The following is a 72,089-nucleotide window of genomic DNA, read 5'->3' as shown; positions in this document are numbered from 1 at the left end:
AGTGGTTATATTCGTATTAATGATTACTTATAATGCTCCACATATAATATTAGCGCTCATTGTACAATATTAACAACATACTAAAACATTATTTTAAGTTGGTATTTTATGACCTATAGAGTAAACTGATACTACTGGATCGGTTATGTTCTTTCATTATAAACCTTATGAAAAACACACAACAAGACAAACCACATGCTCTATGATAAGTATTTGATTTGATCCTTGATTAAGCATTCTCTAATCTAAACTATGGAAGCCTCATTGTCTTCATAGGTAACCTTTATGTCCTTTAATTTTTTCAAAACCACATGCTTATAGTGTATGCTCATTGGTCTTTAGTCGCATGCATTCTTGACTCGTATCATATATTATTGTAACTTTGTTACGATTTGATAACATTGTTGTCGTGGTTTGTTTGTTGATCTATTAGAAAGTGTTGTGTCTTTGACTCTTTGTGTATGAAAATTTACCGGACAGATCATGTTTGATGTGAATTTGATATATGCCCAGAAGCATACCCAACTAGATGAAACTTATTGTTTTATTTTAGAGGAGACACAAGTCTCGTGTTCTACAGATATTATAGAATATTTGTTTTATTATGTTTTTTTTGCCTATGAGTTGGGTTAAAACAATATTTCACGTGCACATGTATTAATAATACAATATCATTTTTATTATATTAGGACATCCATCACGCTTAAGTATAGCACTTCTGGACCAACTACCATACGCCCTCTTCTTGGGACATTGGAACTTTGTGCATGTTTAGTGATGGACAACCATGGATGTGCTTAGCAAACAAACTTTTTCCATATAAACATGTGACAAGATCTCATGCATGTAGTTTGATTGATGACAAAGTATACAATTACATTTATACTCTAACTGCATGTCGAGAAATAACTATATTGTGTCATCTTCTTTTAAAATTCACTATTCTTGGGACATTGAGGAACTCCGTGCATAATTAGTGATGGACAACCATATATGGATGTGCTTAGCGAACAAACTTTGTCCATTTAAAAATGCGATAAGATCTCATGCATGTAGTTTGATTGATGGCAAAGCATACAATTACATTTATACTCTAACTGCATGTCGAGAAAAAAATTTGTTTTGTCCTATTCTTTCAAAACTCAATCCAAAAGTTCATTGGTTATGTTAGATTTTCATTGTAAACTACAATTATAGTGAATTTTCAATAGTTACATTTTAATAAATACATATATACTAGAACCGCGGGCTAATGAATAACTTTGGCATGTCAAAGTCTTCAATTTCAAAATTCTTTCTTTAATGGTTTGATAGTTTCACTATGTGATGTTAGTTCTTCACCGTAAACTGTATTTATAGTGAACTTTTATGAGTAAAATTTTTATAAATAGACATGGCTGGTTTTATCAATTTGTATCTCTTTTCTTTTTAGAATATATATCGAGTCCATTGTACATCATACAACCAATTTTCTTAAAGCCATACAAAAATCTCGTGAATATAAATTTCAAGTGGCACATATATAAATATGCGTCAACAACATATAAATTTCATTTGTAGTCAATCAAGATTATGATACCGATTAAATGTCTAAGAGTTATCGTATCCCTCGCTTCGTTATAATCAACTAATATGCTTTGGGAATTTTTGTGTTAAAACCATTTTTTTTATTTTCTTTTTTAATTTAAATACACTCAGTTATAACCTACTTATCTAACATCTATAGGAGTTCATGTTGGATTTAATGGACGTTTCGGGTCAAGTCAACTTGACCGACCCGAACGTGACCCGGATAGTTACACCGGAGGTAACGAGATTATGGCCTACTTTAAATATTAATTAATTAGGCCCGACACAATCGATTACGCGGACTGGATATTCGTTAAAAGGCTTAAGCCCAAATTGGTTTAATTGTTAAACCCTAAAATGTAACCTATAAATACATACTATTTATCTATTTATAAAAACGAATTGAAAATATCAAAACCCTAGCTGCCCACTTAAGTTCCGGTGCCGAAATCCGGCCACCCATTTTTCCGGCGAGCTATTTCGGCCGCCGTGGACATCATCCAGCCAACCCCACATCTCCTATCAGTAATTACATACACCACCGCAGCCTCTCACGAGCTCCAGTGCTGTTTAAACCGCAAATTCGTTTTTCCAGCGAACTGGGTCACCTTCTCCGGCGAGCTTTACTTTCTGGCGAACAAGGTTAAGGATTGTTGCTGGGGTTGCGCTGCTAAGGGAGTCATTTGGTTATTGATTGTCGTCCATTGTTGCTGTCCTCATACCCATTGGAGACCGCCGCCGCCGCCGTTCACAACCGCCGTCGTCGTACGTTGTGCAGCTGCCACTGCTGCCGCTGTTCAGCCGCCGCCGCCATTAGGGTTGCCGGAGCAGCTGGTTGTTCTTGTGTCATCATCTAGCGTTCTCGTTTACTCCTCGGTGTGTCTTCCCGGTTCTAGTTAACCGAGGTATATCGAATAACACCCTATGCATGGTTATTTACTCGTTTATTCGTACTCGTATTGTTGTAATCGGATCCGGGTTCGGTTTCCGTTTATGGTTCGTATTATTTAGTTTAATATCCGCTGCGTTTTTGAGTTCGGTTTCTTATTAACTTGATTAATAACTATCGAAACGAAATATTATATAAAACGGGTTGAAATAGTTTATCCGTTTTGTCTCGAACCACCGTTGAAACCCAACAGTGGTATCAGAGCCGCGGTTACAACGTACGAGTCGATCCCGGTTCGTTTAAAACCGGATCTACATCTTAAACTTTAAATCGTTTAACGTTTATAGATCTAGAATTATTTTCGGGTGATTTTGGATTGGTCAAAATTTTGTTTATTTTATTTGACCAAGTCAAAACGACCCGAAATTCGTTTATTGTGAATATGTAAATCCGGCCCCGACCTATGTGATTGATTGGTTGTGTTTGGTGTTTGAGCTTGTTTTGGCCATATGGTTGGTTCAAAAGTTGTAAAAGGGTTATTATTTAATTTTTGGTTTTCTTTTGGCCATAAAGATGGTTCAAATTTGTAATAGGACATATTAATGTTAATTTATAAATTTGTAATTAAGAAGACGCGAAGATAACCGAGGACGAGCTCGAGGACCATTTTGGAGTTAGTGGGAGTTCGGGCAAGACGACGGGATGCACGGCATAGTCCATCCTTGTGGTTGTTTATGTTGTGAACCCCTTGACCCGATCGGTCTCTCTAATTGGCTCTAGCGAGATCGATCAACTTTTGGCCATAAATGATTTACATATTTTTATTTGCTATTTGTGGTTGCTTGGTTTGTTTATAATAGGATTATAATATCACCGACCTAATACCAAATAAATTGGAAAAATAAACATTTTATTAACCAATTTTGTTTTGCAAATTAAAAGCATTTTGATTTCCAAAATTAATAAGTTATTATAACTTAAAATTAGTTAGTCATATCGCCAAAAACTTAGTTTTGATAGGTTATTTAAAACTAAGTGTCCTGAGAGATGAAAGGGTTTCATCTATGCGTCGCGGTAATAAATACAGTAAAATTTGACTTTTACTCTATTTGGTAATTTTAAAATTTATCCCAATTTAAAATCAATAGTTTATGCCAATCCTACTACAAGTCACACTTGAGGCATACTGCGAAATTTCGAGTGTTTTGAGCTACAGCACCGCACTTGTTTTTTAGCCTATCCCATCAAGGTGAAAGCGCTTCGTTGACACATCCGGCCCTTTCACACGTCACGGTACTATGACAACTATTATTTTACTCTCCTGTTACGTGCTAAAGCTGTCTGGAGACTTAAAATGGGCAAAGATGAGGCTAAACGTATCCATACAGACAATCGTTGTCTCTATAGGCCTCATAACCGAGAGTTGTGCTCTATTCACAATTGGCAATCGTTGTCAGTCTGCCTAACCACTTATTAATGTTGTGTGCTACAGCTGCCTTTAATAACTGGAAGCCAGATTCTCATACTCCTAATTAATTAATGTTATTGGGTCATTAATAATAGGACTACAACATCGAAAATACTAATTAAATTTACTTTTGCTTAATTAATCAGATGTCGTCAAACGAAATTTCACCCTACGCCCTTAAGACTATCCTTGAGAAGGATAAACTGAATGGCACCAACTTCATCGAATGGCACCGCAACTTAAGACTTGTTCTAACCATGGCAAAGCGCATGTATGTTCTCGATGGACCTGTTCCAACCGAGCCTGAAAACAACACAGCCGCTGCACGAAAAGTTCTTGACAAGCATAAGGATGACTCGGCTGAGGTCTCCTGTATTATGCTAGCCACCATGAATTCTGAGCTTGCTAAAGGCTTGGAAGACTTTGGTGCCTATGAGATGCTTGAGCAACTCAAGGGCATGTTCCAGAAACAAGCCCGTCAAGAACGTTTCGACACCATAAAACAACTCATCAGTTGCAAGATGGCAGAGGGGTCTCCCGTCAGTGCTCATGTTCTAAAGATGAAAGGGCACATCGATCAACTCAAGAAACTTGATTATCCCATGCCCGATGAGATGGCATCGGATTTCATTCTCAACTCTCTCCCCAACTCATACGACCAGTTCGTAATGAATTTCAACATGAATGGTTGAGTGAAGACAGTGCCGGAGCTTCATAACATGCTCAAGACGGCTGAGATGAACATTCCTTCTAGGACCAATCAAGTTCTGATGATTCGATCTGCTGGTGTCAAGAAGCCAAAACCAAATAATCGGATTTTTAAGGGAAAAGGCAAGAAGAAAGTTACTGTTGCTGCCCATGTTGCCACCAACACTAACAAGGTGGTTGCAAAGAAAAAGCCGCCGCCCTTTGAGGAGCGCAAGTGCTTCAAATGCAACCAAATGGGGCACTGGATGAGAAACTGCCCCGAGCACCTTGCTGAGATCAGAAAGAAGAGAGCCAATGGTGAAGGCTCTTCTGGAGGTATTTTCATATACGTTATTGAACTTTTCACTGTCTCTAACAACACATGGGTATTTGATACCGGATGTGGTTACCACATCGTTAATGTCTTGCAGGAGCCTGAGAAGTGGAGGAAACTGAATAAAGGCAGCATGGAACTCATCGTTGGAGATGGGAAGAGAGTACCAGTTCTGGCAACTGGAGTATTTCATTTTACTTGTCCATCTGGCCTAGTTTTTCCTTTAAATAATTGTTTGTATGCTCCTGGCTTGACCAGAAACATCAGTTCAGTTTCGTTGTTATTTGAACAAGGATTTAAGTATGTTCTTAATGGCATGGCTATCTCTTCTTACTTAAATGATATCTTTTATTTTGAGGCTAAACCTCGAAATGGTATTTATGAGATTGATGTTCAACCTGACAATAACGTATATCATCTTTCAAAACGTATCAAGACTAGTGTCAATGATATTTTTCTATGGCATTGCCGACTTGGCCACATAAGCAAGGCAAGAGTTAAAAGGCTCCAATCCGAAGGTATTCTTGAATACACAGGACCGGACTCTTTCAACACTTGTGAATCTTGCTTAGCTGGAAAACTCGCCAAAGACTCCTTCACTAATAAAAGTGAACGAGCAAGTGATCTGTTAGGACTCATACATACTGATGTATGTGGACCTTTCAGAACCATGACTAGAAACCATGAAAGATACTTCGTTTCTTTTATCGACGATTATAGTCGATACGCTTATGTGTATCTTATGAAACACAAGCACGAAACTTTTGAAAAGTTCAAAGAGTTTCAAAGCGAAGTGGAAAAACAACTTGATAAAACCATTAAGATACTTCGATCAGATCGAGGTGGAGAGTATCTCAGCACAAAGTTCATCACTCATCTAAAAGAGCATGGAATTGTTTCACAGCTCACTCCACCTGGCACACCCCAACTTAATGGCGTGAGCGAGAGGAGAAATCGAACTTTGCTAAACATGGTTCGATCGATGATGTGTAGAACTAACTTGCCTCACTCCTTTTGGGGTTACGCCCTTATGACCGCCGCCCGCATTGTCAATCTAGCTCCAACTAAGAAGATAGACAAAACACCATATGAGATATGGCATAAGGGAAAGAAACCCAAATTGTCTTATCTTAGAGTATGGGGATGTGATGTTTATATCACAAGTGAGTCTGATGACAAACTTGATCCCCGCGGAGAAAAGGTTATTTTCGTTGGATACTACTACAAGAGCGGTTATTACTTCTTTCATCCTGATACAAATACGATTTCTGTCAGGAGGAAGGGCTACTTCCTTGAAGAAGAATTTCTTAGTCAAGGAACTAGAAGTAACATTGTCAATCTTGAAGAAATTCAAGAACCACAACCAACTGCTGAGGAAGTTGGAGAGTCTGATCAACAAGTTGCTGTTGCTGATACATCAGACGTGAACACAAGCGTTCGCAGAAGTAGTAGGACTCCCGTACCAAATGCTAGATACTTATGTCATCTAGATGGTGCCGAAGTCTTATTAGTAGCCGAATCTGGCGACGAGCCTACTAACTACAAGTCTGCCATCTTGGATCCGGAATCCAAGAAATGGCAAGATGCCATGAACGCTGAGATGCAATCTATGCATGATAACCAAGTTTGGAACTTGGTTGAGCTACCCCCCGATAGTCGGGCAGTAGGGAGCAAATGGATTTTCAAGAGAAAAACCGACATGCATGGAAATGTGCAAACCTATAAGGCACGGCTAGTTGCGAAAGGTTTTACTCAAACTCAAGGTGTTGACTATGATGAAACCTTTTCGCCCGTTGCTATGACTAAGTCAATTAGGATATTGCTTGTCATTGCTGCATACTATGATTATGAGATATGGCAAATGGATGTCAAAACCACTTTCCTTAATGGACATCTTTCTGAAGATGTCTATATGGTTCAGCCTGAAGGTTTTGTCGATCCAAAATATCCTAATAAGGTTTGCAAATTGAACAAGTCCATTTATGGACTTAAGCAGGCATCTCGAAGCTGGAATCTTCACTTTGACGAGAAAATCAAAGAGTTTGGTTTTGTCAAAAACGAAGATGAACCTTGTGTTTACAGAAAGGCTAGTGGGAGCACTATATCATTCCTCATCTTGTATGTGGATGATATACTGATCATTGGAAACGACATTCTTATGCTTAAACAAGTTAAGCTATGGTTGGAATCTTGTTTTGCAATGAAAGATCTTGGAGAAGCCGCTTATATTCTGGGAATAAAGATCTATAAAGATAGATCTAAGCGGATTCTAGGGCTAAGTCAAAGTACTTACATAGACAAAGTAATGGCACGCTTCTCAATGGAAAACTCCAAGAAAGGAGTTGTTCCAATGACTAAGGGAACCATGTTGAGCAAATCGCAATCTCCGGCAACGGACATTGAATCGAAACGTATGCAAGCAATTCCATATGCTTCTGCGGTTGGCTCTATCATGTATGCTATGTTATGTACTAGACCTGACGTCTCGTATGCCTTGAGCATGACCAGTCGTTTTCAACAGAGTCCTGGCATTGCCCATTGGACTGCTGTGAAGAACATTCTAAGGTACTTGAATAGGACCAAAGACATGTTCTTGGTGTTTGGGGGAGTGGAAGAGGAGCTCACTGTAAAGTGTTACATTGATGCTAGCTTCCAGACTGACCGAGATGATTCTCGCTCTCAGTCGGGTTTCGTTTTCACTCTCAATGGAGGAGCTATTTATTGGAAGAGCTCCAAGCAGAGTGTCGTGGCGGATTCTACCACCGAATCTGAATATATAGCCGCATCTGATGCTGCTAAGGAGGCTGCTTGGATGAAAAAGTTCATCACCGATCTCGATGTGGTTCCGAGTATTCACAAACCAATCGAGATATTCTGTGATAACACAGGTGCTATTGCTCAAGCCAAAGAGCCAAGGTCTCATCACAGAACCAAACACATTCTAAGGAAGTTCCATCTTATTCGGGAAATATTGGAACGAGGTGACATCGTGATAAGCAAAGTAGACACAGATCAAAATCTAGCTGACCCGTTCACTAAGCCAATGACTCAGGACAAACATGATCAGCATAGAGATGCTATCGGGCTTAGACTTGCTAGTGATTTATTTTGATTTAGTGTTTGGATGTACGAACGATTAATCAGTTGTACTTTTATGTTCACTTTTGATTTAATGGTTAAATGCAAACGTTGAATAATAAAACTGTGTTCATTTTAATACGCTTAATCCATGAATATTGTATTCTAAATTATCCGTAGTCGATCAGACTCGTAGGAGCGATTCTGAATTAAGACTATTCTGACTTTGGACTCAAGCAGTTGACTTCCAAACTCACAAACCTCATTATGAATGACGTTGGATGTAACTCGCATCAAATCATCTTCATGGATCTTGATCATAAGATGTTTTGATAATAGTATGCTCATTTAGTATCCTATGACCTTAGATACATATTAGAACTTTCGTTTACCGAGGAATACTCTTTGATCATGTCAACCGCTGTTGCGTAACTGCCAGCCATAAAGGCATTGGTTAAGAATATTCTGGAGTTCAGTGGGAGTTGTATGTAGTCAAGATGAGATTCTGTACTCTTACATTTAAATGTAACAGTTAGACATATTGGCGCCCTCGTTGATTCAAACTGGTAAAGTGTGAGGCCTCACCCAAACTAACTGTGTGTTTGATTGGACCACTTTGACTATATATCGAGAATTACAATAATTGAACGCCATATGAGAATGATATGATCCATGTCTCATAGTTCATTTAATGTCTTACACAGAAAGGATAGATGACAACGATTACTATAAATTCATTGTCTTGCAATATGGTATTCCAAGATACTTTGGTTATGGATTTAAAATGTCATATTCGGTTGGGGACAGCTATGTGTAGCTAGAACGCCTCTGACTGTCAGCGTTGTGATACTTGACCCAAATACGTCCAAGTGGGAGACTGTTGGATTTAATGGACGTTTCGGGTCAAGTCAACGTGACCCGGATAGAGTTACACCGGGGGTAACGAGATTATGGCATACTTTAAATATTAATTAATTAGGCCCGACACAATCGATTACGCGGACTGGATATTCGTTAAAAGGCTTAAGCCCAAATTGGTTTAATTTTTAAACCCAAAAATGTAACCTATAAATACATACTATTTATCTATTTATAAAAACGAATTGAAAATATCAAAACCCTAGCTGCCCACTTAAGTTCCGGCGTCGAAATCCGGCCACCCCGTTTTTCCGGCGAGCTATTTCGGCCGCCGTGGACATCATCCAGCCAACCCCACATCTCCTATCGGTAATTACATACACCACCGCAGCCTCTCACGAGCTCCAGTGCTGTTTAAACCGCAAATTCGTTTTTCCGGCGAACTGGGTCACCATCTCCGGCGAGCTTTACTTTCCGGCGAACAAGGTTAAGGATTGTTGCTGGGGTTGCGCTGCTAAGGGAGTCATTTGGTTATTGATTGCCGTCCATTGTTGCTGTCCTCATACCCATTGGAGACCGCCGTCGCCGCCGTTCACAACCGCCGCCGCCGTACGCTGTGCAGCTGCCACTGCTGCCGCTGTTCAGCCGCCGCCGCCGCCATTAGGGTTGCCGGAGCAGCTGGTTGTTCTTGTGTCATCATCTAGCGTTCTCGTTTACTCCTCGGTGTGTCTTCCCGGTTCTAGTTAACCGAGGTATATCGAATAACACCCTATGCTTGGTTATTTACTCGTTTATTCGTACTCGTATTGTTGTAATCGGATCCGGGTTCGGGTTTCCGTTTATGGTTCGTATTATTTAGTTTAATATCCGCTGCGTTTTTGAGTTCGGTTTCTTATTAACTTGATTAATAACTATCGAAACGAAATATTATATAAAACGGGTTGAAATAGTTTATCCGTTTTGTCTCGAACCACCGTTGAAACCCAACAGTTCATGCTACACTTTTTTTAACCACTAATTTATATTATCAGAAAGACTTGAACTCCCAACCCCTTAGTATTTTAAGGGCCTTGCCTTTCCCAGTGGCCACCGAATGCCATTGGCAATTCATACTACTAGTGAGTAACGTTATACCTGACAGGCTGACAAGCAAATCTAATTAGGATTTTATGGCATCTTGTCATTTTGGTAGTCGTTTTTGTGCATGTACTCCTAGACAACTTTATGCAAGCAATCTATCTCATCGATTACTTTTGTTTCTATTAGCATATGTAAGTAATTTATTTAAACATGATTTATTTTAGTTCCATGTCGTAATAATCTGTATATCTTTGCAGAGATTTCATATTCATTTAATATACTTCTTGAACTATATATTCCACTTTTGATGCATTACCATTGTCTTCATAAATCGTAGTAGTTTATCACCTATTATGAGGTTTTACCATGAATTCACTTTTAATTTTTCACCAACCATCTACGGTTATTGAAAGGATATGATTGAGCCTTTCTTGATCACAAACAATTTGTCTAGTTATATTGATGGCTCTATCACATGTCCTGTTTCAACTTCTGTTGATAAAAACTAACATGCACGCGCGCGTTCGAATGATTATTATCTCAACCGTCTCTAAGACATCATTCACACATGTTCAAGGCATAACTACATGTGACATATGAGACTCCCTTGCTCAAGCCTATGCAATTCACACACTGCATCAAGGGAACACACGGTTAAGACAACTTCTTAGGCTTCGAATGGAAAATAATGAAACAGACATTTCTTATCTAAGTCGTGCCCAAAAGCAAACACCTGCTTTAGCTAATATTGATGAACTAGTCAAAGACAAGAACCTGGTCTTGTTTGTTATCTTTGGTTTGCTTGAGGATACAAATACAATAGCCTCAAATCAAGTCTAACTATCACTAATTATATTTGTGGTCTAATAGAAAGACACAATAAAAACAAAAACAAATCATATATCATTTACTTTCCTTTTCTATCAATATGCTTTCTGAAATCTAATATTAAATAAAAATGGACAAATCGCATCTGTATCTGTATATATCAATAAAGCATGGCTACCTGACCATATATGATCTATCTTAATCCGTACTGGTTAGGTTACCCTCTTGTAATTTCAACCTATAAGGCTGAGGGGGTGTTGGGGGCTCCAACGGGGGCGCGAGTGGGGGCTCCAGCCAATAATATTGTGACGTGTGGCAGAGAGAGAAACTGGATAAGGTGGGTGTTGGAGCCCCCGCTGGAGCCCCTGGCCCTGGTGTGGAGGGGCTCCAGCAGGGGCTCCAGCGGATTTTTTTTTTATTTTTTTATAAATATATTCAAAAAACGATTATTAAAAAAACTCATAAATTATTAAAAAAAACACACATTAAAAAAAACACATTAATATCTAAAAATAAAAAAAATTAAAGTACTAAAAAAACATTATTCTTATTCTTCGGCTTGGTCTTCTTCGATCAACCTCTTTCGGATACGTTCCTTTTGCTTTTCCATCAGCATTTGATCGACCGAATTTAGGTTACTGAAGTCTCTTGTAAGGAAGTCCAAATCTCTCATTCGACTTTTTTCCTTTTTGTCATTAGAGACCACCTCCATGGTTTTGTTGAATTTATTGAGGGATTCAACAAGATCGACGATGTTTAGGCTCCCCCCTCAGCCGGTTTTTTCCCCTTGGCGTCCCGTCCCAATGGCCGCCTCCTCGGCGGTGAAGACGTTTCCTCCCCCGCAATGTTTAGGTCGAATCCAACGCGGCAATCCGACGCGGCAGAAGTGCTATACGCTCCAGACGAACTAGTTTTAGTCCGTTTCGGCCCTACTTCCGCATCATGGTCCGGCGCCACCAGCTCAACCCACTTGGAACACCTTTTCAACCTCTCCCACAACTTTACATCGTCCCACGTCTTCACCGTCCCATACCTCCGCAAACACTCCTGCTTCCACTCTTCGACAGTGAAATTGTAAACCGCCAAATCATCACTGCCACTTGGTCTCATACGACCGGCGTTCCTGTTGAAAAGATTAGTAAACAAGCCGACAAATTTTCTGATTTCGGACCACCGACCCGAAATCATATCGGCGTTTCGCTCTGTACTCCCAACGAGCGTATAGAACGTCTCCCTAACCTTTGTCCAAAAAACCTTGCTTTTTTGGTAGTCGGCTGCAAAATGAATAATTAAATTAGATTTCCAGTTAACTTTTTTATTTAACTTTTTTATTAAAAATCATTTTTAAAAATGTTAAAACAATTACCGCAACGCCGATCCTCAGAAATGACTATCCAAGCCCGACACAAGGCTTCCTTCTCATCCGATGACCACGGAGTGGTTTTCCGTTTCATCCTCGGAGTCGAAGCCGGTCCCGGCCCGTCCGTTGCAAGTTGTTTTTTCCGGTGGACGCGTCTCCTTGCTCCCGTAGCATCACCGTGTGATTCTTGTGTCTCCGGAACAACAAAGTTAGGAGACGGTTGTATGTTGGATGGTTGAAAGCCGGATGTTTCTTGCGACCCCGAAAAAAACATCGATTGGTCTGGTGACGACCATAAATCGTCGTAACTATAACCTGAATCTAGGTTTGGGTACCAATTTCCAGCCATGTTTTTAAAAAAAGGTTTGGAAGATGGGTTGATTTTGGGTTTTTTTTGAAGTTGTGGTAATTGTTTTATGTGATTTTGGGTGTGGTATGTGATTTTGGGTGTGGTAATTGGTTTAGGTTTATATATAGGAAAAACAGATTTTTTTTTAATAAAATTAAAGAGCCCAACGGCTCATTTCTCATCCCAACGGCTCTTTCACGCATTCCCATGTCCCTTTACGCCTCTTCCTTCACGCGAACAGGCTTGCGCCTGCTTTGAAAGCCGTGCTCGCGCCCCTCTCGCGCCTCGGTGGTGTGGTGCTCGCGCCTGGGGTCGCGAGCGGAGGGGCTCTCGCGCCCCCGCTGAAGCCCCACACCCCTCAGCCTAATATACGTTTCATAATGCCATTTACCTTACCTTACCTTAGTCATTACACATTCACTCAAAGTTCAACATCACCAGTCACCCTCATCTCTCTCTCTCTCTCTCTCTCCCCATATATATATATACAATATAATAATATATACCAAACTATTTTTGAAGTTTGCTTCCATCACCAAATGGATGAAGGAAGAAGGGTCAAAGTAATTCCAACAAAGTCAACCACGATGGTCAAACCCACCTTCAAAAAGGTCCAAGTTGTTTACTATGTTTCCAAAAATGGTGAGCTTGAGCACCCTCATATCGTAGAGGTTACACATTTGGTTCACCACCAGCTTCGGCTCAAAGGTTCTTCAACTTCATTATATATATATATATATATATATATATGCTTTACAATATTCTTTTTACTAGTTCACATTTAAATTATTATTGTGTTTTACTTAACCTTATTATTATGCAGATGTGTTGGAGAGACTCGGTGTTTTGAGAGGCAGAGGAATGCCATCACTTTATTCTTGGTCTTGTAAAAGGTCAAACATTTTTTTACATTCTATATACATATCTTTCACGTTCATCCGTTAGTTTATTTGTTTGTAGGGTGTTTAATTACAGGTTCGGTTTGATTTATTCAGTTAGTAATTTTATTCGGTCCTAACTGAAAACCGAACTGAATAAAGTACTATTCAAATCCAAACAGGTTTACGTGTGAAAACTAAAAAAATTTGGAAATAAACTAAGTTTTAATGAAAAAACTTGCAAAATAAGGTAGGAGTGAACATGTGAAATGATGTGTTTCTTTACATTCAAACCGCTCGTAATTGTTTGATTTGGTTCGGTTTTGATTTGAGATGGTTTGATTTTAATTTACAATATTTACTAACGCTTTGACTCATGGTTTAATGATAAACACATGGTAAATGACATGGTGTGTTTGTATACAATTAGGATGTACAAAAGTGGATATGTGTGGAATGACTTGGGGGAGAACGATGTTATTTTGCCATCAGAAGGTCACGAGTATGTGCTCAAAGCATCTCAACTTGTATTCCACTCACCAGCTACTTGTTCCTTCTTCATGACTTTTGTATATACTAAATAAATAAATTCTTTTGTTTTTTAAAATTATACTTTTTATTCTTAAAATAATGAGGTGGAATTTCTTTAGGTGACTTTATAAAATAGTATGAATATTTTAAGTTTGTGTTTTAAGTAGTTATTAGCTTCACATCGATATACAAGTTTACTATAATAATATTTGCTTGAGTATTTATATAAAAGAAACGAGTAATGTATATATAGGTAATAGGTAATGAGAAATCTCAAAGATATAATAACGTCCTCGTTTGTTGTTACTTGCTAGTCTCTTGTCCGTTTGTGTTAGTAAATTTTGATAGGAAAGTAAATACAAGCCACTGACATCTACTTTTTCTATCAAGTTAAATTCAATTCAATTCTGGCAGAAGCAAACTCATTTTCAAATGTCACAGGCTTTTTATTAACTACTCTACTGTCCCAGTAAATTTCTTTTCCTTTTTACTATAATAATTTCTTCAAATATACTTATAACTATTGCAATAAATTATTAATATTTGAACAGATGGGTCCGAATTATACTTTTTTTTGGATACCTTGTTGGACTTCTATGGACAGACCTGCCACTGAACAAACAACACTTTGTCTGAAGTCATAATTTTTTAAAATTTCTTTTCAGATTATACTTTTTTAACCATCAACAAAATTTTATTAATAAACAAGCTAGCAAGCAACAACACACATGTTACAACTTACAACCACCAAAACACCAAGGAAAGAGTAATATTCTTATCCCACCCACCCGATTACAAACGAAACCCCATGTCAATCCACACAAGATGACAAACCAATTTCTCGAACTAAATCTGGGCTGATCCCCCTTGTTAACTATATAGAAACGGGAAAAGTTAATGTTTTATTCATATACTTAATAAAACTTCTTTATAATCACGTAAATATGTTAAAAGTACTTTTTTATATACTCTTTTAACAATTCATTATTTATAGTGTTATCATTTTTTTGCCATTGGGGTTGTGGTCAATGGTAGAGGCAAAACTTCTACTACACTAAGATTTGGAGAGGTTATGGGTTCAAAACCCACTTCCAACAAGGGATTAAAAAATTCATCTTTCAAAAAATAAGTGTTTAGATTTTACAAACGTTCCCTGCTGCTGTGGGAAATGGGCCTGTAACATCAATGGCCCACTTCTGGAATGGCCATGAAGAAGTGACTGGAACAAGTTCGTTCTTCGGGCGATGCGTGTTGGGTGCGTAGAGCTGGCAGGACCTACATTTTCTGATGTAGGCCAGCGCATCTGTGTGCATCCCCGGCCAAAAGTATCCCGCGTTGTTTAGCTTAGCTACAACTGCGCGTGGACCTGCGTGTACTCCACAGATGCCTTCGTGTACTTCCCTTAGGAAGTAGTCGGCATCTTGATCGTCAACGCATCTGAGGAGTGGGCCAAGAAAATTACGTCTGTAAAGTATGTCATCAACAAGTTGATAGTTCAGTGATTTACAGCGTATCTTTCTTGCCTGTGTCTTTGACTCTGGTAATACACCCGTCGCAAGGTAATTTATTATTGGCGTCATCCATGTTTCCGTGCCGGTTTGGATGACACAAATTTCCTTTTTTGGGACTGATGGTGCTCCAAGAAGTTCAACGCGGATGTCCTTTCCCAAGTGGGTGAAGGCTAGGATGCAAGCTTGCTTAACGCATCCGCAGATTTGTTTTCGCTTCGCTTGATGTGCACAACTTTGCAATCGTTGAAATCTTGCATAAGGGTTTTTGCTTGTGCGAGGTACAGGGCCATTGTGTCGTTCACGGCCGTGTACGTCCCGTTTATCTGGTTGGCTACTAGCATGGAATCCACGTGGGCTTCCGAGTTTCTCACTCCCATCTTACGCGCAATTCTTAATCCGGCCAAGAATGCTTCGTACTCCGCTTCGTTATTCGTACTTGGGAAATCCAGCCGAATAGCGTAAGTGTACTCTTGGCCTGCTGGGTTAGTTAGTTTCAACCCTGCGCCTGAATCTTCGTTGTTGGCTGCTCCATCAGTATAGAGTCGCCAGATATCGTTAATGTCTTGTGCTGGAGAGGGTTGAGCCTCTTCCTGGCACTCTTTTTCCCGCGAAGCGGGGACTTCTGCAATATAGTCGGCCAAGACTTGGCCTTTTATGGCTGGTCTTGGCTTGTACTTTATCGCGTATTCTCCCAACTCAATTGCCCATTTGGCTAGGCGCCCTGACAACTCGGGTTTGCCAAGAACGTTTGCAAGTTTGAAGTTGGTGAGAATGGTGATTGGGTGGCCTTGGAAATATCGTCTTAGCCTGCGTGAAGCCTGTACAAGCGCTAAGACTAATTTTTCCAAGGTGGAGTACCGGGTTTCCACGTCTGTTAAGACACGGCTTACATAGTAGATGGGCATCTGGATGCCCTTTCGTTCTACTAGTAGAACTGCCCCGGTTGCTCTGTCTGTGGCGGAGAGGTAGAGAATTAATTCCTACCCCACTTCTGGTGCTGTGAGTGTTGGGAGTTCGACCAAGCGTGACCGAATCTCTTGAAAAGCTGCTTCCGCTTCTGGTGTCCAGCGGAAGTGCGTTTTCTTCAAACAATTTCTCAATGTTGACACGAATGGAAACGACCTATCCGCATGGTTTGCCAAAAAGCGGTTGAGTGCGACTAGTCGTCCATTCAGTGTCTGAGCCTGTTTGATGGTAGTAGGTGATTCCATTTTCATAATGGCTTCAACCTTGTCAGGATTTGCTCTGAAGCCATCTTTGGTAACGATGACTCCTAAGAACTTCCCATCTTCCATCCCAAAGGAACACTTGCTCGGGTTGAGTTTCATGTTTATCTTTTTGAGCGTGTTTAAAGTTTCTTCGATGTCTTTCAACATCGCCTCGGCTCGAGGCTTTTGATGACCAAGTCATCCATGTAAACTTCCAAGTTCCTCCCAATTTGGGTGTGAAACTCTTTGTCCGTCAGGCGTTGGTATGTGGATCCGGCGTTCTTTAGTCCGAATGGCATCATTTGGTAACAAAATGTGCCATCGGGCGTCCGAAATGCGGTTTTATCCTGATCGTCAACAGCCATGTGGATTTGATGGTACCCTTTATACGCATCAAGGAAGCATTTAAGGCGAAACGGTGCTAATGAATCTACCTTAAGGTCAATTTCGGGTAACGGGTAACAATCCTTAGGGCATGCTTTGTTTAGGTCTTTGAAATCTATGCACATGCGCCATTGTTTGTTGGATTTTGGTACCATGACGGGATTTGCAACCCATGTTTGATATTTACTAAAGCGTACGATGCCTGCGTAAAGGAGTTCCTTGACTTGGGTTCTACACGCGTTAGCCTGCTCAGCACCCATTACGCGACGCTTTTGTATGACCGGCGCAAACGCCGGGTCACACTTGAGCCTATGCTCAGCCTTACTTCGAGGTTCACCAGTCATGTCAGCTGGTGTCCACGCAAAGATGTCGGCATTTTTTTGCAACAAGCGTTTGAGTAAGGTGCGTGTGGGATTAGTGATCGTTGGGCCAATGGTAACAGCCTGGTCAGGGTATTTGCCATTGAAGGCCCATTCTTCTGGCTCAGAGGTGGTTGGTTTAGCCATTTTTGGTTTGGGTTTAGATGAGACAGATGCGATGCATACCTGGGGAATGCCTGTGATCATAGCGACGCCCTCGGCTGTTGGCCATCCCATCATACCATGGACCGAAGACACCACGACATTAAATCTTGCCATCCCATCTCTCCCGAAGAGAATGTCGTATGTGTGGTGTGGCTTCCTCATTACAACGAAGTCCACGTCTTCTGTGTGGGAGTACTTCCCGCCCGTGAGAATGACGGGGAAAGATAGGATTCCCAATGGGGTGTTTGTGCTGCCGTCGAACCCTTCCATCGAGGTGTAAACTGTTTCTAGGCTTTCTTTGTCTTCGTCGTCTAGCTTGTCGAAGAACTGCCTATACATGACCGTTGATGAAGCGCCATTATCAGCAAGGGTGCGGGAGGTGATGTAGTGCCCCAGCTGGCTTTTGATGATTATGGGGCCTTCTTTGTTGGGCCCCCCTGGCACACGCGGGAAACGCACTTCTGCTTCCTTCTACGCACTTGGCTCTGTTGTTCGTCGTTTTCTATCTCTGATGTTGCCGTGAACCATATGAATGCTGATGTCAACGGGCTTCCGTCCATTGCCCTTGTACCGATTGTCTTTCCTCCCTCCGTTCCTGATTGACGCCACGAGGTGTGTGAGTTTCTCATCATTGACGAATGTTTTGACGACATCCTTCAAGGATGTGCATTCCTCCGTCGTGTGGCCTTTTGTCCCGTGGAAGTCACAGGATTTGCTCTGATCAGCGTTATGATGCTGTCGGATTAATGGAGCCTTTGGCCATGGGAGTTTCTCGGTGGCAAATATCTCGGTGACGCTTTTGGTGAGTGGCGTCCATCTGGGATTCCGGTTTGACGACTGCATGTTGTCCCTTCCGCCTAAGAGAGGGCGAGAGCTGGATGAGGTGTCAAAGTTTACCCTTGACTGCCAAATACCAAGCTTCCTCCTTTTGTTTTGTCGGGCGGTACAAACGTTATTTTCTCTTGTTCTCTGCGTGTAGAGGTTTGTGCTCTGGGGAAGATTTCTACCCAGTTGCTTCTCCGTTTCGGCAAAGCGTTTAGCTGCCGTCATGATGGCATCCCACGTGGATGGCATGCCATCTTTACCCGTTAACGTGCGGATGAGCTCTGGGTACTCAGCGCCCTGGATGAAAGCGGCGCGAACAAGATCTTCGCTAATGGTGCCTAGACTTAGCTTCTTTGAGTTGAAGCGAGTGATGAAGTCTAGCAAAGATTCGTCTTCCTCTCGGACGCAGTTGAGGATCGTCCACTGCTCTTCAGTATATTTTCTTTGTTGACTGAAGTGTTGGCTGAACTTGTGCTGGAAGTCTGCCCAATCATAGATGTGGTGGACCGGTAGATGATCAAACCACGCTCTGGCTGCCCCGACGAGCGTCATTTGGAACATGTAACACCACGTGGGTTCCGTCCAATTACTGACGGTTTCCCCCGCTATAAATCTATTCAGGTGATCGTCCGGGTCAGATATGCCATCGTAAGTGCCTGTGTTGGACATCTGTTTGGCACTCTTTGGAGCGATTGCTTCCGCAATGTCTCTTGCAAATTTGGACGTTCCCGCATTCGCAACAGTTGGTCTGAAAGTTTTGGAGAAGTCACGTGGGTTTCCCCCCGTGTTCTTTGGTTTGAAAGTTTCTCCGAAATTTCTTCTCGAGTGGAAGTCTGCTTCTTTACGCTTCCCTTTCGCCTTATGACGTGGGTTTGCGTCACTGTCAGATTCTTCCCAATCTTCATCATCCACATACTCGCAATCATTGCTCATGTTGAGCTGTTGTCGAGTGCTTCCGAATTCGTCATTGGCCTGTTGGAGTGAACGTAAACGTTCGTCCAACTCGGCTTGGAATTCTTTCTGACGTGCTTCCGCCCAAGCTTTAACTTGTTCTGGTGTTTGTCGGGGAAATCTTGTCTGTTGTTTCCCCAACTGGGTATCAATGAATCCCAGGAGAGGGTTGTTTACTGCACTTGCCCCGGCTTGGGTAACCGGGGTAGTGTTCGTAACAATCGTGTATTCACCGGTGTTCCCCCCAGTAGCTGGGGTTGTGTTTACCAGAGTTTCTTGGTTACCCAGTGGCTTTGGCGTCGGAGTAACGTTAACCATCTTTCCAGAAGTTTGAAAAAACTAAGAGAAGAATTAAGTTCTAGCTTAATGCACGGATGGCGCCAATGAAGAAACACTAAGTGACCCCGACAGATTAAGGATAATCTTAGGGTTAAGTAGATGTTTCCCACGAGGGTTAGGTCCGGCAAATACGGTTATTCTTCTCAACCTGCAAAACAGACACCGTAAGCTCGTCACTGAGAAGGGGGGGGGGGGGTTCCTCCTTGTGACCACCCTCCGGCGTGAGAATCAGACTAGGTTACTCTGAATATAAGTGTATATAGAGAGAAATAGCTAGAGAGAAGATGATGATACCGTTCCAAGGTGTTGGAGTATTTATAGCCGAAGGTAGGTTTCCAAGCAGGTACGGCCAGCTGTATATAATATTCCTTTTCCACCAACTATGGGCTACGTTCGTGCCACGATGGGAGTTGGTGGGTAGGCAGCGGCTGATAGTGACATTTTGTACTGGAGCGTGCTCCTCCTCGTACTATTGTCCGTGAGCTGTCACCCTGTGATTGGTTCATGGGTTTCTTTTGTCAGATCTTGTCTATTTGTCCATACCTTGGTAGGTATAGTACAAAAGATCTTCTAGAAGCGTACGGACTGGCTCTTTTAGGCGGCAATATTCCCGCCTGCTCATTCCTTCTTCAGGTGACATTGCTGAAGTATAAGAGTTAGTGCCTTATGCGTGTAGCCTTACTGTTAGTGCGGGTGGCCTTCCTTCTTGGCTTGTACCCACAGCTGCGGGGACAGGCAAGGTACTGTAACAAGGGAGGCTTTCCTGCGGGAACAGCTGGCTTACTGCGTGTAAGGTCTGCATCTCTCTGAGCATGGTGGGTCCTGCGGATCCAGTTGGTCTTTTGCGCAGATGTACCTCTTCAAGGTGAGTTTTGCGGGTCCAACTGGGCTTTGCGGGGACCTACCTCTTCACATGGGAACCCCCAACTCTTTATATTAATAAAAAAGTCTTATCTAACGTCTCGATATCACGAGATCAAATGCGTGCTTGGTACTTCTGTTTATGTTCTATAAGTATAGGTTTTTATAAATTCATTAATAGCATTTCTATTTACTTATTATAGAAGAAAATATTTAAGTAATATTATAAATCAAGTTTTAATCTTTTATTTAATGATTAGACCATGTGTAATGGTAAATCACTAAATCTTCACCCTTGGACATGTTTTCGATAGGCGGCGTCCTAGTTAACAGTTAGGGGTGCAAATGAGCCGAGCTGCTCGCGAGCTACTCGAGATCGGCTCGTTAAAAAGCTCGTTCGAGCCGAGCTTTATCGAGCCCGAGCTCAAGCCTAAAAATAAGCTCGTTTAGTAAATGAGCCCGAGCCCGAGCTTTACTTATCGAGCTCGAGCCGGCTCGCGAGCCTGAACAAGCCTACCATTTATATATATTTTTTTAAAATATATATTTAATAATTCTTAATTAATAAATATAATGTAATGAAAAAATAAATAAAAATAACTAAATAATATATATTCTTTTATACATAAAATTATAATAGAAAAAATATATAAAATAATTATAATTATATAAAAAAAATAATAACATAAACTATTCACAAGCCGAGCACAAGCTCTGTGTAAGTTAAACGAGCCGAGCTCGAGTTCGGGCTCGGCTCGGCTTGTTTGCACCACTACTAACAATAAGGCTTTATTCGTGTAATGATATAAAATCCCTTACAATCATTATGCATTTATAAATTAATTTTTTAATATAAATAATATAAATATTTGATTGGTTGGATTTTATTGTGGAAAAAATGATTTGTTGAGGAGGATGGGGGGAGGGGGGGGGGGGGGCGACGCCTTCACCAAAATGTCCATGGGGCGGTGTTCCCTGACACTTTGAGATAGGCATAACGCTCAGTACACATAATCTTTCAACTTTAAGAGTTTTTAATCTCCTAATAACATCTTTTTACCTATGTTTCTTAGATAAACACTTGCATGCAGACGAGGCTCAAGCAGACGTCCCAAAACGCAAGCCAATGGTATCAAAACGACACACCGAATTCAACGAAGAGGAACTAGACTACGAAGAAAAACGAATAAACTACGCAAACACCCCATCGCGATGTTCAAAGGGTATCCGAATATTATCACCACCATCACCTCCACCGTCTCAGTCAACTGCACCTCCAAGCGGTTTGAGGACGGCGATCCATACCTAACACTGGGTCGTAACTCAGTGCTGCTTCATATAATGGCATGTGGTGGCTCTATAGGGTTTAAAGGGAATAAGTCTGATAATAATAATAATATTAATATTAATCAGCCACCAAATGTTGCATAAAGGGGTGTTGTGCAAGAAGGTGGCGGCTGCGGTGGCTGTGGAAGATGAGATATGTTGCATGTCTGAGAATCCGAGGTTCGGGAAGACGCAGGCGGAGGAGAGGGAGTATTTTAGTGGTAGCATTGTGGAGGCGATGAATGAAGAAAGAGTTCAAGTTGAGCCCATGTTGAATAAGTCATCTTCCTACACAGAAGAAAGGTTTGTCACAAGTTTTATTATGTTTAACTTATGCTTGCTATTGTTTGTTTTAGCTGTTTGATTCATTTTATGTTACTAAAAAATCTAACAAAAATAGATTATTAGTTTAGTAATGAACTTATAAAAAGCTTTGATGGGTCAAAATTTTCGATAAAAACAGGTAAATTTACACTATAATATTTTATATATAACTTTGCATTGCTGAGCAAAAAAAGGGGGCCCACACTGGACCACCATAAAGCTTTCGCCCTTGCAAAACGAAGCTTAATGGAACACCCCACCTCCGCCCCCCCCTCTCTTATTTTGCTCAACAGTGTAATTTTATTTGTTCTCGTCTAAAAGATTTTATATGTAATGTAAATTAGACGTTTTTGTCCGGAAATTTTGAGCTCGACCCCCTCCATTTTTAAATTTTCTTCATGCGTATTGATATCGGCCTTCCCATTTTCATCCAAACTTTGCCAAAGCATGTTGGTACTATTGTTAACAATATATATAGGTAGATCATAATACTTTGACTGTTTGAAGCTTAATTGATTTGAGTTTACGTTATGGAATATGAGTTGTTACTGATACAAGTGAGAATTTGGTGGTCAGAGAGCCCAAGACAATGGCAGAAGAAGATATTGATGATGAAATGAAGAGAGAGAAAACAGTGGCAGGGAAATGTATTCCAAACAGATTCTGCTAAAGATTTGACATAACATGTACCCGTTGACTTTCTTTTTTATTGACTCATTGTTTTTTACCCCATGGATGGATGAAACTAGGAAATTTATTACGTTTTCCAAACTGGTGAAACTTCAGATCATGTTACATGGACTGCTAACCAATGTTTTCAGACCCGGCCCGGGCGTCGACCCGGACGTCTTTCATTACCCGTGAGGCTACCAAATGGAGTCCTGAACTAGCTGCTGCTTGAGAAGTATGGAAGGAGATCAAAAGGTCGGATCGACCCGAGAGGACGGACCAGTGTTTGACACGGATAACGTCATAAATAATTTAAATATATATATATATTTATATATATTATTCATATACATATAAAAATTAATAATAACAAAAAATAATAATAATCACAAACTTTAATGTTTATTTATGTTTTATACATTGTTTTTTTAATATATATTTGATTAATAAAGACATCAATGAAGCTTGGTTGGTTGATCATGAGTAATTATCAAAGCTTCTATCTAGAAAATGACCTAAGTTTGAATCCCACCAAACACATTTCATTTTAGATTTAATAAAAAATGGGTTTTACCGGTCGACCCGTCGGGTCACCGGGTCCGGGCCGACCGCCACCCGGCCCGGGTCAAATGCCTCGCCCGGCCCGGTTCTGAGACCGGGTCCCGGTCAGATCGGTCCGACCGGCCGGGCCGGGCCGGGTTTCAAAACAGTGCTGCTAACCTGTTTTGTCTGTTTAAAAATATCAATTTTTTTTTATAAAATCATTTTTAGGTTGTTTACCATCTAGCTCCGGAGATGGGGGTGGGGTATGTCACTCTTTTTTTTCTTTGTTGCGACTCTAGTTAGAGATGTGTTTCCGGTTTCGGTGTGGTTTTTCCGGTATCTAAAGGTAAGGTAAGGTGAGGTTATCGAGTTATCGTTGTTACCGCTTGCCGCTTTACTGCTTATATTCCCCTACCTTTAAACATATACACTTATATTTATGGATCTTTGTTAATTCTCTACACATTTGAGTCATTTGATCAGGTCACATTCGCCTACATGTTAACTTAACGATCATATATGCGTAAACATCCGGTTCATGTGGGTTGACCTGTTTAACCAATTTATTTACTTCTCGGTTTTTGTGTATCAAGTTTCGTTTTCTTTGAACAAGTTAGTTTTTTTGTCATCCCTGATTTGAGCGATCATCACTTCGAAATGTAAAGCATCATCAACATTACTAGGCAATAGACCCTTTTTGAACCCTCTATTAATAATAGCTACGCATATTTACATCAAAATTTTAAAAGTTTAAAACAAATTGGTATATGGATATAATTGCTTTAATAAAAATCCAAAAATAGCATGTACCTTAGAATTTAAAAATGAGATTTTCTAATATGTGCCATAAGGGCACGTATAAGAAACATTAAATAAGGAAATATTTTATATTAACTATATTTATCTTTTAATAACTATCATATTTAAAATTATATTTTTCCTTTTAAATCTTACCTCCATTGATTGCCACTAAATATTATATTTCAAATTCTCTCTAAAATTATTATTTCCTCTCCCATCATTTTCATATTCATTTATATATAAAGAATATTTAAATATGAAAGTGATTTTTTTTACACTCAAACTAACATTGACTTTATAATATTAAAATATAAAAGTTTAAAAACCAAAATAAAAAGTAATTTCATTATTATATGATAAAAAAAGAAGATGCATTTTTAACATTTATAAATTATAATGAAAACTTGATATGCACGGTGAAGTAGATTGCAACCCCATATTTCATTATATATGTTGAAAATGCATCTTCTTTTTTTTTTATCATATGATAATGAAATTACTTCTTCGTTCGGTTTTTAATCATTTATATTTTAATATTAAAAAGTCGATGTTCGTTTGAGTGTATAAAAAAAGTCACTTTCATATTTGAATATTCTTTACATGTATATGAATATAAAAATGATGAGAGATGAAATAATAATTTTAGAGAGAATTTAAAATATAATATTTAGTGGTAAACAATAGAGGTGAGATTTACAAGGAAAAATATAATTTTAAATATGGTAGTTATTAAAAGATAAATGTAGTTAATATAAAATATTTACTTAATTAATGTTTCTTATATGTGCCCTTAGGGCACATGTTAGAAAATCCCTTTAAAAATATTGATATGAAAATAAGTGAAATATTTTATTTTACTAGCTAGTTCGTCCAACTAACGAATACACACACCGTGTTTGGGTTAATGTGTGTAACACTATTCTTGGGTTTGTACAATACTTTAGGTTCTTGTCTGGTTCAACTCAACTAGACAACTCAAGTACCTAATCAATAGGGGTCCAATGCGCATGGAAACATTTGTGGCCTTTTCCAAAATGAACCGAGATCAACTAATGAACATATGACCTAAGATTAGAGGTGCACAAATCGGTTTTTTTAAAAAAACCGGTTCGGTTATTAACCGGACCGGTTTTTTTTGGCCCGAAAAAAAACCGGTCCGGTTAATAACCGGACCGGTTAATAACCGGTTTTGTATGTCAAAACCCTAACCGGTCTAACCGGTTAGGACCGGTTTAGAAACCGGTTAGAACCGGTTAATAACCGGTTAACCGGTTTTTTTTAAAATAACCGGTTAATAACCGGTTTTTTTTATAATAACCGGTTTTAAAAAAAACCGGTTTTTCCATTAACCGGTTTGTTAACCGGTTTTGGCTCTAAAACTTGTAACCGAAATACGAACCGGCGGTTTGTAAACCGGTCAAACCGGTTTTTAAAAAACCGGTTTTCGTAAAAACCGGTTTCCGGTTTAAACCGGCAAACCGGTTCCCGGACCGGTTTTTTTGACCATCTCTACCTAAGATGGGGCGGTTAATTTGTGAATTTTTTTTTAAAAAAGTTATTGAACTAGAAATGGAATGAAATGCGTGAAAAATCTATAATGTGTTCTTGTTAATGGAATTGGAATTCTCTTCTCCTTGACTTACCAACCCATTTGTTATTTTGTAATTTTTGCATACTTGCCAAATTAGAATCACCTAAATAAATGGCCCTCTAGTTAAATCATTCTATATGATATTTTTTTCTCAGTATATCTTATTGCTTCCACTTTACATCGATGTTTTCGGTAATATTTTATTTTTTCAGGATTACAACAATGACATACAAATGATCAACCACTAAAAACCTTTTAAGTGATCAAACCACCGACTTGATGATGTGATTTCAAACCCAAATGTGTCGATATGCTATTCAGAAATGTGAATTTATTACTTAGATCCGGCTTCTATGGCTTACACACTTGTTGCTCCATTAAGCATGCTATTGCACATGCTGCATATGCCCACTTTGATTTAATGCTGACTTTTGAGTACCAAATGTACGCACGTTAAGCTCTTTACTATAAAACCTTTTCTTTTTTTATTAACCAAAATAAATCAACACAATTAAATCATCTAAAACTTGAAATGACAAAAATAGTTAATAGATCGATCCTAAGTTCCTCTTTTCTAACACGTTAAAAGTTATTTATATTTAATCCTAAGATGTTTAAAGCAAGGTTGCAAAATTCGATATGCGGACCCTAAGCGGCCGACTGGGAAGTTGGGTGTACTCGAAGTACCCGGAAAGAAAATTAATTTTTAGATATTATAGAAATACGAATTGTGTTTTATTTTTTAAATCAATCAAAATCAACCCAGATTGACCGATTAGATGCGATTCTGAATGACGTTGATCACCTTTGAACGATTCTTAGTACTAGCCGAAATTAAAGAAACTCGTCTTAGCGCCATGTTTTGTATCGAGTACTCGGGGAGTCGGCCTTGTGGACCTAGTTTTACAACGTTAGTTTAAAGTGAGTGAAAATCTAATATCACATAGCGAGACGTTTTATAGGCATTTGAAAAGAAGTACACGGTGAATATAAACCGAGACAACTTTTTTTGATAACCAAAATAACTTAATAGTTTATAACAAGAACAATATACCGACTTTCTACAAGTTACATTGATAATTCATTCTTGTAATAAATGAAGCAAGTGCCGCAAGACTCGGTCTCATTGAATACCATTGTCTAGCACGTGATTAGATCTCACTTTGCTGTACTATATTAAAATATCCAGCACTATTTAGTCCCGCCAATCCCAACTCCATCAACACAAGTCATTCATACTTTCATCTTTTATTTACATTGATCACCAATGGCCAAAATGTTGATCATCTTTGCTCTATGCCTTCTTCCCGCACTTTTAACCGCTGACACGATCACCAATAGTCCATTCCAACTCAAAGGTCGTGTCTACTGTGACACTTGCCGATGCGGGTTCGAAACATCTGTCACCAAATACTTGGCTGGTATATATCTTCACATTTTCCTTAACTTCATTAATAACTTGTTTTCTTGATTGTAGTAAATTGTACTAGAAAATATTTTGTGTAACTTTATATTTTGTGATATTTAGGTGCCAAGGTTAAGGTAGAGTGTAGAGACAGAGATTCACTAAACCTAAGGTACACCATGGAAGCAGTGACTGACGCGACCGGAACCTATCATATGGAAATTAATAGCGATCATGGCGATCAGAAGTGTGAGACCACCATTGTGAGCAGCCCAGACTCTGAATGTGCTGAGCCTAACATTGGTCGTAACCGTGCCACAGTCATCCTTACCCGCAACAATGGCATGAACCAAAATGTTCGTTATGCGAATGCAATGGGTTTCATGAAGACAACCCCCTTGGCCGGTTGTACCGAGCTCATCAAATCTTACTTTGCCGAGGACATCTAGTTTGATTTCTTCTTATAGTTATTGGTTTTAAACATCTTGGTAAAATGTCTCATTTGCTTAAGAATAATAACACAGTTTAGTGCATGTTATATTGTCCCATTGATCATAACGGTAAAATCATTATATTGTTCTTTTATTTCTCTTGTTTGATTAACAAAATGTGTGCTTTCCTACTTACAATCTCTATTCCTACGTTCTAAAAGAGAAGAATATATTTTTTTGTTATTATTAATATTCCTAAGAATCATTCATAAAAATAACACTATGTACTAAACAAATGAGTATTATCAAAGACACTTGGTCGAAACCCGTCAGTAAGATTAGTCCGACAAGAATCTGTTGATGAAGGCATGTCGGTAGTTTGGTGGGTAATCACCGTAATCTTGCTGTTGTTGATCATTAAGTAACCCATTAATATATTCCCTTCTAATTCTTGGATCGAGCCATATACTCGGACCAAACAACAATTGAGCTAACATAGTAGGGATATTTTTTACCATGAAGTTGGGTACTGACTGATTGAAGCGAATCACCTTATCCATCCATATTGCCAATAATCGAAACAAAGCATATTATCAAGCACAAAATACGAACGGGTTCAATAACAATCCAAAAGTACCAATTAGTAGAAGTTAAAACGAAAAGAAAACAAACCCTAACGAAGATGAATAAAATACTCACTAGAAAAAAAAATCGTTGGAGGCTCTGCCCAATACCAGCTCGAAGCAAATCAATAAGCATGGATCGAATAAGGCTCTAATATCATGTAAATAGATGATAATAAACATATATTACAACTATAAAAGCAAGTCAATAAATAAGAAAAGCTATCTAGCTTAACCTAGCTAAATGGCTAATTGAAAACACAATACAAAAATAACACACTAATAACTTGCCTCAGGCACTGAGATTCTCACGCCAACCGTTAGCTATTTTGGATAAGCAACATACAAAGAGAGTCCATTGAAGATTTTCGACTAAGATTTCTAACTTGTTGAGTATTGAGGTCAAGATCAAAATGGTGCAAGTATTGTTATGGTTTGATTAAGGATAACAAGTTGAATGCTCATTGTGTAAGTCATAGACGCCCCACCCCACGGCCCATGTTGGGTGAAAAACAACCTACACGCCATTAGACTATCCACAATGCTATGAGCGCCCTTAAGAGCCCTTAGGTGCCACATCATCTATCACACATCATATCCTTACAAATCCTTAAAATCACTCACTTCATCTCCAACCTTACAAAATTACAAATATCCATACCATTCTTATTTTTCACCTTACCTAAACATTACACACAACATTTAAATAAACATTTTTTTTTACTTAATTGGGTTGACTTATATACAAGAAGCAACAAAACCAAGGCCCTTGTGGAAGGGCTTGGTTGCTTTAAACACCCTAAGGGCATACAACATACTTCTCCAATAGTACTAAGGGCATTGAAGGGCTAGTAAGGGCATGCGGCTTAAACATGCATTGGAGATAGTCTTAGGTAGGGGGCGTTTTTAATGCGTTAGTAGCGCATGCTTAAGGATAAATATGGCCGTGAAGCGGGAGAGTGTTTATTTCTTTTGTTTATTTAATTTCTAAAACAATCAGATTATTACACAACACCCATTCTTAATATATTTTTTATTCGTTTAATTTTTATAATGTGAAAATCATTACACTTTTTTTTTGTGGGGCGGTGTCATTTACTTAATTTATTTTAATTTTCTGGTTTGGAACTATTAGAGATGTCCTTAAAGTGTGCTCAATGAATTGAACCAATTGTTTTGCAATGGGATATTCAAGCTCGTCCCTTATATAAGATTGCAAGATATATTGATAATAATTCATTCTTGTAATAAATGAAGCAAGTGCCGCATGGCTCGGTCACAATGAATACCAATGTCTAGCACATGTTCAGATCTCACTTTGTTGTACTAGATTCAAATAATTTGTTTTCAGCGTTTGAACTATGAACACTTTCTTTATGATGAGAAGGTTTCTTATACGGATGAGTTCTTGATGATTTATTTGAATGTTTTATTTTATGTTTGTGTGACCCTTCTTTCATTGCATTGACGAAAGGAGTCATTGCGTTATGAATCATTTCTTGTATTTGAACAAGATACTGTGCAGGAATCTCCTATTCATGTTTTGACATGTCCTTGTTGCTTCTTTGAGTTGAAGCTTCATCATTATTCTCTGGATTGTTTGGGTTCGACATTCTGTGAACAAAATAGATTTTAGTATGAATGAAATTCTTACTTATATGTTAACGATAAAATGTTTGTTACAAGAGTGTGACATTCTTATTGATTTGTTTATAGAGTGTTTAATTAAGTCTGTCGCATTTCGAGTATACTTCTTTCTAATCTTTCTTGAGATTGTTCATCTCGTAATGACACAATCTAATTAATTATTCTTTGCTTTGAAATAATCGTTTGAAACGATAAGTATATTATTTCCAAGTATTTTAATGACGATAGTCGATGGGGTTCTTGAGAGGCATCAATATTTTCTCGTTGCATATTCTTGAAATAGTTAGTACATACCTTGTGTACAAATAGACCTCAAGAATTTCCATAATTCTTATTTCTAGGTCATGTTTCATTTAATCCTTGCTAGTTATTTCACGTAGCGTCGTCTTGAGTTTAGTCATCTTTTAGACTTTGTCCCCCTGGACCTTTCCTTTATTTGTTAGCTATTATTCTCTTACTTCCAGATGGGGTTCTTGAGAGTTTGTGTAATCTTTCTTGACATAATTCTTTTAAAAGATACATTACTAATTTCGAGGAAATTTAAATATATCTTCTATTTATGTTATTACAAGATTACACGGTATTTATTATACTTGCATTGTTTATAACTACTAAGACTTTTATTTCTTCCATCTAATAATCAACTTCTTGATCTTGTTGCCCTTCATGCTTTCTCCTTCCTCTTTTTCTTTTCGCATTTCCTCAGCATCCATTTCTTTAGTGTGAGCAAAGTAAGGATCTTGCATTGTTGAATAATATTCTTGTCCCTGAGGATTTTCTTTTGGATAAGTCATTATTTCTATTCCTTTTGCCATGATTGATTTCTTGGATCTACTTGATACATCTCCATACGTGTGTTGATTTGGAATAATCTGGGCTAGCGGGATGTTAGAATCAAACGAATCTAAATCTTCCTCCATTGCTGTATGGTATGAACTTTCGTCACCAGATATAGGAATTGGGCGAAAAGATGTTCCTATATAGCCTTTCCCTTTTCCGGATCGAAGCTTAACGAATTCTTCGCTAGATTGACGATCGGACATCTGTACGAGGTTATTTTAAGAGCGTGTTTTCCTATCTTATCCGTACTTGTTATATTTTATTCGTATTTAATTTTTAATCATTCAATTATTTCTTTGATATACTTATTTGGATACTAATGATTATTATAAACTTATTTCTGATCGAAGCCTAGGTATGATTAAATACCTAATTCGCTAAGATCGATGGCTCTGATACCAACCTGTCACACACGCACTTAGGGCCTAGACGTGTGACCAATAGTTGGTACATGTTTTGAAAATATATCAGAGTTTTAGCGGAAGTCTTTAGTTTATAATAAAATATTAATTTATGTTTTGAAACATTAGTTTATTTGTAAAGTATAACAAAATTTTTGATTTAATATAAAGCTTCTCGAATAATAAATATTCAAGAGTTTGATTTTCAAACCTTTGTTTTATTTATAAAACTTTGTTTAAATATTGTTTGCAATATTTTAATAATTTAAAATATTGAGTCATCTCTACCTTGCGAGCATCTATCTCCATGAGTTGGCTATAATTCCATGCTACCTGTGCTAACTTTATTTCCTGTAATATTTGGGGGGAAATAAGTCAGCGATATGCTGGTGAATCGTTGACTCTAAAAACATTTTATAAATCTTTCTTTGACTGACAAGATAGTTTTCATGAAACAATTTCAGCAGAAACGTCAATTATTTATGGGATTGTGTCACTGCCATACACACACAATTACGGTTCTCCGGGAATTGACACCCTTTGGAGAACTTTTATTATGACCTCTAGTCTGCGGCCACGTAGCCTTGACTGATAGACTAGATTGATTATGTTTGGATCCAGACACATGTGTACTCGGTCTGAGTTGTTTTTATTTTCTATCTTGTATTTTAATAGGGATCACGTAATCCCATAAATCTTTATTTGACTGTCTTTGTTTAAGATAAATAACCCGTTTATCTTGACTGATTGAAAAAGGTTTAACGTATTCACCTGTGACTGTCTGTTGTGAATGATGTGGTGATCTCGTTTGAAAACCTTTGTGAATGAATGAATGATTTACCTATAATAAAATAGGTTTATATAAATACCCGGATCGTCTCTTAATCCGGCTACAGACCTTTAGTCTGGTTTTGATAACTTAAACCTTGATTGATCATTTGTTTGTATAAAATACTTTGGACATGAATCCTTTCTCTTTATTTGCTAATCATGTGCCATGTTTCTTCTTTAAGAAGAAATGTCTATGATACGTTTCTTTTTCAATAAGAAACGTCATTTATCTAAAACCTTTGTATGTTAAGTCTTATGTTTCTTAAAAATAAAGAAACACTATCTTAACTATAACCTTTATTCATAAACTTTACTTTTCATTAAACATTTCAACTATATCCTTCATATGTAAAAGCTTAAGTTTCTTAATCATAAAGAAACTATATTTTTAATATAATCTTTGTTAATACTATTTTGTATTTCTTATTTATAAAGAAATTTTATTTAATTGTTATACTTTGATCAAGTCTAGGCTATACCCTCGACTAGGGTCTAAGCCTTTATTATTTTATTGATATTTTATTCGGACAGAACTATTACCTTGTTCGGCTTATTATTATCTAGATTCTCGGGCAGCACTTCGACGCTTGCATGTATAATGAGAATCTTGATCAACAACTCCTCTACACGCAAATCGAGGCAACGTTCGGGGTCGCCGGGTCATGTACGTACTTCGAGGCGGGACGTCGAGTCGTCTCGGGTCGGCACGGTTTACGAGGTCGTCACGCGTTACGAGGTCGGCACGCAAAACGAGGTGCGCCGGTCGTCGGGATTGTCAGTACGAACTTCGAGGTGTCGTCGGTATATGGTGCGGATTACGAGGTTACGATTGTCGGGTCGGTGGCACGGAAATCGAGGTAGAGAGAGAAAGTATTTCTAGAGAGAGAGAGTGGGTGGTGTGAATGGAATGAGCCATGAAGGCTCCTATTTATAGCTGAAAACCGGTCTCATCGCGGTACGCGATGGAACATTTCTATTGGTCATCGCGTATCGCGATGACACATGTTACTCAGAGAGTGTCACGTGTCGCCACGTGGCGGACACGTGTCACTTTCTTAAGCACCCTCTGCCACGTGTTGACACGTGGCGGACACGTGTCTTTTTCTAAGACACCCTCTACCACGTGTTGACACGTGTACTATTATCCTAGTCATCGCGTATCGCGATGGCTTAATGTCTTGAGCCGTAGCGTATCGCGACACCGCCCTTTTTGGGTTTCTGTGACGTTCCTATCGCGTATCGAGATGTCTCCTTGGTTATGCCCGTCGCGTATTGCGATGGGTTAATAAATCAATTTTTTTATTTTTAATCCCTTTACTTTTATTAGCTTGTCATATTTGAATCAATTTTTTTTGGGATGTTACATCCTCCCCACCTTGGAATGAATCTCGTCCTCGAGATTCGTTGTGAGTGATTCTTGCTTATCGATTTACAATCAGACTCTTTCTAATCTGCTGCTTGAGTTAACTTGAACCGTTTGCATGGTTTGCAATTTATGATTTGTTGTTAACTTGTATCTTTGGGTGACATATTCAGTCAATAATTGAGAATATCATAAGTAATTGTAAATTGCTAAGCACAGTGGCCAGTTGTGTTTAACTATTTACCTTACCTTTTGTATTCTAAACATTTACTGATGTTACCAAGATTGATTCTTGGGTCCAGTCTATCGAATCCTTTTAACTTACTCATCTTGATACCTTTCAAGATATTCGTATTTGAGTAATAATACTCCTTTACTTCTTGATCTTGACAGATTCCTTCCGTTTATTTTTATCAATTATACTCTTGAACTTTAAATGTTCAGGTAACTGATTTTCTTTGAGTAGACATGTTCTTATGTCTTAGTTTAATTTATTCGTTTCATCTTTAATTCATCTTTCTATAGATGATGAAGTATGACATAGTCTAAATTTAACTATCTCTTTTCATAGGTATTAGCATTCTTATGTAAAGACACGATCTGTATGCTAATATTTTTCTTTATATACATTAGGGAACCTTATATGATTACAAAATATCTCGTTTAAACGAGATTACAAACACTTTACAAGAGCTAACTAAACTATTAGTTATTTCTAATGCCTTTAGATCTTGACTTTCGTTGGCATACTCTTGTCTACTTCTATTCTTGGTTGGATGCATCTTGAATGTTTAACATATTAGCCTTTCCTTTCTTAGCACCACTTCCATTTGCGTTGTTAGTCTTATTTGGACATTCTGAGTTGAAGTGTCCGTTTTCTCCACAGCTAAAACATACAGCTGTTTTTCTTTTGCAATCGTCTTCCGAATGACCGAGTTTCTTGCAAAAGTTGCATGTGATTAATGGAGTATTTTTGGGAAAGTTAGTTGGTTTTAAACATTTCCCATGATGTCTTTTGCCACAACTTTGGCAGATTGGTCTTGTATATTTAAAAGACCCTTCCTCCTTTTCTTTGCCTTTCTTTGTTTTCTTTTCCTCGATTTCTTCTCTCTTTTCTTTGTCATTCTTATCCTCTTCTTGATTTATGATAAGACCGTTCATAAGATAACCGGCTAATTCTATGGCTGAATCAGCGGTTTGAGGCAAATGAGATCTTACCATATCTCTAATTTCCCGAGGTAAACCCCAAATGTAGCGGGTTACTTTGTTGGATTCGGGTATTACCAGATGTGGTACCAATCTACAATACTCATGAAACTTAGTATTGTATTCTCTGAGATTAGTGCCTTCCACCTAGAGTTTCAAAAACTTAGTTTGAATAAGATCGAGTTCATGCATGGGAGAGAACTTTCGTAACACCAGTTCTTTGAATTCTTCCTACTTCAATTGGTACATCGTTTCTCTACCCTTTGACATGATCAGGGTATTCCACCATTCCAAAGCTTCACCTCTAAAGTAGTGAGAGGAGTATTGAATCTTTTCGATCTCGATACATTTACTGATGATAACAACGGACTCGATTTCTTCAAGCCATCGTACGGCTGATATGGCACCTTTATCGCCATAGAATTCCTTTGGTCCAAATTCCTTGAAGTTCTTGAAACTACTGCCTTGAATTACTAGTTGTTTCTTGAATTTGCGATTTAATTTGTTTTCAGCGTTTGAACTATGAACACTTTCTTCATGATGAGAAGGTTTCTTATACGAATGAGTTCTTGATGATTTATTTGAATGTTTTATTTTATGTTTGTGTGACCCTTCTTTCATTGCATCGACGAAAGGAATCATTGCGTTATGAATCATTTCTTGTATTTGAACAAGATACTGTGCAGGAATCTCCTATTCATGTTTTGACATGTCCTTGTTGCTTCTTTGAGTTGAAGCTTCATCATTATTCTCTGGATTGTTTGGGTTCGACATTCTGTGAACAGAATAGATTTTAGTATGAATGAAATTCTTACTTATATGTTAACGATAAAATGTTTGTTACAAGAGTGTGACATTCTTATTGATTTGTTTATAGAGTGTTTAATTAAGTCTGTCGCATTTCGAGTATACTTCTTTCTAATCTTTCTTGAGATTGTTCATCTCGTAATGACACAATCTAATTAATTATTCTTTGCTTTGAAATAATCGTTTGAAACGATAATTATATTATTTCCAAGTATTTTGATGACGATAGTCGATGGGGTTCTTGAGAGGCATCAATATTTTCTCGTTGCATATTCTTGAAATAGTTAGTACATACCTTGTGTACAAATAGACCCCAAGAATTTCCATAATTCTTATTTCTAGGTCATGTTTCATTTAATCCTTGCTAGTTATTTCACGTAGCGTCGTCTTGAGTTTAGTCATCTTTTAGACTTTGTCTGTCACACCCCGACCAAAGGCGACGGAACATGCCGGGGTGTAACGATTGCCCATAAGCGCATGACACTATTTAAAGCGACAATATTTAACAAACTCATTTCATTTCACAACATTGAAAATGTCACATAACCAAATATTCATAAGTCAAATACAATAAAATATAACAAAATATATCAAATCAAATATTGTTCATTTATGCTAATATCCTAACGGTATTTGTGACGTTTTATCCACCGAAACTCCATAATCAACCTAGATGCAAACCTGTAACATTTCATAAAATAAAGTTTGTGAACACAACGGTTGGTGAGCAATTCATAAGTTTGAACAATATGTATGTAGTAAGAAACATATTTAAACACATAATATTGAATTATTTTTATTAACACATAAACAAACATATTTAAACAGACTATTATGAACATAAATAAATGAGCATAAACGAACGTTCATGAACATAAATGAACGAACGGAACAGGTGTTTATGTTCGGTCGTTTAATTAAACAAACACAAATTTTTTGTTCATGTTCGCTCGTTTATTAAATAAACGAACATAAACAAACTTTCCGCCAATCAATTCACGAACAGTTCACCGAACGTTCGGTTCGTTTACAGGCTAAACAAATTTAAATTTAATAGGTGCTCTCTCACTCAGAATGTTTTTTTTGACATTACTATTCATTCCAAACCCCAATGCTCCTCTCTTCTCTGTGTATCTATTACCATTATTCTACCGTTTGCATATTCTCACTTTTTCCTTTATACCCTTTTATCATCATTAACATCTTGAGTAGCCACAATCACTAAAACCCTTCAATCCATTCATCACACGATGCACATTCCCCTGCTTCTTCACTCTCCAAATCCCACCTCATTCCGACCAATTTCCTAATTTCACGAACTGGGTTTCCTTTTATTCTCCAAAAACCCCCAATCTTTTTGCTGGGTTTTAGGCTTTATTACCCACATTTTCGGACCAAATTACTGATTTCACGAACTGGGTTTGCTTTAGTTTTCACAAAAACCCAATCTTTTTTCTGGGTTTTAGCGTTTATCGTTTATTACCTACATTTCAAGAGAATGGGTATTTCACAGTCAAAAACCGATAAATGCGAAGCTTTAAAATTATGCAAACAAAGAAAAATATTCATCAAACAAGCAATCGATTCACGCTACGATTTCTCAGCAGCTCATCTTGCTTACACACAATCGCTTCGTGAAATCGGAATCGCATTACGCAGATTCGCAGAATCTGAACTCTTACTAGACTCGCCGTCGCCGCCGCACGCCTCCGCCGGTGCCGGAGATCAGCCGCCGGTGTCAACAGTAAGTTACATGAGGTCTAGTGCCACCAATGCCGTAACCGTTAGTCTTAATCCATCTGTTATTGATATTAGTTCTAGGGTTTCTGTAGATGATATTGACACGACGCCGTTTACAATGCCTCCGCCCCCGCCCCCGCCCGAATCGGGTTCTTCATGGGACTATTTTGACCCGGCGGATGAACCCGAGAGCTTTCGGTTTGTGGGTCATGATGGGTTTCATGTTAATTTTAATAATATGAGTGTTCAGAAACAGTTTAGTGTTAAGGATACCGAGCAAGTTAATCATGATGATGTGAACTCGGTTGCTTCGAATAGTGAAGCGAAAGCGGTTGAGTTTGAGGACAATGAGTCTGGAGCTGGGGCGTTGGTGTGTAGAGTTTCGCAGACGGAGTCGAATAAGGATAGTTGTTGTTTGACTGAGGGGTTGACTGAGGCAGAGGAAGATCCGACTGAGTTTATAACGCATCGGGCGAAAGATTTTCTTTCTAGTATTAAGGAGATCGAGGGGAGGTTTTTTAGCGCGTGTGAATCGGGGAAAGAGGTTTCGAAGATGCTTGAGGTGGATAAAACTAGGGTTGGGTGCTCTGAGTCTAAAGGTATGAAATGATATGATTTGATTTTTGAATTGGATTATGTTTTGTTTCGTGTTAATATGGTCTTAAATGTTAGTAGCTATTTGTAAATGTTTAATGTAGGTAGCTCGAATGCGTCGAATTTGTTGTGTGGGAATTGTCGTAAAGGGAAAACTACACTCATTTCACATGGTACGTAACTAAGTATCATAAATTTTGTTATCCTTGATGTTGTATTCCTTATCTAATTCTTGCATGTAAGCAAACTTGAGCATGCCCCATTCGTGTTCGTTCAATTCGTTAACATGCATACTTGTGAATAGCCTATTGTTAATATTGTATATTTTTGTTTGAAATTATAACTGAATAATACATATTATGTTATATATAAAACATTAGAATTATAAACATACATCAAAGTGATTATAAATAGATAAGTAAAATAATTAAATTGCAAATGAGGCGAGCTCGGGCTCGGCTCGTTTACACTCCTACGATCATGACGTTATACCAATAGGAAAAGATAAAAATTATGTTGTAGGCTAAGAAAATTAAAGACAACAGATACCATTTTTACATGGAAAGAATAAAAGATTAAGGCTATGGAAAAATATTAATACGAGGTAAAAATGTAATGTTAGTAAGAGAGAGATTGCCTGACTGCTTATAAAAACGAATGATGTGGGTAATTAGTTTAAAGAAAATATAGGAAAAATAAAAAAGCTTAAAAGATACAAAAACTTTAAACATGAAGAATATAACAATAAACTTCAAATATTTTGTCTTAGGCTGTTTTCAAAGTTTTGTAACTTTTGCTAATGTTTGTTTATTAAATAAATGAACATAAAATGGTTGGACTATGTTTGCTGTTTTTAAAATCTGGGGACCAAACTTTCAATATGGTCAAACTACAGGGACCATTTATGAAATTTTCTATCAACTTAATGTTTTGTGTGTTGTTGAGTTTTAGATGTGGCGAATATCATTACATGGAAACGATCTACATCATTACATTCATCGTCTTCAAGAAACCCTCTAGCGCCAACATCAAAAGATGCTAATAATGATGATAGTGGAAGTGATTTCTTTGAAGAGTGTTGCATGATCGCTGGAAGTCATTCTTCAACTCTTGATAGATTGTATGCGTGGGAAAGGAAACTCTATGATGAAGTTAAGGTAGTCATTTTTGCTCATTTAGTTTAACGAACGAATATGAACACATGTCTCATTGGTTTATTTATTAAACAAACGGACACGGAAACAGACATAACTTTTTGTTCATTTCGTTGAACAAACAAACGTAAGCATGTCTCGTATGTTCATTTAGTTAGTGCATGTTCGTTTATGTGTGTTGATTAACTTTTGTTCGTTTATGTATTAATTTAAAATGTAAGGCTCATTACAAGTTAGTCTAGTTTTATTAATTTTTAGACCCAACAGATTGATATTCACATCAATTTTAATTGGTGTTTTCTCAGTTATGTTTGTTTATACTCATTTGTTTATAATATTCATGAAAAAACATAAATGAACATGAACACTTTCATTTACCAACGAGCATGAACTAAAAACTCCGGCTAACTGTTCGTGTTCAACTGGTTGTTCCGTTAAAGTTAAACGAACGAACATGCCCTGTTTATGTTCGTTTGGTTCGTTTACAGGCCTAATTTTTATACTTTTATTCTTTAAAATAATTATTACGTCATCTGGTTTATAAGAACAATCGAATAGTCTCTCCCTTCCTAGCCTTACAACTTTACCTCATATATAATCTTTTATTTATCTATTCATAATTATGCTTATGTATATTTATAGTTATATTTTATATACAACACAATATGTATTATTATTATTATTATTATTATTAAAAAAATATTATAATCTTACATACAAATTTACAGTATTAAATATTATAGATATATTTATTTAGTATATTAACAAAACAGGTCATTTTTTAATATAAATTTGTATTTTTTTATTGTTAAAATGTAACTAACACGCTAAACGAAGTTTTATATAATTTACTATAAAACGATTACAATAAAGTGGCAGGCAAACGGGCAACAAGCTGCGCCGTAACCCCCTTTTGAATAGCAAAGCCAATCCTGCTAAAAACGAAACTTTGGGACCTAGAAGCTGAAAAGGTTCCGTGTACGACGCGCTGAACCCTACTAAAAAATTTCACAGCCTCTGGAGCCAGAAAACCAAATGTATCAAAGGCAAATGGTAGAAAGACATGTTGATTATCTAAACAAGCTTTCTCGTGTTTAACAACTTTGCCCGATTCAGCCTTCAACGCAGCCTGACCCACAACAAACCCACGGTCCCTGAGCCCAACAAGAGGAGACACTCCTGTAAGATCCACACAGGCGTGTTTCCCCCCTGCCCACCAGAACACAAGAATATCAGCTGGTCGTAAAGTAGACCTCCCTTCAAGAGGATCCGTGAGAAAGTTAACAGGGGCCTCCTTTTTAGCAGAAATCCCTGCCCGTTTAAGAACATCACACAGAACATCCCTAACCAGATCATGTCTGTATTTAAAGCCAGGCAATTCTTTGCAATGCACCGCATGGTCACCAAAAGAATCCAAACAGACCTTGCGACAAATTGGGCAAGGTTCATCCGTCGGGAACATAGGGATCATTAACCGGTACTTAAGGATAGCCCGATACTCCAAACCCAACATACGTTGGCCTAATCCTTCAATGGGGATGGCCGTTAGAAAATCCTGAGACCGAGGAGCCCGAAGGCATTCAAACACCGCCTTTAAAGTATTAATATTTGAAAACAATAAAAAACTTTCGGGTCAACACGCGAATAAGCGTGTTGTGTTCAGGTTCACCCTTAGTTGACAGTCTGGGTTGACCTGGTTAACCCTTTTAATTAAACTTGCTGACTCATCAACTCGTTTAAAACTAGAAATAAAAGTATATTTTTTTAATCGACACTTCTCTTTTGCAGGCCAGTGAATCAATCAGGAAAGTGTATGACAGAAAGTGTGACCAACTTAGACACCAATTTGCAAAGGATCTGAAGAGTCATGTGATTGATAAAACACGCGCTATAGTGAAAGATCTTCATTCAAGAATCATCGTTGCATTGCACACCGTTGATTCCATATCAAAACGGATTGAGAAAATGAGGGATGAAGAGTTGCAACCGCAGATTTTAGAACTTATTCAAGGGTAACAATTGTTTATGAAGCTCATAATTTGATTATAATTATTGAATATCACATAATAATTAATTTGGGTTAATATAATGTACATGTAAAAAAGGGGGGTTTGTTTTTGGATCCGGGTAGGGTTATTAAAAAAAACTTCCGGCTTGTGACTCGCTCAGAATCAGCTTGTTTGTAAGCTAGTCAATCTGAGTTGAGTGGGCTCGAGATCGATAAGTGAAGCTCGGGCTCGTTTATCAAGCAAGCTTATTTTAAAGACTGGGCTTGTTTAAACTTGGCTCGCTTTGAGCTTTTAGCGAGCGACTCGGCTCATTTAAACTCTTATCATATACTCTACCAATAGCTTTGCTATGAGTGATGCTTTACGAATCACGTTTGTTTGTTACATAATAATCATTTTCAACTTTTGAAACGCCTGCAGATTAAACCGGATGTGGAAAGCGATGCTCGAGTGCCATCACGCACAATACATAACCATCTCACTAGCTTACTACTTGAAGAAGTCAAAAAGTCAACAACAAGAACCAAAGAAACCGATTATAGACGAGCTTCAACAGAAGATCGAACACTTCGGTTTAAGCTTTACTGACATGGTCAACAGTCAAACCGTATACGTCGAATCAGTCAACAGCTGGCTCCAAAACTGCATCATTCAACCGAAAGAACGGTCCAAAAAACGAGCCTTTTCGCCTCGAAGATCTGTGGGCCCGCCTATACTCGTTATTTGTCGGGATTGGTCAGCCGGGATCCAAGGTTTGCCAGCTCAGCAAGTGAGCGACTCCATTGAAGCGTTTTTGTCTCATCTTAATGAGCATTCGGTCGATGAAGGCAACACGGGTTTGACCGAAGATCAGGAGGATGAGGGGCTGAAGTTGCAGTCAATGCATTCGAGTTTGACCAAAGTATTGGATGCGTTGACCAAGTTTTCGGAGTGTTCGTTGAAGATGTATGAGGATATTAAGATGAAAGGTGAGAGTGCACAAAAGGCTTATTCAAATTATAGTCATAGGCCACCACCAAGAGCTTTTAGTATATGATGATGATGTGAAAGCCCATGTAGGTGTCAAGATTATTATTATGGTTTACTTTGGATGCAACCAAGTTTGAATTATTTTGAGTTTTGATTTATTATTTTCTCTTTGCGTTTTTTGTTTGGATTTGTTTAATTATTGTGGGGCATATTATTTGATTTCCATGGCCGTGTGGATTTCCTCCGAAACTAGATGATATAGTGGTGCCCAATGCACCGATGTACGAGCTTCCCCTTAGCTCAATGCGCGTGTGTACACCGGATATGAAATAAATATGCTATAAGGCTATGCGTAGTGGAATGGCTACAAATTGGGGTGTTTTGCGCCGTGTGGCGCCCAGTCAGCAAGGGGTGAGAATTTGTTTTTGGGGTGTAATGGTGTAGGGCTACAATAGTAATATAATAATAATATATATATGTATATGTATATGTATACCACACACATATTAATAAAATATTAATATTCTTCAAACCTTTTCAGGCGACAAATAGTCCCCGCCCCAATTTCGATCAGGGGGCGGTGTTCCACTCTAATTTCGCCCCAAATTCGCCCACTACGTTTAGCCTAAAGGGTAATGGCACCCACTACAATATCCAGAACATCTGGTTAATAAACAATTACAATTTATATATAGGTCCATATTTGGTCACCAAATTATAATCTGTATTATAGGATGAAAACTCAAAATAGGTCACCTTTTAATTTATTATTTGGTCACTAAGATTGTAATCTAAGTTATTTTTCTGTATTATCGAAGGGCTTGTAGCATAATGGTATTAAGATGTATACGCATTTTCTTATTTTTGTTTAAGAAGATTAAATGTTTATAATTTCATAATGGACGAAGGTGAGTTAAAAGTAGTATGAATGTTTTTAACTTTCTATACCCTTTACAAAAACAACTAAGAAGTAAGGCTATGTATAGTGGAGGGGCTACAATTGGAGGCGAATTGTGACATGTGACGCCCAGTCAGCAAAGGGTGTGAAATTGGTTTTGAGGTGTAATGGTGTAGGGGCTACAAGTTAGGCCCACAGTACCTTTTTTTTATTATTTTCTTTTTATAATTAAACTAATCAAATAAAACCAATTTATTTAAATAATTAAATAAAAATGCATTAAAATTAAAAAGAAATACAAAAAAATACATAAAACTAAAAAAAAACACAAATAATAAAAATAAAAATACACAAACTATCAATTCGTCTTCATCTTCGTCCTTGTCTTCGTCGTCGTCCTCCTCCTCGTCTTCGTCTGCCTCTCCGTCCTCCTCTTCGTCCTCAACGGGACGATTATCCCACACGTGTTGAACCAAATCCGCCTTCAGTTGGTTATGTATATCACTTGATGTGAGCTGGTGAATGTTATACGTTCGTTGGTCTTGGGTTGGTTCGGGGAACAGTTCTGGAACGCTTCCTGGTTTATAGTGTTGACATATTGCTTTTCCCTCGTCTTCTAAAATCATATTATGCAATATGATACACGTATACATGGCATCGCTCATTTTTGCCAACGTCCTTACACGACAAGGGTTTTTTAGAACCCCGAAACACCTCTCGATATCCTTTCTCGCGGACTCTTGCTTCTTCTTAAAATAATCTCGTTTTTCTTCAATAGGGTCTTGAACGTCTTGACGATGATCGAGTACTCTGGATATATCCCATCTCCTAAATAGTATCTGTGACGATAGAAGGTATCGTTGGCATAAAACGGTAAGACCGGTATGCTACGGCTGATGTAATACTCTAACACGGGTGACGCATTGAGAACGTTTATGTCGTTGTTAGACCCGACTGAGCCGAAGTAGGCTGACCAAATCCAGAAGTCGTGTGAACAAATGGCTTAAAGACTAACCGTTGGCACTCCATGGTCACCACGAGTGTCTCGCCATGCGGTTGGACAGTTGGCCCACTCCCAATGCATGCAATCTATACTCCCGATCATGCCTGGAAAAGAATGTTTGCTTTCGTGTACATCATATATGCGAGTCAGGTCGTTTGAAGTAGGAATCCACAGATAACGACGAGAGCATAATTGTATTATCCCTACACAAATAAATTATTAAAAAATATTTATATTAAAAACAATAGTTAATACAAACAATTTAAATTTTACCGATGCAAAAATTCTCCAACGCATCTCTCGTTGTTTTGTCAGCCATCTTTAAATACTTGTCATTGATATCGGTCGTGTTGCCGTATGCGAGGATGCGTAGAGCCGAAGTGCACTTTTGGATGGCAGAGAATCCAAAATATTCTCTTGCGTCGGGTTTCTGTTGAAAATACTCATACTCCCGCTCCATATCTCCAACGATGCGCATAAATAAACGCTTGGACATCCGAAAACGACGTCGAAATATAGCTTCATTAAATGTAGGTGTGTCGCTGAAGTAGTCATTCATCAAACGAGCGTTCGCTTGCGTACGATCCCGATGGATATATGACCGTCTACGTGGTGCCGTACACGGATTAGAGCCGGACACCATGTTATTGGCGACGGCCCAAACCGCGTTCGTGACCTCTAAATGCTCTTCCGCCACTTGTCGATGAATCTGATGAATTCTTCGACTCTCGTTGATTAATTGATCCCAATTCTCGGCAGAATTCGTGGAATCCGGGGAACTCATTGAGTTTGAAGAAGTATGAAAGATTGGTATTTTTATGTTTGGGTTTGTGTATGATATGGTGAAAATGGTTTAATTTGTTTGATCATAACCCACGCCCACTACGCATAGCCTAAGAAGTTAACAGTCTATTTGTGTATTGAATCGACATTGATAAATACTATTATATAATGTGAAAAGTGATATAATATATTTATAAAATTGTCCGTAGGATAGTAAATGAGCCAAACATAATCGAGAAAGGTATTTTTCATGTATAGTTATTTAAGTTTTGATTGGACAAATGAAGGTTCATGAACGCCTAATCGGACATAATTTTTTTTTAAAAATTTTGTTCGTGCAGTTAATTCATTAACGAAGTGAACTTGTTTGTGAGCAGTTCACGGGCAAAAATGAACTCAAACAATGTTTTATTTGATTTGGCTAACCGAGAATGATCGGCATCAACAATTCGGTCCCGGTACCAAGTTTGTGTTGGCGTGCTATTTGATTTGATTAATCAACTAATCAAGAGTGTTTAGTATCAACAGTTTGGCCCGAGTACCAAGTTTGTGTTGGTGTCAATGTGTGCGTGTTAACATAATACAAAGTAATTATATAATGCTCATACATATATTTATTTTATTATTAATAATTTTGTTTAAATCTATATGAAAATATTAGAAAAGTCATTAATTAGATGAATATTAAAAAATTTTAATTAGCAAATATTAACATATACATTAACAAACATAAAAGAACACATTATCAAACGTTTATAGGCAAAATTGAACAAACATGGTCTTTGTTCTTATTCTAACATTTAGTTCGTCTTGTTTATGTTCATTTATTTATTAAACAAACAAACACAAACGAATTTCTGTCAAGCATTTTATGAACAGTTCGTCGAATGTTTAGTTTGTTTACAACCCCAGTTGTTTTTACAACCGGAGAGAGAATTAATGTTTGTAAAGATATCTAAAAAAATGATGTAAAAGCTTACGAGAGTACATTTAGACCATGTGTAATGGCTGCGTTGTGGGTGAAAACGCGGGGGGTACACCCCCCCCCCCCCCCCCGCGTTATGTTGAAATTTTTTTTATGCGTTTTAGATACAACGCGAGAATGGCACACACATCCAAAAAAAATACCGTTGGTCTTGGAGCCGTTGACTTGGAGCCGTTGGGGTTTTTTTTAAAAAAAATTAATTAATTATATTTATACTATATAAACAAACCAAACTCATATTTTTTAACACATTCCTTCCAATCTACCAATTTACACAAATATTTATATCTTTTACACTAATATTTCTACCATCATGTTTCCAAACAACAACCAAAATATTCTCGGTTTCGGTCAATATGCCCGTCAAGCCAACCAAAATCCACAACCGAACCAATCTACCGCCCCGACGCCAACCGTATCCGTCCCGCAAATGTATGACCCGCAAATGGCCGCGTACTTTGCACTTCTACAAAGCTCTATGCCAAATGCGTTGCCCGGTTTCCAAAACCCAATGACAAACATTTTTGCGGGTTCGGGTTCCCAACCCGCCCCGGAGACCCAACCCGAGGTCGAATTCGTGCCTGAGACACAACCCGAGGGTGGTTCAAGCCAACGCGGACGTTCGAAAAAACACGCAAAGAAGTCCGTCGGTGAACCTCGGGTTAAAAAGACGGTGATAGCGTGGAGTATCGACGAGTGCGTACTATGTGCTCGTGCTTGGTGCCAAATATCGGAAGATGCCAAATGCGGTAGGTTTTTAAAATGCATATATATTTTTTTAAATTTCTTATAACAAACATTAAACTTGTAATGTTTTTATTTTTTTAGCGAACTATTAAAAAACAGGGGTATTTTGGCACAAAATTATAGAGAGGTTTCACAACCTTGACAGGAACTCGCGTCGAGAAAAAGATTCGTTACTGTCGAAATGGGGCGACATAAACACCAAATGCATGGCTTTCCATACGGTTTTCTCTCGGATGAATCGAACTAGGAGTAGCGGTGTCTCGGACGCGGAAGTCATGGATAACGCGTTGGTTGAGTTTCAACATAAGGTCGGCGGGACCTTCAACTACTTTGGCATTTGGAAAGACCTATTGAGGCATCACCCAAAATGGGGCATGGTGCTGGATGCCGAAGCCGAAGGTGGTCAGCGTAAAAAAAAGTCTAAAACATCATCTTCGGTTGATCCAGACACGCCTCGTTCCGACGCTCGAAACTTCTACTTAAGCGATAATGACCCCGTGAATACTACCGACATGCCTCGGCCGGGGGTAGAAGAACCAAAGGCAAAGGAAAGGGGAAAGGGGCCGGTTCATCGTCGGCAACAGGTTCGAATCCCGAATTGGAAAGCCAATTCCAATTAATGAACTCTCGACTCCAAGATTTACACCAACTTGGAACCCAACGACTTCAAGTAAATTTGGACGCCGTCGACATACTTCGAAGGAATGAGATGGACAAAGACATCGAGATTTTATCAAACAAGCTATCCGAAGACGACCCGATAGTCCAATCTCTAAAAGCCAATCGACGAGCGAAAATTTTAGAAAAATATAAATGAGTTTTAGTTTTATTAGTATTATTTATGTTTTTTTATTTTAATTTGATGTATTTTTTTTAATTTAGTTTAATGTATTTTTTATTTGAAAGTTTAATGTAATTTTTAATTTTATGTTAATTAATTTAAATGATTTAGTATTTAAAAAAAACAAATAAAATTAATAATGACTGGGCGCCACGTGGCGCATAACTCTGGTAGTAGAGAGTTATGACTACAGCCTGTTTTTGTACAAAACCATAACTCTGACTAGGTGTCACGTAACGCATAACTCTGATAGTGGAACTTTATGACTACACATGGTCTTAGATTGATGCTTGTGAATTGTGATGGTCCCTCCGTAGTGATGTCCATACTGACGTAACGCTTGATAACCTCTCCACGTTTTTAACGTCTTATTAGAATTATTATTTATTTAAAAAATTGAAAATAATGTCCAGATCTGAAACCGAGCTTTTAAAAAATTAAATATAATAATAATAATAATAGAGGTATTGTCAGGCAGGTTATCGACGTGCCCGAAGGATATTTGATTCTCTTATCCTATACCTACCAAAAAGATAATGTTATATATTTCAAAGAAGTCGTATTTCTTTATATTAACATGAAACCATTCTCGATAAATTTTTCTGAGACGAGATATTTAACTATTCATTTGATTTTGAGGTTTAAGAAGTTACTCGTCTAGAAACTTCATCAAAGAGATTCTATCACTGTGAAAATCCTTTTTGAGTTAGGTTTTAAACTGAAGACCTTAAAGATTTCAAACCTTAACTATTACATACATGTCATTAAACAAGGAGGCCCAAGTCATATTAATTAGTTAGTTTTTCACTTTATTTAAGTTTAGATAAATTAGTGTACATAAGCACTTAAGGTTTTAAAATGAACGTTGTAAGAGAAAGTATATGTAAAAGGAGTGTATGAATAAACAATGCCTTAAATAAACATATTAAGTTTTGTACACTAAGAAACTAAACATTTTCACGTTTATTCGTTAATATTTTAAATAAAAATAAATAAGGATAACAAACACAAAAGAACATACATGAACACAAACAAACCAAAATAAATAAAATACAAATAATTAGCTAAAAGTAAATGACTATATCCAAATTAAAGTGTAAAAAATATGAGCATATAATACGATTTAACAATATCCTTAAACAAGTATTATCCAACTTAAAGTCGAAATAACATTACAACTTACAATATTCCGGAAAAAAAAGTAATAACAAGTAAATAATTTTGAATGATTATGTAAAGACAACAAAAACGAACAACATAAAGTTCATCACATAATAAATGGATTGCTAAATAAATTAATAATGTTTTTCTACGTAAGAACTTCTCTATCACTAAACAAAGTTACTTATTTTACTTAAATTATGCCAGAGAAAATCCATTAAAAAGCTATATATTATAACTTTTAATTGTTTTGTGCCAAATTCATGAAGAAAATAGAATATTGAAATGATAGAAAATATATACAAGAACCGCGTGATCATGTCCGCAAACAGACAGTAAAAGAAAATTTATTCTTCATTTATGTCATTTATTTTAAATATATTTTTTTGAACCACAGATTAATTTTAAATATATTTAATATCTATAAAAAAACATTAAATTAAAATATAAAAGTTAAGTGATTTTCTATAAAGAAAATAAATGACCCTAGAAGAAACAATAAAAGTGGATTTTATTGGTAAAAAAATCTTCATTGTTAATATCGACACAAAGTATCACAGGTAAGGATGAAACTTGAGTATTCATTGAAAAATCAATATTAACACAAGTAAGAATTAAAATTGGGTCTTTACCGTAAAATCCAACACAACAAATGGGAATTTGAATATATATGTATACTAGTTATTAGATTAAATAAATTATTATTAATAAATTGGGTAATGCAGGCCAAATTAAAGAATCCAAAGAAACGTTAATTATTAAAATAGAAAAATAATGAAAGAAGAAAAATGCAAGAAGCGTGTCATGTGATGATATATGCTATTTATTGCCATTATTATTTGGGTTGATAATTTGTAACCGAAAACCCAAAGGTAGAAGAATTGCAATGGCGACACTGAAGCTCCCATCAAGTGTTCCTTCTCCTTCACAGGACTCTGAGCAACTCCACAAAGCCTTTGCAGGTTACTTATTATTATTATTATTTCGATCTTCCTCTTACATGCATTTCATATTTTGTTTGTTGTTTAATAGTTCCAGATCTATGCTTTTTTTAGCCTCCGATCGTCTTGATTTTGTTGTTGATCATTGAATTTATTCGTGTATTATGAATCGGATGTTTTTGTGACGGTGAATTTGCTTTTGTGTTTGATCGGATTCAAATTTTGTACAAGTTATGATCTGATGCATCCAGAATCAAACTGATTATTATATTTTAACATTTGCTCAAATCGCTTTGTATATCAATTTACACGAACGGTGTCGGTGGTGGTGGTGACGGTAATGGAGATGGCGGTTCGAGAGCCCGGAGCAATTAAAGAAAATGAGCCTTAAAAATATACTAGTTTTTTTTTAAGAATATACATAAAAAAAATAATAAATTATATAAAAACATATAAATTATAAAAATTCCAGGCCCCTGGAAGAGTGGTCGCCCATCTTGTCCCTGGGATTTGAAGCGGCGGTATAGGCGGTGCCAGTATTGGCGGTGGTGGTGGCATCAACGGTGGTGCCGTGAAAATGACTGACTGGTTGATGAGACAAAAGTTGATCATGAGTGGTGATAACCAATTTGGACCGTTTCAAAGTTAACAAGTTTTATAATAAGTCAGTCTTGATTTAACATGATCCAAATTGACCATTTGAAGTTTTGAAGTAAACCCAAATAGACAAATATAATTTTTTTTTTTCTTAACATGATTGCCACTCATAGTTTTAAATAAAGGTCAAGCCTGAGCAAGATCTATAATCTACATAATTTTCAATTAAATAATGGTGAATATCTTATGCATCATGAAAAGAACACCAGATTATTATATGTAATTCTACACACATACATCAAGAGTGTAATTGTCAAGTTGTAACAATAAATTTATATCACATGCTAAGGCTTAAAATGCAATTGCCAAGTTTTGAATTTTTTAACTATGTGTAGGTTGGGGAACGAACGAGGATCTGATCATTCAGATTCTCGCCCACAGAAACGGAGATCAACGCAAGAAGATTCGAGCGACATATCATGAAACATACGGTGAAGACCTTCTCAAAGATCTGGACTCTGAGCTTTCAAGTGATTTTCAGGTTACTTCAGTTTTATTTTTTTATTTTTTTATTATAATATGTTAGCCACACAACCTTATGTATTATACTTTTTATTAATAACAGCATGCAGTGTTGTTGTGGACACTGGAGCCAGCTGAGCGTGATGCGTATTTAGTTAACGAAGCAACAAAGAAACTTACTGCAAGCAATTGGGTGATCATGGAAGTTGCATGCATTAGGTCTTCGGATCATTTGATTTCGGTCAGGAAGGCGTATCATGCTAAATATAAGAAATCTATGGAGGAAGATATTGCACATCACACATCTGGGGATTTCAGAAAGGTATATATGTGGGTTTCATGTTTAATCGTGTACCTAATTACGGATAGTTTATTTGGATTGCGATATACATATGGTTTTGATAACCGGACCTGTTAAACCTGGAACCACCCGTTTGATGTATAGTGGGCTGTCCAAAGACTAGAGTTAGGCCTGGCTAGGAAAACTGAAAACAGAAACCCGAATATTCAACCCATTACCCAACCTGATTAGGATCAGATAGTTTTGTACCAAGTGTCATTACCATGGTACTGATCGCACAATTGGTACTGGTACCAGGTTTTTTTTTCAGGTTTCGATATAAGTCAAGTTCGGTTTTGGTTTTTATAACGTTACCGGTGCCGACTGATACCGAATCGGTAAACGATGTAGTATTTGGTTTATTACTTTCGCTCGTTTTGCTATCAGTATTTGTCGCTACGGTGTCGATTTCATTTCTAAACCTGATTACCTGAAACATATATAGTTGACACGGACCATGTTGTAAAATGTTTTAGTTTTGTTTTCATTTTCTTTTGTTCTTGGTAGATAGAATAATTTACGAATTCACTAACTTTTAGCTTATTAGAGTTGCAATTTCCTTGGGTAATAAAGATATAATAATTAAAACAGTAAAAAATGTATTTGGAAATCACAACAGGTAATTTTTAACAAACTAATGAGTATACGTGAAGGGTAATTACCTGATGGGCATTGGGCCGGATATGCGACGAAAGTAGATAAAAAAATTCTAAATCTGTTAGAATCAGTTATGCCTTTAGAATGGTCTTTTGTTATAGGTATCATGAGTCTCAAAATGATCCTTACAAATACTTTTTATTCAAAGGCTTAGCTTATATCTTGAAAAACTTCAAACAGCATTTTTATGTGTTTGTTTTTGTTTTTGACATTGTAGCTTTTAGTTCCTCTTGTAACTGCTATTCGGTATGAGGGTGATGAAGTAAACATGACATTAGCAAAATCCGAGGCTAAAATATTCCATGAGAAGATCTGTGACAAGGCTTATACTGATGATGAGCTGATCAGGATTCTTACAACCAGGAGCAAATCTCAGCTCAATGCAACCCTCAATCATTACAACAATCAATTTGGAAACGCCATTAACAAGGTATTATCCCAAACTAATAATCTGAGAATCAACTTATGAAGTCGAACGGGTTGAAAGTTAATTCATTTACGATTTATAATATTGTTGTATTTCGGAAAAACTAGAAAAAAGGTGTCTGCGGTCACTTCTAAAGGATTGTGAATCAGCTGTTAGGATTGTGCATGGGTTGGTTTGGGCGAGTTTGGCTCAAAACCGAAAGGCATTTGAAAACCATTTGGTGTCGGATTTTACTATTCGGGCTGAATTTTTGGGCCTAAAACTTATTGTTTGCTGATAGCTAATTGATTATTATAAATCTTGGTATTTGGGTAACACTATTTATCAATTTTTTATAAATGACTTAAAATTGAAAAATAAAACGAAAGCCTATTAATTGGGCTTGGTTTTTTCGGTTTCAACTACAGTCTGATGGAATATATAGTTCGGTCACAGAAAACATTGGGCTTACCATCTTTACTCACTCTTTATTGGTGCGAACAGTTTGGTTAGTTATCGAGTTAACATCTTGACCCAGAAGTATCTCAACCTACTCATTAACTTCGTAGGATTTAAAAGCTGATCCAGAAAATGAATATCTAAAACTTTTAAGGTCAACCATCAAGTGCTTGACTGTTCCCGAGAAATATTATGAGAAAGTTCTTCGGTTGGCGATCAATAAACTTGGGACAGACGAAAGGGCTCTGACACGCGTTGTCGTCACTCGTGCTGAGGTGGACTTGCAGTGTATTGCAGAAGAATACAAAAGAAGGAACAGTGTGCCTCTGGATCGCGCCGTTGCAGGGGACACGTCTGGTGATTATGAGAAAATGCTTCTTGCATTGTTGGGACATGGCGATGCTTGTTGAGGAAAAAACCGCGGCTACAATCTTGTGTCTTTCTTAAGAACTCGAATAAAAATTTATGAGTGGTGTGCTTGCTAGTCTTGTGATTGTGAGTGTGTTTTAACATTATATATGGGTGATGGTTTATGCTATTTATGTGAGATTTGTGTTTTTGTTTATTTCTCTATAGACAATGTATGTTATCGGTTGTGGGTCGTCGTGACTGTCATCCATCCGATGTGGCAGTGCACAAACGAGTAGCGGCAAACAAGTCCGACGAGGTGGGTTTGAGCCTCCACTCCAATGCTATTTAGAAAACGGAAAAACAAAATAAAATTATATAAATAAACACAAAATCACAACATGCACTAAAACATTAAATTTTTCTCCAAAATCTCATACATTCAAGTCACACTTTCAACCAAACATAGAAGAAGATAATAGTCTATTTCAACATCTTCTACATGATGCCACAACTTAAAACCCGAACCATCCCATCCGGAGTCAAGTCAAAATATGGGTTAACAACTAAAACTGTTTTGCCTAATTAAATTTCATCTTGTTATAAGTATATTAATATTATTATGGTTATCAACTCCTAATATAGATTAGCTTCTTCTCCAAGTTTTCCTATCCTACATATAATCTCTTTATACCTCTTTGTAATACACATTATATTAATGAAATCTCCATCTTTCTCCCTACATCTCTTTCTCAAATGTTTGGCTATTAGGCTTGTTTCACAACACGTTATCAGCACGAATGCTTTTGGAGTGAGATTGGATTATCCTAAGGTAAGTTAATTTTCATTGTTTTTTATTATTATCTCAAACACAAACTTCGGGTTATGTTAGAGATTTACTATTTTCTTTACTCTCTCTTAAAATAATATTTATATTACAGTTCATACAATTTTTTTTATTGAACCGAGATTTATATTAATTATTTCATAACAATATTTATGAATTATAGTATAGCAATGATTTTGATTTTTGATGTGTCATTGATTATTCTTTTAGTGCCAACACCTAATATAAATTTAAATAAAGTACTCAAATAAAATTAAAAACAACTTTAATTCTCTAAATATAATTTGAGAGTAAATCGAAAGAGAAGATGACTAAAGTTGTCTTTTGTTATTTTTTCTTAATTTTCTGAATGCAAAAAGAAATGGTGTATATGCAAATTTGAAGGTTTTGTTAAATAAATTATTATGATATAACTTTTCGTAAGACTTGCATATGATATTACTTTCTGGATTTGTTAGTATAGATTTGTGATTTTAATATGTTAAAATAGTTATTCAATTATGTGGTAATATCTCTTCAATTGAATTATATGATAGTTATATGGTAATATCTTTTTACATAGTATTCGTTTTTTCTTCCATTAGCTACGGAAAATTGATTTCGTATTTTACAAAAGTTTCACGTTAATATTTTTGTTGTTCAAAGGCTATGGACAAATAGTGTAAATTAGCCCTTTTATTGACTATGGTGATCATATAAACGTTTTTACTCTTGAATCTTATTAGTTGAGTATGTGATCACATAAATTAGTTTTTTTTTGTCGAATATCGTTTTCTACTTTTAAACTGACTATCGTTTTCTACTTATGTGTTTACAATTTATTAGTTAGTCATATAGTTATGTAGTACACTCAAAGCACATTAAATAATACATATATTATTGTGGTTGATTTAAAAAAAAAGTTTTCTTTGTATATAAATTTGACTTTAGTAAAACATATATATATATATATATATGTTCATCATAGATTTATATTAATCAAATAGGTCGAATCCTTAAGATGAATATATTTATTTGCAGAAGATTTTATAAATTGATAAAAGATCAACAAAAATAGAGATTTAATGACTTTATTTTTTGAAGATGATTTTTGATAAATTTAAATCTTAAACTTATATAATTTTATTTAGGTATTAACTGTGAATATTTGATTAAAACTTAGATTTGGTGTCTAAATAATTATTTTTGGAAAATTTGATCAACTGTTTCTAATCCTGTTTATGGGTCCGATTTAATTCTATGATTAAAACTCTTTTTCAAGCAACCAATAAATATGTTTTTTTTAAATTTCTAAAGGATGTAGCACGTATGTATATGTATGCTCTATTATCACGAGACTTGTGTATATGTTTTTTTTAAATTAATTTGTAAGTTCTTGATTTGTCTCTCTTATTTGCCCCTTGCATCTATCAATAAAATCTAAGGAACAAAATTTTCATAAACTTTATTATAACTCGTTTTATATAGTGATATATTAGTGCATCATGTATTCATGTGTAATTTGATATATTGTTTATTTATATGCACAGCCAAATTAAAGTTAATATTTATTATCACTGTCATGAACGAGTATAAACGTGCTTAGATATGACACTCGAAGTGTCACACTCATCAAATCTCATTATTGAAGGTTATAAAATATTAGCATGATAAATCTTACATGACTCATTCATGTAATTACTTTCTCAATACTTGTTATATAAAGAGAAGATTAATTATAAGGAAAAGCATGAATAATACCATTTTCGTTTGTCACGCCTCAAATATGCTCCTGAAGTAGCATATCATTATAACGTATGAAACGTTTGAAGTGATTTAGTATCCATGATGGAGAAAATTATGAATAAACCATGGAAATGGTTTGGTTTGGTTTGGTTTTATACCATTCCTTGAAGTGCATGTGACAATGTATTGATCAATGCAATCATTGATATAATTGAGAATTTGTAACGATGATTATAATAATGAGATCGACCACCAGAAGTGGCAAAGAGATTATTATATATGAGAACAAAATATGAAAATACTAAAGTGAAATCACATGATCGTTTGAAACGATAATACAATGTTCTTTCATATTTATAGTCTTGCATTAAAGAAGCATATTACATATACGATTATAAACTTAAAGTTTATGGATCATGATTATCTAATGGCATGACCGGTTAGACAACACCGAATCAATGATGTGAAATATATTGAGGAACCAAGTGATTCTTCATAATACTTATACATGCATATTGCTCTCAAGGGAAATCATTTATTTACCAACTGAAGGAGGGTGTGAACCCCTAGATAAGTTATGAAATTGAGAAAATGATACACATATCCTAACATGATACCATTTAGTGTTTTGAAAATCGATGCATCGTCTAAATGATTATCAAGATCGCAACTTCATGTTTGCATGATCTATGGCTTAGCTAATAAGATTGCAAGCATATTATTCTAGATTGGTATATTTACATTCGGTTATAATAATGAATTTTGATTCCCAAGTTAATAATGATCATTGGAATAAGTGTTGAACTTCATAACATATTATGTTCTTACATAAATTGTATTGTTAAAGACGATTACTCAACGTCTATAATTCGTTGCAAAGGAAATCATCACGAGAGCAAAGGTTCATGTTTGTATTTGAGTACGTATGATTTTACTGTCTTTAAACTAATTCACATCAAGCCAACAAGTTATGATACTTCCTCCCCATTGCAATTGGTTTTTTGTCAGTAACCAAATATTTATCATCTAATATTTTGTATGTGTTATATACTGAAATTAATCCACTACAAGACACAAAGATGAGAACACAAAGGAAGTTGGGAATATATGTCGGTATTAAATATTATATATGATTAAATACTTAGAGCCACTAATGAGATATTTGCTTATGGCTCATTAGTTTTCACTTTAGTGAATCAACATTCCCAACATTAGGGGGAGATTTAAAGCAGTTGGAAAACAAATTTAGTTGGAATGAATTATCATTGATCCTCAAACTAAATTATATGAACTAAAAGTTCAAAGGATAATTCATGAATAAAGATCAACGAATGAATTACAAACTGCTAATGCTCCAGTTAATGAATGTCCCGGAAGGACAAACGCAAATTGATAATAATTCTAATGCATGCTTGTAGCGTGGTAGATTGATCGGTTTCAAAGTTAAAATTTCCTCGAAAATTGGAGCAAGTAATAAAGATGGTCAAGTCGAGGTGCAGTAAAAGGTCTCTTGAAAGAGATTAGACATGATGGTTCTTAAAGAACCTTAGGTACCTGAAAACAAAGAGCTCTCAATAAATTATATTGTATCATGTCTACAAAGATATATGGACTCGAAATAAAGTCGACGTCGTTATAATTTTATTTATACATAAATTTAGCGCTTGAAATGATTAGGAGGATCAAGCTAAATCTGCCTATGAAAAATGATTGGCCAAAGTGGAAAGACGCAAACATGACGGAGTTGAATTATCTAAATAAGGAAAGTTTTTGGACCAGCAGTCCATACAACTAAAGTTGTAAAATGTGTTAGATACAAACGGGTCTTGTATGTGAGTTATGAAAATTCAGTCAAATTATATAAGGCAAAATTGATGGCACCAGGATTTTGCAAAGACCTATGAGTGATTATTAGGAGACGCATTCTCCAATGGTGGAAACAATGACTTTCTAATACCTAAATAGTCTGGTAATACAAAGAGAGAATTGATACGCGTCTAATAAATATTATGATTCAGTTGATACTGAAAATTTACAAGAAAGTTTTTGAAGGATTTGAATTAACAAATCATGTAAAGCAAGTTCTCGAGAAAACAGTGGTTGTTGTGTATAGAATTATATTTGAATATGTTACGATTATTGAATATGTTGAGCATAAATGGAACTCATGAAGAGTTTCCTATGGTAGCTGAATACTTGAAAGGTTAAGTGATACATCTTAATGATTGAATTCTTGTGCACCAATAAGCATACACATAGAAGATAATGTACATGATGAGTACAATATCTCAATAAACAAAGAAATTGTAAAATATGGATTTTTTGATATGTGATACAAAATGATGTGTTAATGAGAAGTTTATGAAGCAAAAATCCTGGAAAAGTGAATGTGTATGCATAATTTGTCAAGTTAAAAAGAAGTCCATGATGAATTGGTAAATGCATGGATTTATGCTTATTAAGTATGGATTAAATCATTCGAATTGAGCTTGATACAAATCAAGAGATATTTTGATAAAGAGGGAGATAAGTTGGATATAATAAGCCATACTTTTATCAAAATTTCACTCTTAAAAGTTCATTATAATCATACAGTGATGATGTAAACATCATCGATAGAAACTTATGAGCTTTTAACGAGAAAGTTCTTTTTAAAAGTCTTTGACATGATGTGATTATTGCTCGACTTATAGTTTGAGTATATGTGTAATTATATGTTTATAAATCCATCAAAGTGCATCTAGAAAATGCTGAGACATTTTACCATGGACAAATTTAATCCTTTTAGCACATTAAGGGATGTCTAACAATGTCTCTACTGTTGGAATTATGGACCGGTTCGGATAAGTCAACGTGGCCAACCGGGTTGTGACCCGTGAGAGTTACACCTTGGCCAACGAACTATAATCCGCTTAAATTGTTTAACAGGTAAATGACGAATATAGGTGTGACATAATTATAACTTATAACTGTTATAAATTATATTATTTATTTACTATGTAAATAATCTTGTTCGGGCTTTAAACGAGTTGGACTTTGGAGGCCCGATTTGGATTTATTACTTATTAGATTATGATTATTATTATATATATGATATATAATAATAACCTAAACCTAATAATAATACACGGTGGGAACAAGAAGGTGCAGCCACCATTATTGCAAGAAAGTGGGAGCAGTTTTTTTTTCACGTTTTGGTTTTTCAAAGAAATCCACCGCCGCAACAAGCAACCGGCCACCATCGTACGACGCCGCGTAATCCGCGACGTCCTCCGCTGCTGCCCGCTTACAGAAGACGTTGTTGCCTCTCGCGCCACTTTCACACTCCGTTTGTTCGGTTCGTCACCTAGCATCGTTCGTTGTACCTCGGTATCTCAACCGGTTAATCATTAACCGAGGTAAACTTAAATATTGTCGGTTTAGATTTATATTTAATTTAGTTGTTTCGAATCGTACTCGTAACGTATGTAACCGGATCCTGTACGGTTCCGTTAAATGGTGATTACTCGTTTTATATTCCGCTGCGTATTCATTATTAATATGATTAATAATTATGAAATCTATTTATAATTAAACCGGGTTTAAAAGTTAAACCGTTGACTGATCACCACTGGAACCCAACAGTGGTATCGGAGCCTTGGTTACAACATACGAGTCGAATTCGGTCTTTTCACCGGATCTACATCATAAACTTCAAGCTAGTTGAAGTTTTTGATCTAAATATGTTTTTGAGCAATTTTGGTTTGGTCAATTTTTATTTATTTTATTTGACCAAAATATTGCTCAATTTTATTTTTGTTGAATATGTAAATCTGGCCCGACCTTGTGTGACTGGTTGTTTGATTTTGGCCATATGGATGGTTCAAAGTTGTATTTTATTCTTCGGTTTTATTTTATGGTTTTTGGCCACCTTGATGGTTCAAAATTGTAATAGCTAGGGTTTAGTTTTTCATTACTTGTATTAGTAATTATTGTAATGATGAAAACCCGAAGGAAAAACCAAGGACGAGCTCACGGAGTTCTTGAAGTCAGTGGGAGTTAGCAAAGATGACGGGATGCACCAAGAGTCCATCCATGTGGTTGTTTTTGTGTATTGACCCCTTTTGACCCGATTGGTCTTGCTAATAGGCTCTAGCAAAACCAATCACCTTTTGGTTATTTAAGATTTACATATTCCTGTTTGCTATTGTGGTTGCTTGCTTGATTATAATAGGTTATAATACCACCAACCTAATACCAACTATATATTAAAATAAATTTTAATTAACCAATTAAGCTTTTGCAAAATTAAACTAAATTTGATTTTCCAAAACCTTATAACTTAATACTTTAACTATTAACTTAAAATTGGTTAGTCATATCGCGACAAACTTAGTTTTAATAGGTTATTTAAAACTAAGTGTCCTGAGAGATGAAAGGGTTCATCTAGTTGTCCCGATTAATAAAGTAAAACTGGACTTTTACTCTATTTGGTAAATTCTTAAATTAATCCCAATTTTAAAATCAATAGTTAATGTCATCCTACTATAAGCCACACTTGAGGCATACTGCGAAATTTCGAGTGTTTGGAGCTACAGCACCGCACTTGTTTTCTAGCCTATCCCTTCAAGGTGAAAGGGTTTCGTTGACACATCCGACCCTTTCACACGTGTCTGTACTAGGGCAACTATTACTTTACTCTTCAGTTACGTGCTACAACTGTCTGAAGACTAAGGTGGGCATAGATGAGGCTAAGCTTATCTACTTAGGCAATTGTTGTCTTAATAGGCCTCATAACCGAGAGTTGTGCTCTATTCACAATTGGCAATCGTTGTCAATCTGCCTAACCACTTAATAATGTTGTGTGCTACAGCTGCCATTACTAACTTAACTGGAAGCCAGATTCTCAAATCCCTATTTTATTAATGTTAATGGGTCATTAATAATAGGATTACAACGTCGAAAATACTAATTAAATTTACTTTTGCTTTTTAATCAGATGTCATCAAATGAAAACTCACCCTACGCCCTTAAGTCTATCCTTGAGAAGGATAAACTGAATGGTACCAACTTCATCGAATGGCACCGCAATTTGAGACTTGTTCTCACCATGGCAAAACGCATGTATGTTTTCGATGGACCTATTCCAGCCGAGCCTGAAAACAATACAGCCGCTGCTCGAAAAGCTCTTGACAAGCATAGGGATAACTCGGCCGATGTCTCATGTATTATGCTAGCCACCATGACTTCTGAGCTCGCTAAGGGCTTAGAAGACTATGGTGCCTATGAGATGCTGGAACAACTCAAGGGCATGTTCTAGAAACAAGCCCGTCAGGAACGGTTCGATACCATGAAACAACTAATTAGTTGCAAGATGACAGAAAGGTCTCCCGTCAGTGCACATGTTCTTAAGATGAAGGGGCACATCGATCAGCTTAAGAAACTTGGATATCAAGAGAGAAACGTGTAAACTGTAATTTTTTAAACTATAAATAAATAAAAAGGGTTGAAATATACACCTAAAATAAAGGTTATAAAAGCTAATTATGTAAATTGGCTTTAACCTAGATCTAGAAAGCGCCGTTCTCTTCTTCACAAATCCAACTTCAACCAATTTTCATCTCATCTCACACCTTAGGTAATTTTAATGAGTGAATCGTCTCACCATATTCATCTCCATCTCCTTTGCACCCCTAAGTCTTTTTCTTATTCGCAATCCCGCTTATTTTTAGACTCGTCAGATGCAATTGCAGCCGGAATCGTCGCTGGTATATGTCAAATTGCATCCGGATTCGTCGCCGGTACATGTCAAATATTTGCAACGTTGATTATAATGTTAGATTTTACACACTTTACCGGTTCGCCCGGTGGTTCACCGGGTCCGGGCCAACCTCAAACCGCCCGAACCGGCCGGATTTTTAGAAAACGGGCTAAATGCGTGAACCGGACCGGTGTTCATAGCGGGTCCCGGTCCGACCGGCCGGTCCGGTCCGGGTTTCAAAAACACTGTATTTTACTAACCCATCAAAACAAGTTTGGTTAGTCTTGCTGATGCAGAGAAACGCAACAGGATCATAGTGCTTACCATATGAAGAAATAGAAATTTTCACGTGAAGATAATACAACATTATTCAACTTGAGGATTCAAATGTCAAGGGACGACGACACAAATTATTGACTACAAAAGTTTTGAGCAACTTTCACAGAATATCGATATTTACCATTTTAATGAATATATAAATCAGGGGGAGACAATACGCGTTGCACTCTTTTTCCCTTAGCTATGGTTTTGTCCCATTGGGTTTTCCTAGCAAGGTTTTTAATGAGGCAACATCTCCAAGCGTATTAAGTTGATAACCAAGGGGGAGTGTTATAAGTATATTAATATTATTATGGTTATCAACTCCTAATATAGATTAGATTCTTCTCCAAGTTTTCCTATCCTATATATAATCTCTTTATACCTCTTTGTAATACACATTATATTAATGAAATCTCCATCTTTCTTCCTACATCTCTTTCTTACATGTTTGGCTATTAGGCTTGTTTCACAACACATCTCATTATTTTGATGTAATTTCATTTAAAATACCGTACTATTAAATTTGGCATTTATTATTAATAATAACTAACTTGGTCATACTATATTAAAATTTAAAAGATATATTTTAGGCGTTTTTTTATTACATATAGGCATACCCTACTAGGGGATGGTTCATGCAAGAAGCAATATTACAGCGAGAAGTTTGAGAAGTGAATCCGTCCATTGATTTTGTTAATCAATGGTCATTACTTAAAATGGCATTATTGTAATTTTAGTTTCACCATTTTAATGAACTTTAATACTAAAAGGGTGTATTAGTAATTTTTGTGTACCTCACTAAAAACAAAACGTGGACCTCATAACTAGTCAATTAAATTTTCAATTAAAGCCACACTTAAATCACTCTTTTGAAATTCATTTAGTATTTTAGTGTCATTTTGAAGGTTTACTAATGTTTTTCATCCAATTTGATGGATGATGAATATCTTGTTATTTTCAAGAGTACAGTGGCGAATTTGGTAAAAACCTCTTGTATCCCTATGAATTGTAGGTACGTACGTACACATATGTACCTACGTCCTTACGTGTGTACGTCTCTACATATGTACATACACACATTCATACGTAGGTAAGTACATATCTACGTCCCTACTGCAGACATACATGCATCCCTACATATGTACGTCCCTACGTGCGGACATACGTATATTCGTATGTACCTACCTACATTCATAAAGTGTATGGCGTACGTATGAGTTTCATATGCTATGTAGGTTTTTTTTAATTGTGTAATTTTTTTGTGATGAGTATATTCTGTTTGATAGGTGGGAAAAAAAACATAATTTAAAACCTATATCAAATTAATTTTGATCTATCCTGTATTCTCAATTCAACTTATGTAATCAAATTGTCACTTCATACATATTAAAGGTTAAATAATAAAAAAGAGCTAAGTTAATATAAATTAATATGTAACTTCTTTTGAATTATTACTTGCCATATATAAATCAAATAACTTTTTACTAGTATACCCCTGTCTATATATAAACTAAAAAATAAAAGAAATTTTTGTAATTGGTTTAATTGACTTCTTGCACTTCTCGTAATAAGAATACTTCTGAAATAAACCAAATCCTACCCTACTATAAACATATATGATATTGTTTATCCAGAAAAAAAAAAAAAAACTAGATATTAGTGTGTTCGTCTAATCTTGTTATTAAAAACCCAAGAACATATTATAATTGGGACACCCTGGATCCAAACAAACCTATATGTAATTGTCAAATTAAATATATGCAATACATGGTTTTTGGAACTTTTTGGGTGTCAAATTTCTAGGTTAAGTTAGATGAACACACTAATATTTGGTTGTGTCGTGTGTTGTGTCCCAATTATAATATGTTAGATGAACACACTAATATTTAGTTGTGTCGTGTTTTGTGTCCCAATTATAATATGTTAGATGAACACACTAATATTTAGTTGTGTCGTGTTTTGGATGAACAATATCATATATGTTCATATATTATGCGTGTGTATATATAGTTAATCGTTTATATTACATATATGTAATAAGAGACGTCTCAAGTACGTTTTTTATTTTATTTTTATAAATAATACTGCTAACTAGTTAAAAAAAAGTTGTATATAATGATATAATTTTTAAAAAAATGAAAATTCAAATTTAATTAAACTTAGAAGAGTGTGTGTGTGTGGTGGGGGGGGGGGGGGGGGTTAATTAGGTGGAATTATTGATTATATATGAAAAAGACTAATAATTTAACTTTAAAGGTTATGAACCAATGGGAAAAATTAAATGGAGATAAAAATAAGAACCGTGAGGAAAAAATGCATCTTAAAAAATTAAAAAAAAAATCATAACTCTAAATATAAATAAAAAACGAAAAATTTTAAAAAACTAAAATATTTCCACCGTCATTCCCGTTAAAAAAACGACGAAAAGACACAATGTCAAAATAAACCAAAACACAATTATAAATAAAAAAACATAATATAGCGCAAAAGATAACACAATATTGAGTAATGTAACACAATATTAAGAAAAAAAAAACAATGTCAAGAAAAAAAGACACAATTATCTTTTTTCCTCAACTTTTTTATTTGTTTAGAACGAGGAAGACAGTGAAACATTTTTGTGTTTGTTCTTTTTTAGTTTTTTTTATTAAATTTTAACTTATGATTATTTTAATTAAAATTTCTTTATTTTTTATGTTTTTTTTATACAAATCTTTCTCAGCAACCTCATTTTTGTTCATCATAGAATAACTTGACCCATGAACCAACCATATATATTACATCAAAAAGTGAAAATTAAATCTCAACTATTAATTACGACTTTATGTAAATGAAGTCAAGATTTAATTTATTGGTTCTACATGGTGAATGAATTAAAATAAATACAGGGTTAGTATATTTTGAAAACTCATATGAGATGTAGAACCTTAAGAACAATAAAAAAAGCATATTTTTTTATTTATTAAATTTGAAAGAGCTTTTATACACTTTTAAGAGTATATGTAAAAATAGAAAATAAGAAAAATCTTTGAAAGAACTTTGTTTTTTTAATCGACAAATATTCTGTTATTGCATGTCACATATTTTACATGCATTTTTACATAAGCCGTTACATATGTAACAACTGAAAATGAGGTTTTTTTTTATTTTTTATTTAAATTCTTTTGGCGAATGTTTTTTGTGTTACTCTCGCAGCTGGGATTGGTTCTTAAAAGAACCTAGCAATTTGAGTTTTAAAAACTCGAAAGAACTAAATTTAACAATTTTGTTTTTACATATATGTTATATTTAGGTTACATGTACAAAAAAATTGTACATTTTTTCCACACCGAATCGACTTTTAGCATAGGAGTAACGAACGTTTACATTACAACGAAATCATTACCCATCTTTAAAAGATTATTTTCTCTCGCCTACTTAATTTTTTATCAGATTTAATCCCAGCGATAAAGCGTTACTCATTTAGTTGATTATGTGGTCCACATTAGTTCTTTAAGATCTTACAACTCATCAAGTCTTAAAATACACTTCCTCTATGTATGTATGTATGTATGTAATGCTCATTGTCATTGCACTATAAAACCAAGTGAAAGATCTCTAGAGAAAATACCAGTTTATATAACTTTTCTGAATCTTATATCGTTACTTTCCAGTTTACGCATTGAAACAAGTAAGCTTGATTTCTCTTTTCCATTTGGAAAAAAACTTCGTAACACATTTTTTGATATTTACGAAATATATTTGATTACATATATGGTTATGAATTTATATGAATGATTTTTTAACCGGATTAACTCCGATAGTCAGCGATTCCCTTATTTATATGCAGTATTGTAAAGATCAGGACTAGTCGGCGAATAATCGCTAGTCAGCCGGTGACTGACTAATTTTTGGGTAATCGACCGGAAAATCATTAGCCGGACCCAGTCGGACATAAACGAGCCTTAATCCAGCCGTTTCCGGCAATTTACGGCGGTTTCTGGACAAATTCCGCCGACTCTAGTAATTTTGGCTAACTTCTGGCAACTTTTTGATTATTATATATAATCCCGATTAATCGTTAGTCTTCACTCCATCACTACACCTCCGACTAGCGATTATGAGGCTGATTTGGTCTCAAAATTGATCGATTAACGAGTTTTTTTCTTCTAATTTTCATCGTTTATTTCATTAAACCCCCTTTGTGTATTTGTGTTCGACTCATTGCGCAATCAAACAAGTTTTCTAAGCATAACTTTTCATGTTTTTAAGCATTTTAATCTTATGTGAATGCAAAGGAAAAAAGTTTTATATTAAATTAAATATGTATGAGTGCTACAGATCATCATCAAACAATCTTAAAACTAAAATTAGCTACATATAATTTGTTACTTTTTAGAATTCGAAGACTCTAAAAAAGTGATTGTTTAAAGCGGTCACATTATTTCACACACCGCCCCAACCCCTAGCTACCCCCGTCAATATTAATTAATTGCATATATTTTGTGTAACGTAAGTCGTATTTAAGTACTATATGATATAAACATAAATACTACGTGATTATTTTGTATTGTAATCATGAGTTTAAATTATTTTTTTAGTAATATTTGATGGTCTTCGGTATTCTCCTAATATTTATGTTCGTAAAGAAAATCATAAACATTGTATTTAATTAATTACCTGTGTAGTATATGGGTCTCGAGCTAGTGACATCATGTAAATGTATATAATTCTTGGGTTTTCAGTAAATATTTTGCAAAAGATTTGATGTTGTGTATTAGTTATTTCAAAGAAAGTGTAGAATGGAGGATAACAGGATGGAAATTGAGAGAGAGGAGGAGTCACGTCAGAGGACGCGATCAATAAAAGAAATTTATGCGGCATTAGATCAGCAACAACTCACAAGTTCTCGTGCGAAGAGGGTACGAAAAATGCTAGAGTATTTGAAAAACTACCAAATGTGAAATTGTTGTTTGGAGCATTAGGGTGTGATGAACTGTTAGTAATTTCTGTTTTTTTTAATACATGGAGAAAATATTTTTATTTTATTGTTTTAATAAAGGAACCGTATTATAAATATTTGTTTAGTTTTGATTATATAATACAAATGAGTCAAATGACAAAGATCTTTTGAATTTTAAAAAATAGTACAATTACTAATGCATCAATTTTGAAAATCTTAAGATAATATGGTCTTTGCTCACATGATCATGTATAGTTAAAGTTAAACAATTTAATTTGAAAAATAATTATAATAATGGTCATTAAGTTGTGTGTAAACTTATTAAATAGTTGCAGATTTACCACTTTATTCTAAACCAAACACACACGACTTTTAACGACCTTATTTTTCACACGTTAATATTTTTTTTAAACAATTACACCATAAAAACAATTATTTCATTCTTTTTATTTTGAGTATGGTATTGCTATACTTTTTTAATTTATAAAATACGTGATTGCAACTTGGGACCGGCAAGGGGTCAGGTCAGGTCAGGTTGGGTGGGCTTACATACTGTGTACTGGCTTTTTACACGTTACGTCCAATTTCGGTTTACGTGCGTATCGTCATCGAGTTACAAGTGTACTGACGTTGGTGCGTTCGATGTCGTGTTGCACATAAACTAGCATATGTTACACGTACGATGCCGGTTACACATGTACCATGGTCGTTTACGCGTTTAATGTAGCGTCACTCGCGTATCGTCGCCGGTTACGCGATCAATTTAATTTAAAATATTTATGTTGTTTTACCCTTTTAACTTTAATTATCTTTTGTTAATTTTTTAAAAAAAATACATGATAAACCCCTCATCTTTATCCCTAAATTGACAATTTTATTTAAAACTGATCTCAAAACATTTTGCTATGGGTAATTTAATTTATAACGAACATACAATATCATATGTTTTTGTTAATCACATTGACTTTTCTGTTTTCATACTTCACATATACTAACATGTTAAATATTTCCTTTGTCAACAGGGCAATAACGATGTTTTATTAAAGTGTAAACCCTATTGAAGCAGAAGATGCAGCAGATCCATCTTTATGTCTTAAAACCTTATGAACAAAGAAACACTACTATACTTATAATGTTTTTTTTGGTCAAAAGTACTCTTCAAATGTTGTCATAGCTGCTCTTATATGCCAAATACTTATTTTGTTATATATATATATATATATAGGGAGAAAGAGAGAGGGGGGGGAGTTAACGTTCAAATAAAATTAACATGTTCGTTTTGAGAATCAAGTAGAGTAATTAAATATACAAGTAGAGTATTATGTAATTACATCATAGAGACTATTCTACGATGTAATTACATAATTACTCTACTCGATTCTCACAATTAACACTAGGACTGACAATTTATAAACGAGACACGAATACACGATACGTACCTACACGACTTTAACAGGTAACAGGTAATACCTTAACATGTTTCGTGTACTAAACAGGTAGACACGAATTTACCTGTTAAATAAATGTTAAGTACCTGGTAAAAATTTTATAATTAAATATATATATATATATATATATATATATATATAAATCCTACGTGTCGCGATGTGGTCGCTACCTTTTTTTGGATTCACCAGATTTGCTTGATTTTTAAATGAAAGTTTCTCATGCATCTGACCCGAATTCACGGGTATGGGTCTCATCAAACCCATATATTTCTTAAACGAGTTATAACATTTCAATAAATTAAAAACTAATCTCAACTAATATTTGTTATAAAAATCCTATAAAGTATGGATATACTAAAAAATAATATATGATGTAACATCCTAAATATTCTAATAATTAAATAAAGAGAGCTGCGTTAAATTGTCGTGTGTTAAATAGTTAATTAGTATTGAATAAAGAAAAGTCATGGACTTGGATTAATTAATGTGGATTAAAGGGGTAATGGGCCTTAGGTCCATGGGCTTTAAGGGGTATAAATACCTCCTTAAACCATCATTAAACCCTAATCCTCATTTCATCTTTCCATATTTGCCTACACACTCAAAAACACACACACTTAAGCCAACCATTCCTTCCCTAGCCGCCGGCCACCCTCCGATTACACAATCGAGCATCGTAGCTTAGGATCTTCAATCATACAAGCAAGATAACAAGTACAAGATCGTATACCAAGCAAACCGTAACCTAGAAACATAAAAAAAAGGTACGTTTTGATCTTAAAGTTTACGTTTTTATTAACGTTTAGTCTTGAAACTTAGAACGCGATTAGATCGGGTGTAAACGGAATGTAAAGTTGTAAACTTGATGATAAAATGAACCTAATGGACCCGCAAACCTAAATGGATCGCTTAAAATGAAATCCTAGATCCATTCTCTAAACGTTCACTATAAAGGTTCGAGATTTATGTTACAAACGGGTCAAGATTGGACCAAAAACGGTCAAGGGAACGTTTAGGGCTAAGGCCTAATCATAAAATGAGTATTGAAGTTGTGAAATGTACGACGAAACGAACCCGTGAGCATCAGACCACGAACTTCGCTACTGTATAACTTCGCTGCATAAGTTCGCTGTAGCTAAACTTCGCTTACAAGCCAACTTCGCCAAGTTAAGTTCGCTTGAAGATAAGTTCGCCTAAAGGTCAAGTTCGCTGATAGTCAAGTTCGCCAAGCTAAGTTCGCTGGACTCTAAGTTTGCTGAACCCTATGTTCGCTGGACTCTAAGTTCGCCGAGCCTTAAGTTCGCTGAACCCTAAGTTCGCTTAAGTTAAGTTCGGTAACGAATCGGGTAGCGAATCAGACTTAATTCGTTATGAGGAATGAGTTAACGAATTAGGAAATGAATTAAAATCCTAGTGAGAAATGTGTTAAGACGGTTAATGAAAATAAAATTTTTCCAAGCTGACCTGGCAGCTTAACCCCAGCCAGGGGCGGCTGCCCCTTGGACCCCACTAGGGGCTGCCGCCCCTAGAACCCCGTTGCCAGGGGCGCTGCTCCCGGACCCCCGTTCGTTGTGGGTTATATAAAGATAGAAATACTATGAGTGGTAATAGTTAATTGATACATGTAAATAACTCCTGCGAACTTATCATTAAGCGAACTTAACAATAAGCGAACTTAACATTAAGCGAACTTATCGTTAGCGAACTTAAGCATAGGCGAAATTAGTGTTCGGCGAAGTTAACCCTAGGCGAACATATGCCAGGCGAAGTTGAGCTTCAGCGAACTTAGCCTTAGGCGAAGTTATCATGGGCGAACTTATCACCAGGCAAAGTTACAGTTTGGCGAACTTGGCCTTAGGCGAAGTTAACCTTGACAGCGAACTTATTGTGGCGAAATTGTCAGGGGCGACCTTGGCTGGCGAACTTGCTTGCAAACGAACTTGCTTGAAGGCGAAGTTGGCTTGCAGGCGAAGTTATTCAGCATTCGCCTCTGTTCATTCGTAATCACCAGAATCACCCTCGTTTCATCGAGAAATTCTTGGATATGACGTTAACAAGTCCCGTGATCATTCCCATGGCCTTGTTTGGGAAAAACTTTGCCCGGAATGATGTAAAGTTTGGACCTTTATGGTAAAAACGTTCAATACTACGTAAACTTTAAAGGTCAAGAACATACCTTTTGTGCCCGATCGATCTTGGTTAGCTAGTTTAGGAACTCTAGATCTCGTGTAGGACTCGAATAACAAAAATCTAATCACAACTAACGTTTACTCTCTCTCGGATCTTGCTCGTTTCTCTCTCTCGGCCGTCGGCCGTATATGGTGGTGTGGTGTATGTGTTTTAGGAGTGTGTTAGAGAATAAGATGGTAAGAATGAGTATTTAGGGTTTTAGGTTGGTTTAGGGGATATTTATATCCCTTAAAGCCCATGGACCTAAGGCCCATTCCCATTTAACCCACCTTAATTAATCTAAGTCCATGATCCGTTCTTTACTCGATATTACTTAATTAATAACGCGAAATCACTAAACGTAACTTTCTTTATTTATCATTATAATATTCAGGATGTTACAAAGAGTATTCGTAAAAATAAAAAAATAAGAAAAATCGTTGAAAGAACTTTGTTTTTTTAATAAAAAAAAATTAGTTATTGCATATTACATATGTTACATGCATTTTTACATAAGCCGTTAGCCCGTTACATATGTAACAACTGAAAATGAGGATTTTTATTTTTTATTTTTTATTTTTTATTTAAATCCTTTCGGCGAATGTTTTTTGTGTTACTCTCACAACTGGGATTGGTTCTTAAAAGAACCTAGCAATTGAGTTTTAAGAACTCGACATAACTAAATGTAACAATTTTGTTTTTACATATATGTTATATTTAGGTTACATGTACAAAAAGGAAATTGTACATTTTTTCCACACCGAATTGACTTTCAGCATAAGAGTAACGATCGTTTACATTACAACGAAATCATTACCCATCTTTAAAAGATTATTTTGCCCCCCTACTTAATTTTTTATCAAATATAATTTCAACGATAAAGCGCTACTCATTTAGTTAACTATGTGGTCCACATTAGTTCTTTAAGTTCTTTCAACTTATCAAGTTCTTAAAGTAAACTCCCCCATATGTACGTATGTATGCATGCATCAGTGTATGTATGTATGTATGTATGTATGTATGTATGTATGTATGGACACATGTATGTAATGCTCATTGTCATTGCACTAACCAAGTGGAAGATCTCCAGAGAAAATACCAGTTTATATAACTTTTCTGAATCTAATATCTTTACTTTCCAGTTTACGCATTAAAACAAGTAAGCTTGATTTTTCTTTTCCATTTCACATTTTTTTGAAATTTACGAAATATATTTGATTACATATATGGTTATGAATTTATATGAATGCTTTTTTGATCAGATTAACTCCGATAGTCAGCGATTCCCTTATTTATATGCAGTATTGTAAAGATCGGGACTAGTCGGCGAATAATCGCTAGTCAGCCTGTGACTGACTAACTTTTGGGTAATCGACCGCAAAATCAGTAGCCGGACCCAGTCGGACATAAACAGACCTTAATCCAGTTTTTTCCGGCAATTTACGGCGGTTTCCGGTCAAATTCCCCCGACTTTAGTAATTTTGGCTAATTTCCAGCAACTTTTTTATTATTATATATAGATAGTCCCGATTAATCGTTAGTCTTCACTCCATCACTACCTCCGACTATCGATTATGAGGCTGGTTTGGTCTTAAAATTGATTGATTAACATGTTTTTTCTTTTAATTTTCATCGGTTTTTTCATTAAAAACCCTTGTGTGTATTTGTGTTCGACTCATTGCGCAATCAAACAAGTTTTCTAAGCATAGCTTTTAATGTTTTTAAGCGTTTTAATCTTATGTAAACACAAAGGAAATAAGTTTTATATTAAATCAAATGATTGATGTTGATACGATTTCATAATATAATATAATAGTTTTTGGAGCTTAAAGCACATAATATAATTGGAGTCCTTTTCATAAGAAAAATCGTTTTCGATCATGTAACTCCTGTATCAAGCATCATCTATGCGTATGAGTGATTATAGATCATCATCTAACAACCTCAAAACTAAAATTAGCTACATCTAATTTGTTATTTTTTAAAATTCGAAGACTCTAAAAAGTGAGGGTTTAAAGTGGTCACTTTATTTCACACACCGTCCCAACCCTTAGCTACCCCGTCAATATTAATTAATTGCATTTATTTTGTGTAACGTAAGTCCTATTTAAATACTCTATGATATAAACATAAATACTACATGATTATTTTATATCGTAATCATGAGTTTAAATTATTTTTTTTAGTAATATTTGATGGTCTTTGGTATTTTCCTAATATTTATGTTCATAAAGAAAAGGACTATTGGTTTTTATTGGTCCCAAGTATTTCATTTTTGCCGGCGCTGGTCCCAACTATCACTTTAACTGCCAACGGTCCCAACTTTCACACATGTGTCTGCCACCAGTCCACGACTAACCGAGTACTAACTCCGTTATGTTTTTGCTGACGTGTCCATCCTACGTGTTAAAAAACGTTGACGT

At 36.2% G+C, this 72,089-nt stretch overlaps 3 protein-coding genes and 1 pseudogene across 4 annotated transcripts; all 4 read left to right on the top strand.

Moving 5' to 3' along the window:
* The first annotated feature begins 13,039 nt into the window (after nucleotides 1-13,039).
* Nucleotides 13,040-22,844, top strand: LOC143532126 (protein SOSEKI 2-like; annotated as a pseudogene). The gene is made up of 5 exons (XR_013135125.1): nucleotides 13,040-13,208; nucleotides 13,324-13,393; nucleotides 13,809-13,919; nucleotides 21,584-22,141; nucleotides 22,739-22,844. The product of XR_013135125.1 is annotated as a protein SOSEKI 2-like (transcript).
* Nucleotides 22,845-27,002: 4,158 nt separating this feature from the next.
* Nucleotides 27,003-27,731, top strand: LOC143532125 (protein DOWNSTREAM OF FLC-like). The gene is made up of 2 exons (XM_077027259.1): nucleotides 27,003-27,187; nucleotides 27,295-27,731. Exons 1-2 carry the CDS (start codon nucleotides 27,034-27,036, stop codon nucleotides 27,618-27,620), a joined length of 480 nt encoding a protein of 159 aa, XP_076883374.1. The 5' UTR covers nucleotides 27,003-27,033; the 3' UTR covers nucleotides 27,621-27,731.
* An 8,893-nt stretch (nucleotides 27,732-36,624) lies between these two features.
* Nucleotides 36,625-42,014, top strand: LOC143532124 (protein ALTERED PHOSPHATE STARVATION RESPONSE 1-like). Its single transcript, XM_077027258.1, has 5 exons — nucleotides 36,625-37,659; nucleotides 37,759-37,827; nucleotides 38,606-38,811; nucleotides 40,597-40,820; nucleotides 41,238-42,014. Exons 1-5 carry the CDS (start codon nucleotides 36,819-36,821, stop codon nucleotides 41,851-41,853), a joined length of 1,956 nt encoding a protein of 651 aa, XP_076883373.1. The 5' UTR covers nucleotides 36,625-36,818; the 3' UTR covers nucleotides 41,854-42,014.
* Nucleotides 42,015-49,033: 7,019 nt separating this feature from the next.
* Nucleotides 49,034-52,717, top strand: LOC143532146 (annexin Gh1-like). The gene is made up of 5 exons (XM_077027277.1): nucleotides 49,034-49,166; nucleotides 50,138-50,283; nucleotides 50,368-50,586; nucleotides 51,479-51,691; nucleotides 52,237-52,717. The coding sequence occupies exons 1-5, from the start codon at nucleotides 49,091-49,093 to the stop codon at nucleotides 52,534-52,536; spliced, it is 954 nt and encodes a 317-aa protein (XP_076883392.1). The 5' UTR covers nucleotides 49,034-49,090; the 3' UTR covers nucleotides 52,537-52,717.
* Nucleotides 52,718-72,089: the final 19,372 nt, after the last annotated feature.

Source organism: Bidens hawaiensis, unplaced genomic scaffold (assembly GCF_021521415.1).
Source record: "Bidens hawaiensis isolate Kalapana, Puna unplaced genomic scaffold, B.hawaiensis_p1.1 tig00009361_1, whole genome shotgun sequence".
Classification (NCBI taxonomy): Eukaryota; Viridiplantae; Streptophyta; class Magnoliopsida; order Asterales; family Asteraceae; genus Bidens; species Bidens hawaiensis.
Note: the sequence above shows the minus strand (reverse complement) of the source record. Positions and strands in the feature narration are given on the sequence as shown.

What these genes read in the sequence shown, in the direction of transcription:
- LOC143532125 (XM_077027259.1), top strand. Translation starts at nt 27,034, where the DNA reads ATGGCCAAAATGTTGATCATCTTTGCTCTATGCCTTCTTCCCGCACTT. An exon ending in TGTCACCAAATACTTGGCTG is followed by an intron (nt 27,188 to 27,294) that starts GTATATATCTTC and finishes TGTGATATTTAG; the next exon opens with GTGCCAAGGTTAAGGTAGAG.
- LOC143532124 (XM_077027258.1), top strand. Translation starts at nt 36,819, where the DNA reads ATGGGTATTTCACAGTCAAAAACCGATAAATGCGAAGCTTTAAAATTA. An exon ending in AACTACACTCATTTCACATG is followed by an intron (nt 37,828 to 38,605) that starts GTACGTAACTAA and finishes GTTGAGTTTTAG; the next exon opens with ATGTGGCGAATATCATTACA. An exon ending in AACTCTATGATGAAGTTAAG is followed by an intron (nt 38,812 to 40,596) that starts GTAGTCATTTTT and finishes TCTCTTTTGCAG; the next exon opens with GCCAGTGAATCAATCAGGAA.
- LOC143532146 (XM_077027277.1), top strand. Translation starts at nt 49,091, where the DNA reads ATGGCGACACTGAAGCTCCCATCAAGTGTTCCTTCTCCTTCACAGGAC. An exon ending in ACTCCACAAAGCCTTTGCAG is followed by an intron (nt 49,167 to 50,137) that starts GTTACTTATTAT and finishes AACTATGTGTAG; the next exon opens with GTTGGGGAACGAACGAGGAT. An exon ending in CATCTGGGGATTTCAGAAAG is followed by an intron (nt 50,587 to 51,478) that starts GTATATATGTGG and finishes TTGACATTGTAG; the next exon opens with CTTTTAGTTCCTCTTGTAAC.